Source organism: Bufo gargarizans, chromosome 5 (assembly GCF_014858855.1).
Source record: "Bufo gargarizans isolate SCDJY-AF-19 chromosome 5, ASM1485885v1, whole genome shotgun sequence".
Taxonomy (NCBI): Eukaryota; Metazoa; Chordata; class Amphibia; order Anura; family Bufonidae; genus Bufo; species Bufo gargarizans.
In genome coordinates this window covers 157,947,157-158,019,245 of record NC_058084.1, presented here as the reverse complement: position 1 = coordinate 158,019,245, position 72,089 = coordinate 157,947,157, and positions in this window count along the sequence as shown.

Sequence of the window (72,089 nt, the reverse complement as noted above, 5' to 3'; positions counted from 1 at the left end):
GGAAGTGGAGAAGGAGGCGGAGGAGGTGAAGTGGGGGTTGGAGCCACTAACGTAGGTGCTGGCGGAAACCCTAATCGATGTAGGGCCTGTAATCCTTGGCGTCAGTAGCACCTGTGCCATCCCAGGGTATGACTCGCTTCCGGCCTCCACAACATTCACCCAGTGTGCCATCAGGGAAATGTAGCATCCCTGGCAGACTACACTTGTCCATGTGTCTGTGGTTAAGTGGAACTTCCCAGTAACTGCATTGGTAAGGGCACGTGTGATGTTATGGAACAAATGTTGGTGTAAGGCGGGCATGGCAGACCTTGAAAAATAGTGGCAGCTGCCGACATCAGGCTGCAGAAGGCCACAGTGTCCACTAGCCTAAATGGCAACATTTCCAGGGCCAGTAATTTGGTAAGCTGCACATTTAGTGCTATGGCCTGTGGGTATGTGGATGGGTATTTTCGCTTGTGTTCAAAGGCCTGGGGTAAGGACATTTATATGCTGCGCTGGGACACAGAAGTGGATGTAGTTGCTGATAGTGCTTGCAAAGGTCCAGGTGCAGGGTGGGAGGCATCCAGGCCTGCTCCTTAGACAGGGTATTGGCCAGCACATAACATAGGGGAAGAGGAGACAGTGGTGTGACCTGCAGACACAGATTCTGGACCCAGGCATTCATCTCAATTATTACGGTGCTTGGATGCCATGTGGCGGATAATGCTGGTGGTGTTGAGGTTGCTAGTGTTCACGCCCGGCTCATTTTTGTATGGGACAGGTTGCAAACTACTATTCTTATGTCGTTCTCACTTTCTTCAAAAAAACGCCAGACTGCAGAACATCTACCCCTTGGCAAGGGAGATTTATGCAAGGGGGTGCTCTGTGGAACAGTTGCGGGGCTGTTTGGTGTGGCCCACCTTCTCCCTTTTGCCACACCACCACCTCTTCCAGCCTGTTGCTGTACTGAAGATCCCTCCCCCTCTGTACTGGTCAGTGACCTCATCGTCCATCACCTCCTCTTCCACTTTCTCACTCTGATCATCCTCCTGATTTGTTGACCTAACCACAACCTCAGTGATTGCCAACTGTGTCTCATCCTCTTCATCAACCTCTTGGGACAGTAATTTCAGTTGACTCATTGGCAACTGTGTCTCATCATCATCCACCTCATTAAACTCTAATTGCCGTTCACCACCGTCATGTTCTTGTGACTGTGAATGCTCAAGAGGTTGGGAATCAGGGCACAAGATCTCATGTCCCTCTTCAAGCATGCTTAGAGACAGGGCCAAATCAAGTAATGGTGCTGAAAAGAGCTCCTCTGAATATCAGAGTGTGGGATGACTTGTTTGGCCACACTGTAAATGGTGGTAGGAAGGAGGATCGGGGTAAGGACTGTGTGGACCAGACTCCTGGCTACTGAGACTGGACTTGGTGGAAGACAGGGTGGTGCTTAACAAACTGGAAGCATTATCTGCTGCAATCCAACTGACCACCTGCTCGCACTGGGCTAACTTCAAGAGTGGTGTTCTACACCGCCCTGCAAACTGGGACATTAAGCTAGGTATCTTGGGTGATTGTTTTTCTTGTGCTCTGGCAGCAGGCACAGTTTCTCTGTGCCCAGGGCCACTGCCTCTGCGTGCACCATCAGCATCACGGCCACTTCCGCATCCCCTACTGCTCGTCTTCTTCATTTTAAATTTGAATTATTCCTGAAAGTATGTCACACATACAGTAGCGTAGGATTTGGAAGTGTACGTGCAAAAAATTGCATTACAGTGAGGGCAGTACTTACCTGCATGTTTATTGGCTGCTTAGCAGCCGCAAAACGTGCGGGAAGGAGACTCGAGCATTGCTCTTGGGAACATGCGTTACTCGGCCGAGTTCCTCCATGTGCCGAGCATAGCGATGCTCGAGCCGAACTGGTATTCGGCCGAGCATGCTCTCTCAACACTACTCATATAATAACTTAGCTATATGATCAGCTATTATCTGAATTTATATACCTTAGTGGTAAAAGAATAAAAAAAAGCCAATATACAGTCGTGATCAAAAGTTTAAGACCACTTGAAAAATGGCAAAAAATCATATTTTACATTGTTGGATCTTAACAAGGTTCCAAGTAGAGCTTCAACGTGCAACAAGAAGAAATGAGAGTGAGACAAAACATTTTTTGAGCATTCAATTTATTGAAAATAACTATTAAACCGAAACAGGCTGTTTTTGAGCTGATCCAAATTTTAGGACCACATGCCTTTAAAAGGCCAAATCTGTGCAAAGATGTGGATTCATTGTCATTATTCTGTCAGGTAGTCACACGTTGTGATGGCAAAGGCAAAAAACTCTCCCTTTTTTAACGTGGTCGGGTTGTTGAACTGCATAAGCAGGGTTTCTCACAGCGCGCCATCGCTGCTGAAGTGGGACGCAGTAAGACAGTCTTTTGGATTTTCTTAAATGATCCTGAGGGTTATGGAACAAAAAAGTCAAGTGGAAGACCCTAAAGAATTTTATCAGCACTGAGGCGGAGGATCCAATTGGCTGTCTGTCAAGACTCTGGACGATCCTCGACCCAAATTAAGGCCCTTACTGGTGCTGACTGCAGCCCCATAACCCATCAAACGGCATCTGAGACCGAAGGGCTTCAAAAACGAAAAACGTCTTCAAAGACCTCGTCTCCTTAAAAGCCACAGAACTGCTCGTTAGGACTTTGCAAGAGGGCACCAAACATGGGACATTCAAAGGTGGAAGAAAGTTTTATTCTCTGATGAGAAAAAAATTTAACCTTGATAGTCCTGATGGTTTCCAACATTACTGGCATGACAAGCAGATCCCACCTGAAATGTTTTCTACGCACCACAGTGGAGGGGGCGCCAAAATGGTCTGGGGTGCTTTTTCCTTCAGTGGAACAATGGAGCTTCAGGAAGTGCAGGGGCATCAAACGGCCGCTGGCTATGTCCAGATGCTGCAGAGAGCATTCCTCATGACTGAGGGCCCTCGTCTGTGTGGTAAGGAATGGGTTTTTCAACAGGAAAACGCTACAGTACACAATGCCCGCAGGACAGGGGACTTCTTCCAGGAGAATAACATCTTTCTTTTGGCCCATCCTGCGTGTTCCCCAGATCCAAATCCAATTGAGAACCTTTGGGGATGGATGGCAAGGGAAGTTTACAAAAATGGACAATAGTTCCAGACAGTAGATGGCCTTTGTGCGGCCGTCTCACTCCCATTTCTTCTTGTTGCATGTTGAAGCTCTACTTGGAACCTTGTTAAGATCCAGCCATGCTAAATATGATTTTTTGCCATTTCTCAAGTGATCTTAAACTTTTGATCAGGACTGTATATATCGTATTTTTTGCTTTATAAGACTTATCCCTGGAAGAAACCTGTAAGGTGTAACGGCGCTGGGAGGAGGTGGCTGCAGAGTCGGCATGTCACATGTGGTATTATGACTTTTTGATATTCCTCTTTCCCCTTTATGTATTTAGCTTTATTGTATGTGGGTTTCCTTGCCTCAACAGTGATGTAATCTTTGTTTAAGTGGCCTTGATTTCCCATTTTCCATTTTTCCACTTGTTGTGACTAGTGATGGAAGAACATCTGCCTGGATGGTTCACGAACGCAAGCAGCATTTTGGTGTCTGCCTCCAGAGCGGAATGGAGGCTGAACGGAGGCAAACTGCCATTCTGAACGGATCCTTATCCATTCAGAATGCATTGGGGCTGAACTGATCCGTTTTGGGCCGCTTGTGAAAGCCTTGAAATGGATCTCACAGGCAGACCCAGAAACGGCAGTGTGAAAGTAGCCTAATCTTGTCTGCAATAGGACATGTTCTATATTTTTTTGGGAAATGGAAGCATGGAATGCGCAAATGCGGATGTGTATCCCCAAATGCGGATGCGGACAGCACATTCCGGCCCACTGAAAATGAATAGGTTAGCACCGTTCCGCAAAATTGCGGAACGGATGCGGACCCATTTTGCGGACATGTGAATGGAAAAGATATCCCTCAAAATGAAAATAAATGTAATTATTAAAGTTAAGAAAAAAACATTGATGTGGTAGGCAATAACAAGTGCTCGGAGGCACTAAATCAGGTGCTCGGCGGCACCAAATCAGAAAACATATGTCCTACCACAATCCGGGGGGTTCCTGTGCACATCAATGTATCCTGGAGATAAAGTAAAAAACATCTATCCCTGGGCTAGATGATGATGATGTGGTATTGAAGGACAGGGTGGGCAAAGAACTGTCTCTGATATTGCCCTAGAGGGAGGTGCTATTCTGGCCCTGATAGCCTAACCACAGACCACCCACGCTGATAAGAGCATCCCTGTCCGGAATCTTACCCTATATAAAAATGGCCCTAGTAAGCCCCTAGCTCCTAGCCCCTAGGCCCCTGACTTCCAGGTGATCACTATATAGATCTATGTGTTTTTGTCTCATTATAAAAGTATATTATAAGTATATTGCACCCCTATGTGTATCACACCTATCGATAGCACACCTATACCAGTCCTTAAAATGACTTTTGTGGTCCTATTAGCTAGCGTTTGGTGTCCCTAAGTCCCTAACAGCCTGTCCCTGCTCCACAACGCAACCTCTCCCTACACCTGCAAAACACTGAATGTAAAATGGCGGCCAGATCAGGTTTATTTATAAGGTAGGGGGTATGTCCATGTGCTGAAACGTCTCAATTGGCTGTCCTGTACCACCTAATGGATGTGTTATGGGTCAAATTTCTTCACAATGTAAAAGAATATGGCAGGCGTGAATATCTTCATATGTTCGCATGTCCAGAATCGCAAACACGCAAAGTTTGCTGCGAAACGACCGCCGGGCGAACCGCAAGGCCATCTCTAGTTGTGACTGGCTGGCTCTGTGGTTCCCTCTTGGTACTCATTTGGGGGGTTTCATTTGCTGATATCTTTCATTATGTGTTTTATTGTGTATTAAATACGTATTTAATAAAGACTTGGATATTAATTTTGTATGGAGGCTATTCATTATGTGGATTTCAGTTTAGCCAGTAGTATTCACTCTATATACAGTATATATATACAGGGAGTGCAGAATTATTAGGCAAGTTGTATTTTTGAGGATTAATTTTATTATTGAACAACAACGATGTTCTCAATGAACCCAAAAAACTCATTAATATCAAAGCTGAATATTTTTGGAAGTAGTTTTTAGTTTGTTTTTAGTTTTAGCTATTTTAGGGGGATATCTGTGTGTGCAGGTGACTATTACTGTGCATAATTATTAGGCAAATTAACAAAAAACAAATATATACCCATTTCAATTATTTATTTTTACCAGTGAAACCAATATAACATCTCAACATTCACAAATATACATTTCTGACATTCAAAAACAAATCAGTGACCAATATAGCCACCTTTCTTCGCAAGGACACTCAAAAGCCTGCCATCCATAAATTCTGTCAGTGTTTTGATCTGTTCACCATCAACATTGTGTGCAGCAGCAACCACAGCCTCCCAGACACTGTTCAGAGAGGTGTACTGTTTTCCCTCCTTGTAAATCTCACATTTGATGATGGACCACAGGTTCTCAATGGGGTTCAGATCAGGTGAACAAGGAGGCCATGTCATTAGATTTTCTTCTTTTATACCCTTTCTTGCCAGCCACGCTGTGGAGTACTTGGACGCGTGTGATGGAGCATTGTCCTACATGAAAATCATGTTTTTCTTGAAGGATGCAGACTTCATCCTGTACCACTGCTTGAAGAAGGTGTCTTCCAGAAACTGGCAGTAGGACTGGGAGTAGAGCTTGACTGCATCCTCAACCCAAAAAGGCCCCACAAGCTCATATTTGATGATACCAGCCCAAACCAGTACTCCACCATCACCTTGCTGGCATCTGAGTCGGACTGGAGCTCTCTGCCCTTTACCAATCCAGCCACGGGCCCATCCATCTGGCCCATCAAGACTCACTCTCATTTCATCAGTCCATAAAACCTTAGAAAAATCAGTCTTGAGATATTTCTTGGCCCAGTCTTGACGTTTCAGCTTGTGTGTCTTGTTCAGTGGTGGTCGTCTTTCAGCCTTTCTTACCTTGGCCATGTCTCTGAGTATTGCACAGCTTGTGCTTTTGGGCACTCCAGTGATGTTGCAGCTCTGAAATATGGCCAAACTGGTGGCAAGTGGCATCTTGGCAGCTGCACGCTTGACTTTTCTCAGTTCATGGGCAGTTATTTTGCGCCTTGGTTTTTCCACACGCTTCTTGCGACCCTGTTGACTATTTTGAATGAAACACTTGATTGTTTGATGATCACGCTTCAGAAGCTTTGCAATTTTAAGAGTGCTGCACCCCTCTGCAAGATATATCACTATTTTTGACCTTTCTGAGCCTGTCAAGTCCTTCTTTTAACCCATTTTGCCAAAGGAAAGGAAGTTGCCTAATAATTATGCACACCTGATATAGGGTGCTGATGTCATTAGACCACACCCCTTCTCATTACAGAGATGCACATCACCTAATATGCTTAATTGGTAGTAGGCTTTCGAGCCTATACAGCTTGGAGTAAGACAACATGCATAAAGAGGATGATGTGGTCAAAATACTAATTTGCCTAATAATTCTGGACTCCCTGTATATATATATATATATATATATATATATATACACAGTGCTGCCCATAATTATTCATACCCCTGGCAAATTTTTACTTAAAGTTACTTTTATTAAACCAGCAAGTAGGGATGAGCGAACCCAAACTTTATAGTTCGGGTTCGTACTGAATTTTGGGGTGTCCGTGACACGGACCCGAACCCGGACATTTTTGTAAAAGTCCGGGTTCGGGTTCGGTGTTCGTCGTTTTCTTGGCGCTTTTTGAAAGGCTGCAATCAACAAGCGTCATACTTCTTGCCCCAAGAGGCCGTCACAGCCATGCCTACTATTGGCATGGCTGTGATTGGCCAGAGCACCATGTGACCCAGCATCTATTTAAGCTGGAGTCACATAGCGCCGCCCGTCACTCTGCTCTGATTAGCGTAGGGAGAGATTGCAGCTGCGACAATAGGGCGAGATTAGGCTGATTAACTCCTCCAAAAGACTCCATCCAGTGATCGATCTGCAGCTGTGGATCATTGAGCTGCTGATACTCAATTGCTCACTGTTTTTAGGCTGCCCAGACCGTTTGTCAGTCACTTTTTTCTGGGGTGATCGGCGGCCATTTTGTGTCTTGTGGTGTGCCAGCCCTTGCTGCGACCAAGTGCATTTAACCCTCAATGGTGTGGTTGTTTTTTGGCTAAAGCCTACATCAGGGTGAAGCTGTCACACCAAGTGCATTTAACCAGCAATAGTCTGTTTATTTTTTGGCCATATACTACATCAGGGGCAAGCTGCGCCTGTCACCAAGTGCATTTAACCCTCAATGGTGTGGTTGTTTTTTGGCTAAAGCCTACATCAGGGTGAAGCTGTCACACCAAGTGCATTTAACCAGCAATAGTGTGTTTATTTTTTAGCCATATACTACATCAGGGGCAAGCTGAGCCTGTCACCAAGTGCATTTAACCCTCAATGGTGTGGTTGTTTTTTGGCTAAAGCCTACATCAGGGCGAAGCTGTCACACCAAGTGCATTTAACCAGCAATAGTCTGTTTATTTTTTGGCCATATACTACATCAGGGGCAGGCTGCGCCTGTCACCAAGTGCATTTAACCCTCAATGGTGTGGTTGTTTTTTGGCTAAAGCCTACATCAGGGTCAAACTGTCACACCAAGTGCATTTAACAAGCTATAGTCTGTTTATTTTTTGGCCATATACTACATCAGGGGCAAGCTGCGCCTGTCACCAAGTGCATTTAACCCTCAGGAGTGTGGTTGGTCAAGCTGTCACACCAAGTGCATTTAACTAGCAATAGTCTGTTTATTTTTTGGCGATATACTACATCAGGGGCAAGCTGCGCCTGTCACCAAGTGCATTAAACCCTCAGTAGTGTGGTTGGTCAAGCTGTCACACCAAGTGCATTTAACCAGCAATAGTCTGTTTATTTTTTGGCCATATACTACATCAGGGGCAAGCTGCGCCTGTCACCAAGTGCATTTAACCCTCAGTAGTGTGGTTGGTCAAGCTGTCACACCAAGTGCATTTAACCAGCAATAGTCTGTTTATTTTTTGGCCATATACTACATCAGGGGCAAGCTGCGCCTGTCACCAAGTGCATTTAACCCTCAGTAGTGTGGTTGGTCAAGCTGTCACACCAAGTGCATTTAACCAGCAATAGTGTGGTTATTTTTTGGCCATATCCCAGTCTAATTCTGTCAGTAAACGCATACCTGTCACCCAGTGCCTAAATACTAGGCCTCAAGTTTATATCCAGCTAAGTCTGTCGTTACTGGTGTGGCTGGTCAAGTTATTTAGTGTCCGTCAAAGCACATTTTTTGTTCTGGGTTGATATACAATTCCCAATTTAGCAATTTCATAATTTAGTGGTTTCTGCTGTATCAGGCCTACTTTAAATACATCCCTAAAAGGGTATATCAGAATCAAGGTGCTGATAGGATCATTCAGAATGACTTCACACACACGCTACTGTGCATTTCCAAGTCTAATTCTGTCAGTAAATCTATACCTGTCACCCAGCGCCTAAATACTAGGCCTCAAATTTATATCCCGCTAAATCTGTCATTACTGCTGTACTGTTGTGGCTGGGCAAGTTATTTAGTGTCCGTCAAAGCACATTTTTTGTTCTGGGTTGAAATACAATTCCCAATTTAGTAATTTCATAATTTAGTGGTTTCTGCTGTATCAGGCCTACTTTAAATACATCCCTAAAAGGGTATATCAGAATCAAGGTGCTGATAGGATCATTCAGAATAACTTCACACACACGCTACTGTGCATTTCCAAGTCTAATTCTGTCAGTAAATCTATACCTGTCACCCAGCGCCTAAATACTAGGCTTCAAATTTATATCCCGCTAAATCTGTCATTACTGCTGTACTGTTGTGGCTGGGCAAGTTATTTAGTGTCCGTCAAAGCACATTTTTTGTTCTGGGTTGAAATACAATTCCCAATTTAGTAATTTCATAATTTAGTGGTTTCTGCTGTATCAGGCCTACTTTAAATACATCCCTAAAAGGGTATATCAGAATCAAGGTGCTGATAGGATCATTCAGAATAACTTCACACACACGCTACTGTGCATTTCCAAGTCTAATTCTGTCAGTAAATCCATACCGGTCACCCAGCGCCTAAATACTAGGCCTCAAATTTATATCCCGCTAAATCTGTCGTTACTGCTGTACTGTTGTGGCTGGGCAAGTTATTTAGTGTCCGTCAAAGCACATTTTTTGTTCTGGGTTGAAATACAATTCCCAATTTAGCAATTTCCTAATTTAGTGGTTTCTGCTGTATCAGGCCTACTTTAAATACATCCCTAAAAGGGTATATCAGAATCAAGGTGCTGATATGCTGATAGGATCATTCAGAATAACTTCACACACACACTACTGTGCATTTCCAAGTCTAATTCTGTTAGTAAATCTATACCTGTCACCCAGCGCCTAAATACTAGGCCTCAAATTTATATCCCACTAAATCTGTCATTACTGCTGTACTGTTGTGGCTGGGCAAGTTATTTAGTGTCCGTCAAAGCACATTTTTTGTTCTGGGTTGAAATACAATTCCCAATTTAGCAATTTCCTAATTTAGTGGTTTCTGCTGTATCAGAGCTATTTGAAATCTATCCCTAAAAGGGTATATAATATTCAAGGTGCACATAGGGTCATTCTGAATAACTTCACACACACACGCTACTGTGCATTTCCAAGTCTAATTCTGTTAGTAAACCCATACCTGTCACCCAGCGCCTAAATACTAGGCCTTAAATTTATATTCAGCTGAATTTGAATACAATACATTGGGCCAAATAATATTTTTGTTGTTGTGGTGAACGATAACAATGAGGAAAAAAACTAGTAAGGGACGCGGACGTGGACATGGTCGTGGTTGTGTTAGTGGACCCTCTGGTGCTGGGAGAGGACGTGACCGTTCTTCCATATCCACACGTCCTAGTGCACCAACTACCTCAGGTCCCAGTAGCCGCCAGAATTTACAGCGATATATGGTGGGGCCCAATGCCGTTCTAAGGATGGTAAGGCCTGAGCAGGTACAGGCATTAGTCAATTGGGTGGCCGACAGTGGATCCAGCACGTTCACATTATCTCCCACCCAGTCTTCTGCAGAAAGCGCACAGATGGCGCCTGAAAACCAACCCCATCAGTCTGTCACATCACCCCCATGCATATCAGGGAAACTGTCTGAGCCTCAAATTATGCAGCAGTCTCTTATGCTGACGAACAACCTCTAGAATGCACTGACGCACAACCAGTTATGTTTCCTGATGATGAGGACATGGGAATACCACCTCAGCAAGTCTCTGATGATGACGAAACACAGGTGCCAACTGCTGCGTCTTTCTGCAGTGTGCAGACTGAACAGGAGGTCAGGGATCAAGACTGGGTGGAAGACGATGCAGGGGACGATGAGGTCCTAGACCCCACATGGAATGAAGGTCGTGCCACTGACTTTCACAGTTCGGAGGAAGAGGCAGTGGTTAGAATGAGCCAACAGCGTAGCAAAAGAGGGAGCAGTGGGCAAAAGCAGAACACCCGCCACCAAGAGACTCCGCCTGCTACTGACCGCCGCCATCTGGGACCGAGGACCCCAAAGGCAGCTTCAAGGAGTTCCCTGGCATGGCACTTCTTCAAACAATGTGCTGACAACAAGACCCGAGTGGTTTGCACGCTGTGCCATCAGAGGCATTAATGTTCTGAACCTTAGCACAACCTGCATGACCAGGCACCTGCATGCAAAGCACGAACTGCAGTGGAGTAAACACCTTAAAAACAAGGAAGTCGCTCAGGCTCCCCCTGCTACCTCTTCTGCTGCTGCCGCCTCGACCTCTTCTGCTGCTGCCGCCTCGGCCTCTTCCTCCGCCTCTGGAGGAACGTTGGCACCTGCCGCCCAGCAAACAGGGGATGTACCACCAACACCACCACCACCTCGGTCACCAAGCGTCTCAACCATGTCACACGGCAGCGTTCAGCTCTCCATCTCACAAACATTTGAGAGAAAGCGTAAATTCCCACCTAGCCAACCTCGATCCCTGGCCCTGAATGCCAGCATTTCTAAACTACTGGCCTATGAAATGCTGTCATTTAGGCTGGTGGACACAGACAGCTTCAAACAGCTCATGTCGCTTGCTGTCCCACAGTATGTTGTTCCCAGCCGCCACTACTTCTCCAAGAGAGCGGTGCCTTCCCTGCACAACCAAGTATCCGATAAAATCAAGTGTGCACTGCGCAACGCCATCTGTAGCAAGGTCCACCTAACCACAGATACGTGGACCAGTAAGCACGGCCAGGGACGCTATATCTCCCTAACTGCACACTGGGTAAATGTAGTGGCAGCTGGGCCCCAGGCGGAGAGCTGTTTGGCGCACGTCCTTCCGCCGCCAAGGATCGCAGGGCAACATTCTTTGCCTCCTGTTGCCACCTCCTCCTTCTCGGCTTTCTCCTCCTCTTCTTCCACCTGCTCATCCAGTCAGGCACACACCTTCACCACCAACTTCAGCACAGCCCGGGGTAAATGTCAGCAGGCCATTCTGAAACTCATATGTTTGGGGGAAAGGCCCCACACCGCACAGGAGTTGTGGCGGGGTATAGAACAACAGACCGACGAGTGGTTGCTGCCGGTGAGCCTCAAGCCCGGCCTGGTGGTGTGCGATAATGGGCAAAATCTCGTTGCAGCTCTGGGACTAGCCGGTTTGACGCACATCCGTTGCTTGGCGCATGTGCTGAATTTGGTGGTGCAGAAGTTCATTAACAACTACCCCGACATGTCAGAGCTGCTGCATAAAGTGCGGGCCGTCTGTTCGCGCTTCCGGCGTTCACATCCTGCCGCTGCTCACCTGTCTGCGCTACAGCGTAACTTCGGCCTTCCCGCTCACCGCCTGATATGCGACGTGCCCACCAGGTGGAACTCCACCTTGCACATGCTGGACAGACTGTGCGAGCAGCAGCAGGCCATAGTGGAGTTTCAGCTGCAGCACGCACAGGTCAGTCGCACTGCGGAACAGCACCACTTCACCACCAATGACTGGGCCTCCATGCGAGACCTGTGTGCCCTGTTGCGCTGTTTCGAGTACTCCACCAACATGGCCAGTACCGATGACGCCGTTATCAGCGTTACAATACCACTTCTATATCTCCTTGAGAAAACACTTAGGGCGATGATGGAAGAGGAGGTGGCCCAGGAGGAGGAGGAGGAGGAAGAGGGGTCATTTTTAGCACTTTCAGGCCAGTCTCTTCGAAGTGACTCAGAGGGAGGTTTTTTGCAACAGCAGAGGCCAGGTACAAATGTGGCCAGCCAGGGCCCACTACTGGAGGACGAGGAGGACGATGATGAGGAGGAGGTGGATGAGGATGAAGCATGGTCACAGCGGGGTGGCACCCAACGCAGCTCGGGCCCATCACTGGTGCGTGGCTGGGGGGAAAGGCAGGACGATGACGATACGCCTCCGACAGAGGACAGCTTGTCCTTACCCCTGGGCAGCCCGGCACACATGAGCGACTACATGCTGCAGTGCCTGCGCAACGACAGCAGAGTTGCCCACATTTTAACGTGTGCGGACTACTGGGTTGCCACCCTGCTGGATCCACGCTACAAAGACAATGTGCCCACCTTACTTCCTGCACTGGAGCGTGATGGGAAGATGCGCGAGTACAAGCGCACGTTGGTAGACGCGCTACTGAGAGCATTCCCAAATGTCACAGGGGAACAAGTGGAAGCCCAAGGCCAAGGCAGAGGAGGAGCAAGAGGTCGCCAAGGCAGCTGTGTCACGGCCAGCTCCTCTGAGGGCAGAGTTAGCATGGCAGAGATGTGGCCTGATACGCAACGTGTTAGCAGGAGGCAACATTTCACTAACATGGTGGAACAGTACGTGTGCACACCCCTCCACGTTCTGACTGATGGTTCGGCCCCATTCAACTTCTGGGTCTCTAAATTGTCCACGTGGCCAGAGCTAGCCTTTTATGCCTTGGAGGTGCTGGCCTGCCCGGCGGCCAGCGTTTTGTCTGAACGTGTATTCAGCACGGTAGGGGGCGTCATTACAGGCTAATGCAGCCGCCTGTCTACAGCCAATGTGGACAAGCTGACGTTCATAAAAATGAACCAGGCATGGATCCCACAGGACCTGTCCGTCCCTTGTCCAGATTAGACATTAACTACCTCCCCTTAACCATATATTATTGGACTCCAGGGCACTTCCTCATTCAATCCTATTTTTATTTTCATTTTACCATTATATTGCGAGGCTACCTAAAGGTGAATGAAACTCTCCTCTGTCTGGGTACCGGGGCCTAAATATATGCCAATGGACTGTTCCAATGTTGGGTGACGTGAAGCCTTATTCTCTGCTATGACATGCAGACTAATTCTCTGCTGACATGAAGCCAGATTCTCTGTTAGGGGACCTTTCTCCTCTGCCTGGGTGCTGGGCCTAAATATCTGACAATGGACTGTTGCATTGGTGGCTGACGTGAAGCCTGATTCTCTGCTATGATATGAAGACTGATTCTCTGCTGACATGAAGCCAGATTGTCTGTTACGGGACCTCTCTCCTCTGCCTGGGTGCTGGGCCTAAATATCTGACAATGGACTGTTGCAGTGGTGGGTGACGTGAAGCCTGATTCTCTGCTATGACATGAAGACTGATTCTCTGCTGACATGAAGCCAGATTGTCTGTTACGGGACCTCTCTCCTCTGCCTGGGTGCTGGGCCTAAATTTATGAAAATGGACTGTTGCAGTGGTGGGTGACGTGAAGCCTGATTCTCTGCTATAATATGAAGACTAATTCTCTGCTGACATGAAGCCAGATCCTCTGTTACGGGACCTCTCTCCTCTGCCTGGGTGCTGGGCCTAAATTTATGAAAATGGACTGTTACAGTGGTGGGTGACGTGAAGCCTGATTCTCTGCTATGACATGAAGACTGATTCTCTGCTGACATGAAGCCAGATTGTCTGTTACGGGACCTCTCTCCTCTGCCTGGGTGCTGGGCCTAAATTTATGAAAATGGACTGTTGCAGTGGTGGGTGACGTGAAGCCTGATTCTCTGCTATGATATGAAGACTGATTCTCTGCTGACATGAAGCCAGATTCTGTGTTACGGGACCTCTCTCCTCTGCCTGTGTGCTGGGCCTAAATATATGCCAATGGACTGTTGCAGTGGTGGGTGACGTGAAGCCTGATTCTCTGCTATGATATGAAGACTGATTCTCTGCTGACATGAAGCCAGATTCTGTGTTACGGAACCTCTCTCCTCTGCCTGGGTGCTTGGCCTAAATTTATGAAAATGGACTGTTGCAGTGGTGGCTGACGTGAAGCCTGATTCTCTGCTATGACATGCAGACTGATTCTCTGCTGACATGAAGACAGATTCTCTGTTACGGGACCTCTCTCCTCTGCTTGGGTGCCGGGGCCTAAATATCTGAGAGTGGACTGTTCCAGTGGTGGGTGACGTGAAGCCAGATTCTCTGCTATGGGACCTCTCTCTAATTGATTTTGGTTAATTTTTATTTATTTAATTTTTATTTTTATTCACTTCCCTATCCACATTTGTTTGCAGGGGATTTACCTACATGTTGCTGCCTTTTGCAGCCCTCTAGCCCTTTCCTGGGCTGTTTTACAGCCTTTTTAGTGCCGAAAAGTTCGGGTCCTCATTGACTTCGGAACCCGAACATCCAGGTGTCCGCTCAACTCTACCAGCAAGTAATTTTTTTATGGAAAATGACATGGGTGTCTCCCAAAAGATAATAAGAGGATGTACAATAGGCATTTGTTGTGGGAAAAAAAAAAAAAAACATTTCTCAGTTTTTATTTACATTTGAGCAAAAAATACAAGATGTTTCGCACTGTGGAAAATCTCAGAGGACGTGGTCGGAAGCCAAAAGTGACACCTGTGCTGGCCAGGAGGATAGTTAGAGAGGTGAAAAAGAATCCAAGGATCACCACCAAGGCCATCCTGGTGAATCTGGACACTACACAATGCAGACCAAGGAGGATACCACTTCTCCAGATAAGGCACACAAAATCTTGCTTGGCCTTTGCAAAAGCTCATCTGGACAAAGAAGAAGACTTCTGGTCTTCTGTGTTATGGTCAGATGAAACAAAAATGTAATTGTCACAATGATGTTTCCTTCGTTTGGCGTAAAAAAGAAGAAGCCTTCAACCCAAAGAACACCATCAACACTGTCAAACATGGTGGTGGGAACCTAATGCTTTGGGGGTGTCTTTCAGCCAATGGACCAGGGAACCTAATCACAGTAAATGGCACCATGAAAAAAGAGCAATACATGAGGATTCTCAACAACAACATCAGGCAGTCTGCAGAGAAACTTGGCCTTGGCCACCAATGGACATTTCAGAATGATAATGATCCAAAACACACAGCAGACAACAACATTAATGTTTTGGAGTGGCCCAGCCAGAGTCCAGACTTGAATCCAATTGAGAATCTGTGGAGGGAGCTAAAGAGCAGGGTGATGGCAAGAAGACCCTCCAACCTGAAATATTTGGAGCTCATTGCTAAAGATGAATGGGCAAAAATACTTGTGGAGACATGCAAGCTGGTCTGCAATTATAGGAAGCTTTTGATTGCTGTAATAGCTAATAAAGGCTTTTATATTGATTATTGAGAAGGGTATGAATAATTTTGGACTGGACACTTTTTGCTCAAATGTAAATAAAAGCTGAGAAACATTTTTTTCCCAAGAGAAAATGACTTGCTGGTTAAATAAAAGTAACTTTAAGTCAAAATTGGCCAGGGGTATGAATAATTATGGGCAGCACTGTATATATATATATATATATATATATATATATATATATTAGCAGAAGGAACCGGCTTCGCATGGGTATATTTAATCCATTTAATTTTATGTTTCTATGTGTCGTAAAAAGATATCAACAGTTTCCCCATAACAGTGACCTGCCCCTTTAACAATGACCTCCACAGTGCCTGTTCCTTTAACATTGACCTCCACAGTGCCCACCCCTTTAACATTGACCTCCACAGTGCCTGCATCTTTAACAGTGCCTGCCCCTTCAACAGTGACCTCCACAGTGCCCTCCCCTTTAACAGTGACCGCCCCTTTAGCATTAACCACCCCTTTAACAGTGACCTTCCAAGTGGCTGCCCCTTTAACAGAGACCTCCATAGTGACCTCCCCTTTAACAGTGACCGCCCCTTTAACAGTGACTTTCACAGTGACCTCTCCTTTAACAATGATTTGTACAGTGACCGCCCCTTTAACACTGACTTTCACAGTGATCGCTCCTTTAACAGTGACTTTCACAGTGACCTCCCATTTAATAGTAAATTTCAAAATGACCCCCTTTTTAACAGTGACTTTCACAGTGGCCGCCCCTTTAACAGTAACTTTCACAGTGACCGCCCCTTTAACAGTGACTTTCACAGTGACCGCCCCTTTAACAGTGACCGCCCATTTAACAATGACTTTCACAGTGACCGTCCCTTTAACAGTAACTTTCACAGTGACTGCCCCTTTAACAGTGACTTCCAAAGTGACCGCACCTTTAACAGTGACTTTTACAGTGACCGCCCCTTTAACAGTGACCGCCCATTTAACAATGACTTTCACAGTGAATGCCCCTTTAACAGTGAGTTTCACAGTGACTGTCCCTTTAACAATGAGTTTCACAGTGACCGCCTCTTTAACAGTGACTTTCACAGTGACCACCCCTTTAAGCAGTAAAGAAAAATAACTGGGTTGTTATGGAAACCTGGAGTAAAACTGTGTTTATGGCAGTTGGTATTTGAAGAGAAAGACTTGTAGGCTTGTATTGGCTAATGTGGGTCATTTTTTGGGAATATCTCAGAAACGGTACATCGTAGAGAGCTTCATAGTGGCCGCGTTTTTAACAGAGACCTCCACAGTAACCCCCCTTTAACAGTGACTTTCACAATGGCTGCCCCTTTAACAGTAACTTTCACAGTGACCGCCCCTTTAACAGTGACTTTCTCAGTGACCGCCCCTTTAACAATGACTTTCACAGTGATTGCCCCTTTAACAGTGACTTTCACAATGACTGCCCCTTTAACAGGGACTTTCACAGTGACTGGCCCTTTAATAGTAACCGCCCCTTCAACAGTGACTTTCACAGTGATCGCCCCTTTAACAGGGACCTTCAGAGCGCCCGCCCCTCTAATAATAGTGACCTTCACAGTATGTGCCTATTTAATAACAGTGACCTCCACAGTCCCCGCCCCTTTAATAACAGTGACCTCCACAGTGCCCACCTCTTTAAGCAGTAAAGAAAAATGGCTGAGTTGTTATGGAAACCTGGAGTAAAACGGTGTTTATGGCAGTTGGGATTTGAAGAGAAAGACTTGCAGGCTTGTATTGGCTAATGTGGGTAATTTTTGGGAATATCTCAGAAACGGTACGTCCTAGAGAGCTAAGACCCGGTCTAAAACCTTCCCGGACACCTGATTTACCTGTGTGCCAAATTTGGTGAAGATCGGTCGAGTCGTTTAGTCATGCATAAAGAACGTCCAGACAGACTTCTAGACAGACAGACAGAAACTCGTTTTTATATACAGACGTGGACAAAATTGTTGGTACCCTTTGGTCAATGAAAGAAAAAGTCACAATGGTCACAGAAATAACTTTAATCTGACAAAAGTAATAATAAATTAAAATTCTATAAATGTTAACCAATGAAAGTCAGACATTGTTTTTCAACCATGCTTCAACAGAATTATGTAAAAAAATAAACTCATGAAACAGGCATGGACAAAAATGATGGTACCCCTAGAAAACACAGAACATAATGTGACCAAAGGGACATGTTAATTCAAGGTGTGTCCACTAATTAGCATCACAGGTGTCTACAACCTTGTAATCAGCCATTGGGCCTATATATATGGCTCCAGGTAATCACTGTGTTGTTTGGTGATATGGTGTGTACCACACTCGACATGGACCAGAGGAAGCAAAGGAAAGAGCTGTCTCAAGAGATCAGAAAGAAAATTATAGACAAGCATGTTAAAGGTAAAGGCTATAAGACCATCTCCAAGCAACTAGATGTTCCTGTGAGTACAGTTGCACATATTATTCATAAGTTTAAGATCCATGGGACTGTAGCCAACCTCCCTGGACGTGGCCGCAGGAGGAAAATTGATGACAAATCTAAGAGACGGATAATCCGAATGGTAACAAAAGAGCCTAGAAAGACTTCTAAAGAGATTCAAGGTGAACTTCATGCTCAAGGAACATCAGTGTCAGATCGCACCATCCGTCGTTGTTTGAGCCAAAGTGGACTACATGGGAGACGACCAAGGAGGACACCATTGTTGAAAACGAATCATAAAAAAGCAAGACTGGAATATGCCAAACTACATGTTGACAAGCCACAAAGCTTCTGGGAGAATGTCCTGTGGACAGATGAGACAAAAATCGAAGTTTTTGCCAAGGCACATCAGCTGTATGTTCACAGACGAAAAAATGAAGCATATCAAGAAAAGAACACTGTCCCTACTGTGAAACATGGAGGAGGCTCTGTTATGTTCTGGGGCTGCTTTGCTGCGTCTGGCACAGGGTGTCTTGAATCTGTGCAGGGTACAATGAAATCTCAAGACTATCAAGGAATTCTAGAGAGAAATGTACTAGCCAGTGTCAGAAAGCTTGGTCTCAGTCGCAGGTCATGGGTCTTGCAACAGGACAATGACCCAAAACACACCGCTAAAAACACCCAAGAATGGCTAAGAGGAAAAAATTGGACTATTCTAAAGTGGCCTTCTATGAGCCCTGACCTCAATCCTATTGAGCATCTTTGGAAGGAGCTGAAACATGCAGTCTGGAAAAGGCACCCTTCAAACCGGACACAACTGGAGCAGTTTGCTCATGAGGAGTGGGCCAAAATACCTGCTGAGAGGTGCAGATGTCTCATTGACAGTTACAGGAAGCGTTTGATTGCAGTGATTGCCTCAAAAGGTTGCGCAACAAAATATTAAGTTAGGGGTACCATCATTTTTGTCCATGCCTGTTTCATGAGTTTATTTTTTTACATAATTCTGTTGAAGCATGGTTGAAAAACAATGTCTGACTTTCATTGGTTAACATTTATAGAATTTTAATTTATTATTACTTTTGTCAGATTAAAGTTATTTCTGTGACCATTGTGACTTTTTCTTTCATTGACCAAAGGGTACCAACAATTTTGTCCACGTCTGTATATAAGGGTTCGTTCACATCAGCGTTTAGTCTTCCGTTCGGCTCTCCGTTATGGTTTGTTTCCGTTCGTGAAATGAAACGGATTAATTCATAAAGTAACATAACGTACACCTTTAGGTACGTTTAATAATGGATATCATAAATGGATACGTTAAAAAACGGAGTAAAAAATGTCTGTTCAATGTCCGTTCAATCCGTTATGTAAGTCTAGTAACGGATCTGTTTTTTTTTTTCATTAGTCCCTCCCACATCTACATGCTTATATTCAATGGTGCTATATTCTGACATCTTTGCTGGAAAAGGAACAATGCTGCCTGTCCATGTCCTTTTTTCTGTGGACTATATGATGTGGAACTCAGAAACATGCAAATGTCATCCATAAAAAAAAAAAGACGGCGATATTGGGTGCATCCCACCACATTGTGCCGTTTTTTTTCCACCATTTATTAAAAACTTAGAAAATACCCTGTAAAATGTATCTCTGTGTCAGTGTCTCAAGCTTTGATGACCTTGTCCAACGTTTATATAGACAATTGAGACGTAAGTATACAATATTTCGATGAAGTGTTACTCCAGAAGAACGACTGATGGTCACTCTGAGGTATGTATTGTACTAATCACCAACTTTCACATTTTTGCTGCTACTGTGGTTTATTTCCTTTTGTAAGCCCAATTTTATTTTTCTAATATATTGAGAGTATGGTATTTTAATCTCAAGAGACAATATTTTGTGTCTGAACATATACAGTGTATTGATATAGTTCCAATAATTAGTACATTTCCTTTGAAATACTTTTTGTTAATGTTATATAACATACTTTCTTTAAACTATGTGTAAAATACATAGTTTTTCAAGAGCTAGGTACTGTATGATAATTTTTACTTTTATCTATCTGTTGATGTAGTCGACGTAGAAGTCATATCAGGACTAGGTGTCTCTAGTCGAGTATGAGAACCACCACTGGTTTGGGATTGTGAAGTTGTTTTTGAAGAGACATAGGAAGGTAGCTGGGATGGTGATTAGCTTAACGACTGAGGAACTCTAAAGGTTGATGTCATGGATGTTGAGTATGAGGTGGCTGGGGGATACAACTTTGATGGAGGACAGGACTGAGAGGGGGGGGTGGGTGTCTAATTTTCCAGACACCTTTTGATCAATGTCACTCTACAATCACAATTCTGCTCTGGAGTCATGTCGTCCATCCAATGACTTAATGTTAAGAGAAACTGCTGATTAGGGTTAAGGAGTTCAGGACGACTAATTACCTCAATGTGCCAGATCATGGTAGTTAACTCTTGCTCATACCGAGTTTGCTGTTTCTCTACTTTTAATACACAATCTCTAAAGATTTGTGCAAGATCCTCAAAGACTCTATGTTGTCTCCTAACTGGTCTCAGCCTACTTAAAACTCTATCAAAGGAAGAAGAAACTGTTGAGTATCATCAATCTAAGCACATGCTTCAGTTCGGCGACCGTGAGACTCCAGAGCAGAATTCTGTGACTGAGACGGTAGATGGTCCAGACAGTTGTTCGGTTGAAACACCATGTTCAAGAGGTTCTGCTTCAGTTGGGAGTGTGCTTGAATGAGTCCTAAAATATATATGGAAAAAAAAATGTTGTGGTCCGAGTGTTTGGGGTCTGTTTGGTCCCATAAAGCTGGCCTGGCTTCTACTAGCTGTATTAGCAGCTTACAGTTTATGATTGGGACCAATAGGCTATCTTCCTTTGTCCATGTCTTTCTGTCTATTACCCTATTTGGTTTAAAACAAATGTTATCAATTAGGCTCCAGGAGAAGTATATAGTGGGTTCAGCATGCATGTTGGTACTTGCATCCCTGGATCCGATGAAAGCTGTAATGGCACCGGACGGGGTTAAAAGCAGAGTGTGCTTGGCGTGCATGCTGTACCTGCGCTCCCTGGACTTTATGTGGCTGTCATGGCACATAAAAGGTAGGAACTAGTGTTAGGGACCACTCATAGAGGCGACCTTGACGTGGTGAGTGGCTTATTACGCTTTGGCCAAAATGTACACCAATGCCTTATTCAACATCCAGCATAAAGGCAGGGCAGAGTGCTGGTTGCAGTGTGCGATTGCATTTTGTGTTTTTACGTTTGTATAAATATATATATATATATATATATATATATATTTATATATATATATTTTATATCTTTTGAACATTATGTTTTTTTGCATATTGATTTATTACCGGCACCTGAAAGGATGGAGTACTTCGACTGCCAACCGAAGGAGAAGGCAAAGACCCCTAAAATAAAAAGTTAAAGAACCGTTTTGATACAAGCGCTTCCATTGACATATTTCAATAGACACATTGGCCCACAATTCAACAATATTTTTAAAATGTCCTCCTCAGGTCAGTACAACAATAAGAACCCCTATGTAATTCGACTTTAGCTGCCAACAACAGACCAGACCACACCTCAGATCAGTCAACAATGTGAATGACCCACAATCAGACCGCAGATAAGAGCCCCATGCCTCTCATCCAGCCACAGTAGCCTAATAGCATCCCCCGGTAGCCTAATTGAGCCTCCAGTAGCCAAATAGCATTCCCCAGTAGCCTAATAGTAGCCCCCAGTATCCAAATAACATCACCCAGTAGCCTAATAGTAGTAACCAGTAGCCAAATAGCATCTCCCAGTAGTCTAATAGCATCTCCTAGTAGCCTAATAGTAGCCCCCAGTAGCTTAATAGTAGACCCCAGTAGCCTAATAGCATCCACAGTTTCCAAATAGTAGCCCCCAGTAGCCAAGATTCCCATAGTAGCCAAATAGCATCCCCAGTAGCCAAATAAAATCCCCCAGTACCCTAATAGTAGCCCCAGTAGCCAAATAGCATCATCCAGTAGCCTAATACCATCCCCCAGTAGCCTAATAGTAGCCCCCAGTAGCCAAATAGCATCCTCCAGTAGCCTAATAGTAGCCCCCTGTAGCAAAATAGCATTCCCCAGTAGTCAAATAGCATCTCCTAGTAGCCTAATAGCATCCCCCAGTAGCCTAATAGCATCCCTCAGTAGCCTCATAGCAGCCAAAATTAGGTTCTGTGGAACTGATCAAAGTAAACTTTTTGATTGCATCAATTCATACCATTTTCTTGTTATTTTCTCAAACCTGACCATCTGCATTCAGAAATGGCGAGGAGTAGCGCTCACGTGATTGTCACATGACACTCCCTGTCTTCCTGTCTTCCTTTGGAAGTTCTTGTTTGTTCTGCGCATGTTCATAACAAAAAAAAGTACGATATAAATGTTATGCATGAAAAGGCAATATTTTTTAATCTGTCTCTCATTGACTACAATGAACGTGAAGGGACGCTCCATCATGAATCTGCTTTTTTGAACGTAGGGGTTTTTTTTGTCCCAAAAAATTGATTCAGAATGTATTACCAACTACTGGACACAAACGGATCCATACATACGTCAATTAAGGTCTATGGGGGGGTTGAACGGATAAGTTTTTCAAAAAAATTTCAACTTTCAGATGGACAAAAGGAACGGAGAGCTTGAACGCTGATGTGAACATAGCCTAAGATATATATATATATATATATATATATATATATATATATATATATACAATATATGCATATCCAACATTTATATTTGGTGACCAGTATAATATGTACTACAAAACTTTAATGGTCAAGTCAGTAATGTCTTCAAACTATTACTGCAACTATTCCATGCATGACTTTTTATAAACAAATTATGAATCACAGTAGATATTTGTGCATATCACCTTTTTCTAACTGAAGAGACTTTCAGTAATAGCAGGCCATAAAATAACTATAGTGAAAACGTGCTAAATGGTGATGGCAAAATATTATAGAGCAATTTTCTTGGCTGCTTCCATTTCGACCACAGTTTCAGGTCATTCTTCCTTGCTGATAAGTCAGTTGTTCTTATTATCTGTTCTTCACATTGATTTAACTCATTAATTATGCCTCACTTTTCTGCTTTTTCTACTTCTTTATTAGCGTTAGTGTGCTGTTTATTCAAGGAGGTTTATAATGTCAGTAGAACTTACTGAAAGCAGCATGTGTGAAAACAACATTCTTTAGTGACTAAGAAGACATTCCTCTTTTCCAAAGTCTTTTGATGCTTTATATTACTGTCCTTGGTCTTTGGAATGCTTTCAGATGTTGTTTCTAATAAAGAAAAAAAATAGCTTTCATTTATGTATGAAAATCCTACTGTATAATGTCCATTGTAGTTCAATATTATGCATCTTGAATAAATATTAAAAATCTATAAAACAAAAACATGGTCTTTATGTAGTTTAAAAATATTTATTTTCCATATCTAACATAGCCAATGCAGATTTAGAATCCATCATTACATTTAATATAAAGTCAAGCCTTGATACTTTTAAAAGCATGACAAATATTGAAGAACACATTGTTGGAAAATCACATACAGTATTAATGTAGACTCATATATTGTATTTATAAGACCAAATCATTTAAAAAAAGGTTACATTAGTAGAAGCAGGTCACAAATTTTTACAATACAATGCAAAATACAAAAATACAATACCAAAAATATATCCTCTAATTTTGTCAAAATAATCTGTTAAAAAATACATATATAATTAGGAGGTGAATACATGCCCTTTAATACATTAAATAATTACACATTACTTGAAATATTAATCAGATTTGCTACTCTGCTTGTTTCGCAGTCTTTGTCACTGACATTAGTACTGACAAAGTAGGATGTCTTGTAGCCAAAGGCAGCGCTTAGATACTAGACAGAACCATCCGCAGTGTGTATTCAACCTAAAAAAACTTTGGCGGAATAGTCATTTTTCTTCAGTTTCACCACACAAATATTGTTGTTTCCATTTTCCAAAACAATGGAAATAAGCAATGCTATTTAAAAAAAATACAAGCTGTTACATGGCTATGTAAACTAAAAATGGTTAAAAAAAAGTATGTCTCTTAGAAGGCGGGAAAGAGAAACAAAAATGAAAAAAAATACAATTTGACAGTGTCCTACATGGATGAATGGGGAATCTGCCTCAAGAATAGATATGTCACTTCATGATATGGATTTTGTCAAGGTATGCGGATCATTTCTAAAATGGCATCACGGATTCCCTTTGAGAGCAATGAGACACTTTTTTGACAAGGGTTTCACATGAAGAATATGCATTGAAATCAGCACGAAACATACATACAATTACATTTTTAAAATCTCTGTAACAGACATTCAATGGAAACTTTTATTGCTTATTCCAAGTAGATAGAAAATTGTCAGTTTGTTGATTTTATACTAATCAATAGGACAGCTATATTTGCCTAATGTATCATATGTTGCATCAGAAGAGCAATGTTTCTCCAGTATCTCTGCTGCTCTCAGTCAAATAGGTATTCATGCAACTCCTGCTAGTTTACTACAAGCTTATTTCCTTTTAGTTACTGTATCTAGTACTGTGACGAGCTGGATACGGATTCTAAGCTGCACTTATTAAGAAGGTAGGTCCATTGCTCTCCCCATGACTTCGTTGTATACAGATCAGTGCTCTTCCTAAACAAAACAGGTTAGAGAAAGTATAGTCTGTGCATACAGGTAAGATTAAAGTACAGTATATGGAGCTCTCTGTTGCTTTCACAAAGAGATGCTAGAGCAGGAGACTTGGGGCTATATCAGTGACTAGTGTCATAGAGATGTCTAATTTGCACTTTTCCAACTTGGACAAGTCTCATTGTGCAAGATACTGGAAGTGACTCTAGACCTGGAAGAGAGGTTGCAGATTAGGGAACCACAGCGGAAGGAACTTGAGCATTGTGAAAAATTCCTGAATCTAAAAGTTTCAAATCCGAAAAAGGTATCAGCTTCGTGCTGAAAAGGGAAAAAATCATAAGAGAGCTCTGCAAGCCCTAACTGAATAGATAAGTGATGTGTAAGGTCTGACAACATGGCTTTAAAATACTAATAAATATGAATATGCTATATTGAAAATAAGGGATGATGAGATACTGTAGATGCAGCTACGATCAGAATAGATCATTTAAGTTTTCCTATTCTTCACCTGCATGTACAGTATATGCCTCTAATTAAATTTTGTCTAATATAGTATATTTGGGACAGGCGTAGTTTAGCGGCCGATCCGAATGCACGCTGATCTGTGAGCTCCGCTGCAGGCCTATCTAGAGTGGGCAAATTACAGCATTATTTACAGCAGCTATGGGCAAAATCACGAGAGAAAGAAGTAAAGAAACCCCTGGCAGACTGAAACTGTCTGCTAGCCAAAGCGACATAGACAGATTTGTTAAGAGAGCCGAGTCAAGAGGTGAAACCAAGATGGCGACGGCAAGACGCACTGCCCTCATGGCAGGAGGAGAAGCTGACTCGGATGGAGACAGAGACAGTGAGCGGGATGACGCATCGGACTTACCAGTCTCCAGAGAATTCATGAAGGGTCTACTTAACGCGGCCCTTGAACCTATTTGGCTAGAGCTGAAGAAAATAAAGAAGGATATGCGACAACTAGGTACCTGGGTTAATGCACTAGAAGACGCTCAGAGGGCAACAACCGAATTCGGTGAGCAAATATCACATAATCTAGACAACAAGCCCATATAAATTATTTATACTCCCTGATCAGGACAATAGGGGGAGACTTAGAAATATAGGACTCAAAGGGGTCCCTGAAACTATAGGCCCGGAAATGATGCACACCCCAATCTGAAACACTAGAGGCATTCAGCATGGATAGAATACATTGCGCACTCCGTCCTGCGCCAAAGCCTCAGGAACTTCCCAGGGACATGATATGTCGCCTAACAAGCTTTTTGACCAAGGAGAAAATAATGGCAGCAGCCCGGTCTAATAGGGCATTGGAAAATGGTGGGTCAATAATATCTGTATTCCAAGATCTCTCCCCGATGACCCTGAACAAAATGTGACTGTTAAAACCTCTATTGGAGGTCCTCCAAAAATGCCAAGTGTCTTACAGATGGCTGAAGCCTTTTGGTCGTTTGATCACTACTCCTAATCGTAAGCTTGTCACCTGTGCACATGTCGATCTAGAGAGAGCCTATGAAAACCTGGACATTTCTAACCTAGAAATTCCAGATTGGTGCCCAGCACAAAATGTCACCTCCTTACCGCCCCTACCTGCGACAGACCCCTGGCAAGCTGTCCCAGCCAAGCTGCAGAGACAAAAGAAGACCTCTGGACTTCAAGCTTCAAAGAGATATACCAGAAATACTGAATAACTACCCATTTCTCCTAGCTTAAGCTATAGGATATGACCCTCACATAAGCTTCTATTATAAGCTTATCTCCACCCTTTCCTTTCATCCTCCTTTTCAGCCCTTATCCTCTCTAACTTCTTTTTACTACTATATATGATGGGAAAGCCTTCTTTCATCTTACTTTATGTTGCGTGTGAGTTCTCATTCAATGGTGGAGCTGTTTTCTATCTTGACAAAGAGCTATAATCGAAGGCATTACCCCACTTGAATGAGAACTTCACAAGGAATATATTAACTGCCACTACAAAATGCACGCCAAGGTAACTAGGCCGCAAGGTATGGACCGCCTCTCAGGTTCACAAGTTCATATGATACATAAGTCAGGAGTGCTGATAGCTTATGCTGACTCCTTTCTTTATTGCAATGCTTTAATTTGTTGTACTGAGTTTTCTCTCTACCTCTTCCCTAGCCTTCTCTCCCCACACCCCATGATGTTGTATCACAAGAGAAAGTACAGGTCTGACAATATGGTATGGTGCTTTTGTGCTCTCTTCTATGGCTAGTCTGCATGTATGCACATTTAATGTCAGAGTACTTAATGCCTCATCAAAACGAAGGCAGGTATGCCATTTCCTACATAAAAAGAGAGTAGACGTAGCCTTGATACAGGAGTCCCACTTCTGCGTCAACCATATCCCAAAATTGTCCCATCAGTTATACAGCAATGGTTTCATACCCCCTCTCCACGCCCTGCATCAAAATGGGTTAGCATAGCGTTTTATAGAAAGATTCCCTTTGTCCATCACACACTTATGGTTGAGGAGGAAGGCAGGCATATCTATATCAAAGGTACGATACGACCTCAGAGGTTTACATTTGGGAATATCTACGCACCTAATACTGCACAAGCTCCCTGGCTTTGCCAAGCTATTGCTAAATCTGGTGACTTTGCCAAGGGGTTAATTATGCTGGGTGGTGACTTTAATGTGGCTTTGGTCCCAGGTCTAGATTGTTCGACCGTGTCTTCAGCCATGCCTTTTTCATCCCTACGCAAGGTCAAAAATGCTCTTTCCTCCCAGGGTTTGATAGACGCGTGGCATGCAATGCATGCAAACTATAAAGATTATTCATATTTTTCAGCTGCTCATCACTCATATCAAATGTTGGATTACATTTTTTTTCCAGCACACTCCCTTCAACACTGTACCGTATTTCTTTTTCTTTTTAATATCTTTTTATTGTTTTCAGTAAAGGGTATTACAATACAATCAGCAAAACAAGAATGCTATTGCCACATACAATGATATATTCAAATAGTACAAAATCACTTGTAATGCACAGTCATATATAGCGGACAGTCACCATAACAAAGATGGATAGTGGGGATCCCTAATGACATCCTCCTCCAAGAAATGACTACATCATAAGCTAATAATATTCATCTAGAGAGGGATGTCAGAAGGGGTAGCAGGGATATGCTACCACGCTACATCTCTGGTGTTGCAGTGGACAGAATCAATTATAGGAATATCAAAGAACCAAATGACATTGAAAAGAACAAATACATAAAAAAAAAGGGGGGGGCGGTGGAGAGTGGGAAGGGGAGGAAAAAAGGGGGGGGGGTGATAAGTACCCATTTAAGGGCAAGCTTTGTGAGTATCGTATATAAGAAGACCTGAAGCAAGTATGGTATATCTGTTTCTGTTATAAGAGAAGTATCTGCATATAAAGTATTAATGTAAGTGAGTGGGAGAGCCCAACCATGAATTAAGGATTTGAGAATCTCCAATTGAGCCAAGAGGACCTAATTTTCTTATATTTGTGGTGTGATCTCATTTCCCAGTGAGATAATTCTTCTAGTCTAGAAATAGAGGCAACTTTATGTATCCAAAGTGTCTCAGACAGAGGACCTTGTGTTTTCCAATTTGTAACTATGATGAGTCTAGCTGCTGCAATAAGAGATCTTAAAATACATTTCTCAGATAGGGTCATTGAGTTCGGCATAATGTTTAGCAAGGCAATCTTGGGGAAACTGATGATCCTCTTTGTGTCTTTTTTGTCTAGGATGCAATTGATATGTACGAAAACCTTGTTCCAAAATGTTTGTATAAATGGGCAGGACCACCAAATATGTAAGTAGGTACCTCTCTCCTTGAGGCATCTCCAGCACAAATCTGAAGTAGTGTTAAACATTTGGCTTAATCTAACAGGTGTAAGGTACCATCTGGATATCATCTTGTATGTGGTTTCTTGAATGTTAGAGCATCTTGAAGAAAGTTTGGGTGAGAGTAATATATCTTTGGTATCTTCATTTGTAAATTGGTTATTTAAGTCTCTTTCCCATTTTTTCAAAAAGTAGAGACATTTTGGTGTTTCATTTTGGAGTAGATTCCTGCTTATCAAGTGTATGATAAGCATGAGGGTTCCCTAGTCTAAAAATCTTGTGATAAAGCCATTTTTAGGGACTTCGATATGATGCTGTGCTGGGGACAATTCAGTTTAGGTGTGCCACAACATTCCCTCATAGCTTGCAAGTTTAATATTGCTCCATCTGGGTCTAGGAGGTCAGAAGGCACTAAATTACTGTTGTGTATTTGTGCTGGTAAAGTTGTATAGCCTTCTCCAGTTGTAATGAGGAGGTCATTAAGATTACTTAAGTGAGAGGGGAATTTTGAGCATGAATCTCTTATATGTTTTGTTTTCCAGGTTGATAATATGGCTTGAACTAGGATATTATCTTTATTTATAGTTGGAGTATTTTGTGGGTCTGTAAATACTAGACCTTTTAGAGGGTATTTTGTTAGTTCTTTTTCCAATGAGATCCAAGTTTTGTGTTTTGGGTGTCTCACTCAGTCTATAATTCTGCTTAGCTGGACAGCTGTAATATATTTGTCTAAGGAAGGGAGGCCAATCCCCCCTTTGGTTGTGGGTAATTGAAGAATATCATGTGAGATCCTCGGTTTTATATTTCCCCATATGTAATTAGAGCATATTTTCTTGAAAGAAGTCAATAAATGTTTTGGAAGTTTGATTGGGAGCACCTGTATGAGATATGTGAGTTTGGGCAAAATTTTGGTGTTAAACATATTTTCCGTCCTAACCAGGATATAAATGTCGGCTTCCAAGAACTCAGTATATTTGGTATGGAATTTATAGTGGGGTAAAGTTTAAGCTAAATAACCTATTGAGATCAGGAGAAATGTTAACACCCAGAAATTTCAGTGAACTTTTGGTCCATTGGAAAGGGGAGTCTTTCTCTAGATATTTAAGAGCATTATGGGAGTATAGTATGCCCATCGCTTGTGACTTTGAGATATTAATTTTGAAATTGGATATTTCTCCAAATCTGTCTAAAGTATTAATCTTAAGGGGGAAAGCTTGTCTAGGATTTGAGATAACCAATAAGAGGTTGTCTGAATATGCAGCTTGTTTTATCTCTAAGGCGCCACAACTTAAACCTTTAATGCCAGGGTTTTGTCTTAAAGCTTGTAACAGGGGTTCCATTGATAAAATTAATAATAGAGGGGATAATGGGCAGCCCTGTCTAGTTCCATTATTTATGTGTACTGCCCTGGACAGAATATCATTTACTTTTATATAAGCACATGGGGAGGCATACATTGAGAAAATGGCTTTGATGAATATATTTTGAAAGCCAAATTTTTCCAGGGTGCTAGTGATAAAGGGCCAGGCCACGCTATCGAATGCTTTCTCAGTATCTGACCCGAGCAGTACAATAGGTGTTTTATTCTTTTTAGCTAGGGAAATAGTATTAATAATTTTGTACATGCTGTCTTTACCTTCTCTGCCTAGAATAAAACCAGTTTGGTCAGGGTTAATCAAGTCTTGGAGTAGGGGTTTTATTCTGTCCGAAAGGATTCTAGCGTACATTTTAAGATCCAGGTTCAGTAGAGAAATGGGTCTGTAGCTAGAACAGAGTGTATGATCTTTTTGAGGTTTGGGGATTAACATAATATGAGTGCTTAATGTTTGAGGGGTGAAGGGTGTACCTTTTAGAGCTGCATTATACACCTGGACCATATGGGGAACTAGAATATCTTTGAATGTTGCATAATATATGGCAGGAAGGCCATCTGGCCCTGGAGATTTCCCTTTGGCAATTGTTTTCAGGGTTTCCATGATCTCTTCCTCTGAAATTGGGGCGCAAAATTTGAGTTTCTGGTCTTCATTGATTTTTGCTAATTCAAGTTTACTCAGGAAGTCAGAGGTAAGTTTGTTTTTATCTTGTGTGGCTTTACCTTATCTGGCTCAGCTACATTAATATTGTAGAGTTCAGTATAGAAGTCATGAAAAGTCTGAGCAATGGCAGTGTCATCTTTATGTAATGGCTGACCGCATGTTTTGATACCCGCTATTCTAGATTTGTATTTTTGTTGGCGTAGGATTTCAATCATGAATTTGGAGGACCTGTTTTTCCATGTGCAAAGAATTTTAGTTTTAGGGCTAAATAAAGCTTCGCTGATTGAGCATTGAGATGAATCTTCAGTTCCTCTCTAGCCCTGTTAAGTTTGTCTAGAATGTCATTTTTCCTAAGACGTTTGTGGTAGCATTCTACCTTAGCTATTTTAGAGAACAGTTTGTCTTTTTTTGCCTAGCTTTATTTAAGTTTGACGCGAGTGAGATGAACTCTCCTCTAATTACTGCTTTATGAGCTTCCCATATAAATTGTGGGGACATTTTTCCTTGTGTATTATCTGTAAAGTTATCTTTTAGCTTTTTATTTATGGCAGAGTATATATCTGTAGAGCTGAGTAAGGTTTCATTCAGACGCCAATTAAAATATTTGGGCTAGGAGTTATGTAGCTTGAAGGTGAGAAAAACTGGTGCATGATCTGAAAGTAAAATAGGACCTATTTTGGTTTCTGTGCAAAGATGAAGGGTGTTAGCTGGGAGGAATATGTAATCTAATCTTTGATAAGATTTGTGTGGGGCAGAGAAATGGGTGAAGTCCTTTTCTTTTGGGTTGAGAGCTCTCCATATGTCCACCGGAGAATTTTTGTGCAAGGATTTTTTAATGAGCTTTAGAGATCTGTTTGGAAGGGCTGATTTGCCTGTTGAGGAATCAATGTGAGGATTAAGTGTCACGTTGAAATCACCAGCTACTATAACCAGCCCTTCTCTGATATTGACCAAAGTGTATATTTGGGAATTGATTTTCCCTTTAACCATTAAATATCTCCCTTCATCATCTGATATGGTGAATGTGTGTAGGAAATCAGTATTTCTATGTATTCCTATGCTAGTTCCAGATTTGTTGGAAGCTGACGATGAGTTATGGTACCAAAGATTATATTTTGTCCTGGATAGCTCTGGTATTCTATTATGCTTAAATTGTGTTATTTGTAGAAATATTATGTTGGCCTTTTCTTTGTTTAGCTGATTAATGATTTGACTTCTCTTCACAGGAGACTTAAAGCCTCTAACATTGTAGGTAGCTACTCTGTTAAGCTCTGCCATGAGGAGAAGTGGGTATGAGATCTTGTGCATATAATTTACTCACTAGTGGGGTGCTCCATTCTGCTCCTACTGGGTATTCATATCTTCTGAAGGCATTCAATGGTAGTTGGGGTACAAGAGTGAGTAGGGATGAGAATGGGGGGGGGATAAAACCATTCTAAATACATGGAAAACTAAATAATGATTAGACATAAGCAATATTTTTAGTAACCATTCCCAAAGAGACATCTCTAATAAGAGATTGAGCGGGAACATGTAGATCATAGGTCCTAAGGGGGACCTAAAAAGTTAATGTAACAGGTTTTGAAACAAACTCTCTTTTTTTACAGTACAAGTCATGTACGGCACAGGTGGTGTTATATAGTATATATTCTAACTACTATTAATTCAAGTAATAACAGTAATACAAAAATCTGATGTGAGGTTAACATCTAGATCTTGGAAAATTAGAGAACTCTCTATAAAGTAATAGAGGAGAAATTTAGCAGAGCACAATCAGTAACCCTTTTACAAGTGAGAGAACAAAATGTCTATCTAAAATAACTTCAATCCTCATCTGCCATGAGACGTCTAGGGGGTCATCCTCCCTTGTCTTCTTTTGTTCTTCAGAGCTTTACTGGAGAGGACAGTCTCCCATGTGGTTGGGGGTGGAACTTCAGATGGTATAAGGATATCTGTAGCAATAGACCAGTCTGGGATATCTATGTCCGTAATTTCCAGGGCAGCAAGAACGTCTGGTAGATCTTTTGGTGTTTTTATGGTGTATCTTCTCTCTCTCCAGGTTATAAGCATTCCAAAGGGGAACAGCCATCTGAAAGCAATTCTCTTGTGTCTTAAATGGTCTGTTAGAGGTTTCAACATGCGTCTTTTGTTCAGAGTTACAGGTGCAATGTCTTGGAATAATTGAATTGTGTCATCTCCATATTCAATGCTTTCCATTTCTCTAGCTTTTTTCATTATTGCTTCTTTCTGAGTAAAGTTCAAGAGTTTACAGATTACGTCTCTTGGGGGGTCCTTCGGTTTCGGTTTGGGACGCAAGGCTCTGTGGGCCCTTTCAATGACAACAGGATTAGGAGGATCCTCTGCCAGCAAGGATTTGCATATTTTTTCAACTGCTTTGGGGATTGCTTCATTTGCAACTGATTCAGGGATGCCACGAAAGCGGATATTGTTCCTCCTGCCTATGTTGTCTTGGTCTTCAATATAGTCATGAAGATGATTGATGTGTTGTTGCTATTTAGAGAAAGCTTCAGAAGCCTGTTTAGTGTAGTTAGTAATAGCTGTTTGTGTGGTTTCAAGTGTTTTGACTCTATTACCAATCTGTCTCATTTCTCTTTTAATTTCAGACAGCTCCTCAAGTACCGGATTCAAAGCAACTGACAGAGCTCTGAAAATAAAGGATCTGGGTAGTGGTAGTTCTGTGGTGGGCTCTGTGACATCTTCATATTCACTGTCTCCTTCTTGAGAGCATGTTGTAGACTTCTGTGTGGCTCCTTTAGGAGTGGAGACTTGTGATTTCTTCATTATGAACTTGTCTAGACCTGGTTGAGACAGATGTGGAGGTTTGGTAGGGTTATGGAATTCTTGGCTGGTGTCTCTGAATCTTCCCACCTTTACCATAGGTGCTAGTATTTGAGACCACTTTATACATTTAATCACCTGTGCCTGTATCTGGTGTGAATTGGCAATTAATACATCATCTAATCCTTTGTTTAGTTACTTGAGAAATCACAGACTTCGAAGAGGTGGATACATTTTAAGCTTGTGGATGATGAGATGCTGTAGATCTGTGGATAGTGCTGTTTGCTTATAAAGGTTATAGTATTGCTTGTTCAGATGTATGTTACCTAGTAATTGTGTGAAGTCACAGTGAAGATGATGTTGTTTCACTTATAAGGGGGGTCACGGTTCCTTTAAATATAGCAAGAGCAGGTCTTCTCCCAGATAACTTTTAATTGCCGGGAATAAGAAGTGGTTAGGAGGAGGAGGGGAGGGGGGGCAAAGAGGAATGATCGCTGATCTTTTAAAAAAAAAAAGACCTGAATATGAATAGGCTTGCAAAAAAAAAAAATCGATCCTAATGCTTTGCGGTGGAGCTCTCAGGAGATGGAATCTTGAAGCGTGATGCTCCGAACACTGCCGTATCGCAGCAGATTTAGTGCACGGACTGTGTTGCTATCTTTGTCTGCAGCAAGTATAGCACTCGATAAAATATGGAAAGGGAGTGCTGAGCAGGTCAAAAAGTTTTTCTGGGAGGTGTTTCTCGTGGATCAGTATAAAAGAGCCTTTCGGCTTTAAGGCGCTGATGTTAGTCAGTTGCCGCCATGTAATACAAAAGTGTCCCAGGGCCTGGAGTTGGTGTAATGCCTGTATCGGTATGGCGAGGAAGAAAGATTCTTCTTACCGGTAGGCGATCTCCATTGGTATCAGGAGTGCTCCTTGCGTGGGGCCCTGTTATCGGGTTGGCGCTGATAGCCGTGTAGGTGGAAGCTGTAGCGCGAGTCCAAGGCTCTGGCACTCCAGCTAGGCCGCAGATGGATTCCGGCTATCTGTGCTCTTATATATCCGAGAGAGGACTTAAAATGATCCAGTCGATGTTTGTAGTCCAGCAGGACCTGTTTGGTGTAGCTTCCAGCTATTATATCGCCTGGATGCCGCAGGATAAAGATTCAAGCGCAGGAGCTCTGGGTAGACGCTTCTTCCCAGTTCGGCTGTTGGCCGCGCCCCCCTTCCATAATTTTAATTCTATTTGGCCACATACAATCGCCCAGAAAAAATAATAATAATAATAATATATATATATATATATATATATATATATACAAACCGTATTTCCCAAAAAGTTGTGACACTAAACAAATTGTGAATAAAAACTGAATGCAATGATGTGGAGATGGCAAATGTCAATATTTTATTTGTAATAGAACGTAGATGACAGATCAAATGTTTAATCCAAGTAAATGTATCAAATGTTTTAAAGGAAAAATACGTTGATTCAAATTTTCACGGTGTCAACAAATCCCCAAAAAGTTGGGGCAAGTAGCAATAAGAGGCTGGAAAAAGTAAATTTGAGCATAACGAAGAGCTGGAAGACCAATTAACACTAATTAGGTCAATTGGCAACATGATTGGGTATAAAAAGAGCTTCTCAGAGTGGCAGTGTCTCTCAGAAGACAAGATGGGTAGAGGATCACCAATCCCAACAATGTTGCGCAGAAAGATAGTGGAGCAATATCAGAAAGGTGTTACCCAGCGGAAAATTGCAAAGACTTTGCATCTATCATCATCAACTGTGCATAACATCATCCGAAGATTCAGAGAATCTGGAACAATCTCTGTCTGTAAGGGTCAAGGCCATAAAACCATACTGGATGCTCGTGATCTCTGGGCCCTTAAACGACACTGCACCACAAACAGGAATGCTACTGTAAAGGAAATCACAGAATGGGCTCAGGAATACTTCCAGAAACCATTGTCAGTGAACACAATCCACCGTGCCATCCGCCGTTGCCAGCTGAAACTCTACAGTGCAAAGAAGAAGCCATTTCTAAGCAAGATCCACAAGCTCAGGCGTTTTCACTGGGCCAGGGATCATTTAAAATGGAGTGTGGCAAAATGGAAGACTGTTCTGTGGTCAGACGAGTCACGATTCGAAGTTATTTTTGGAAATCTGGGACGCCATGTCATCCGGACCAAAGAGGACAAGGACAACCCAAGTTGTTATCAACGCTCAGTTCAGAAGCCTGCATCTCTGATGGTATGGGGTTGCATGAGTGCGTGTGGCATGGGCAGCTTGCTTGTCTGGAAAGGCATCATCAATGCAGAAAAATATATTCAGGTTCTAGAACAACATATGCTCCCATCCAGACATCATCTCTTTCAGGGAAGACCCTGCGTTTTTCAACAAGATAATGCCAGACCACATTCTGTATCAATCACAACATCATGGCTGCGTAGGAGAAGGATCCAGGTACTGAAATGGCCAGTCTGCAGTCCAGATCTTTCACCTATAGAGAACATTTGGTGCATCATAAAGAGGAAGGTGCAACAAAGAAGGCCCAATACGATTGAATAGTTAGAGGCCTGTATTAGACAAGAATGGGAGAGCATTCCTATTTCTAAACTTGAGAAACTGGTCTCCTCGGTCCCCAGACGTCTGTTGAGTGTTGTAAGAAGAAGGGGAGATGACACACAGTGGTGAAAATGGCCTTGTCCCAACTTTTTGGGGATTTGTTGACACCATGAAATTCTGATTCAACATATTTTCCCCTTAAAATTGTACATTTTCTCAGTTTAAACTTTTGTTCCGTGACTTATGTTCTATTCTGAATAACATATTAGAAGTTGGCACCTCCACATCATTGCATTCAGTTTATATTCACGATTTGTATAGTGTCCCAACTTTTTGGGAATCCGGATTGTATATAAATATGTCACCTAATCGCATCTCCCCTGTTCATTGCTGGTCCACTCTAGCAGTGCCGATGGCCTAATCTAGGTTGTTGCAAGTTATGGTGTCTGCCTCGGGACCTTAATGTACAATGTTTCTGTTTGCTGAGGATCCCTTGCGATTGGTTGCTAGGACGCCTGCAGTGAGGCATGCACTCCATGGCCTGATAGAATGATTGAGATATCGCGAGGGCTCTGGTCACGTGTTCGTATTGCGATCATGTGATCGGGTGTGCGACCACATGATTTGAAAATTCCAAAGGTCCTGTGACATGCGCAGTACAATCAACAATGCGCGATCACATGACCTGATACTTTGAAAGGTCCTATGACATGCGCAATACAACGAACAGTACACCAAGATCTATGCGGACCACCTCCATCGCCCACTCAAGGACTTGCCTCATCAATGTGTTTTTAAGGTACACCTGTACACTTTTGATTAATATGAAATCCTCCACATATGGTGGCAATTATAATTAGGATAAAAATGTATGTATTTTTCACTGTAATGATGATTTTATAAAGTGGCATTGGTGGCCACATCACTATATTGCGCTTTTTATGGAATGAGATTGTAAAAACATACAGATATCACTTGTATACTGAGATTTTGAGATGATTGATTTTGATGATTGTATTGATTTGATTACCACTTAACTATGTGGTCAAGAATAGATATGGTTTTAGGAAATAAAAACTTAATGATCCAGAGTAGGATTAAGATAAAACATATGCCTATGGCCTTATCTGATCATAGTGCGTGGTAATGGAGCTGGATCTGAATAAGAAGCAAAACCCCCCTTTGTTCAAATTTAATCCTTACTGGCTATCGCATATCCCTGATAAAGAGACTATAGGGTCGGAGTTAAAAAACTTTTTTGAGGAGAATAATGGTTCCACCAAAAGAGGTAAAGTGTGGGACACTGCTAAGGCATACTTAAGAGGGTGCTTGTTTAAAAAGGTGAACTACTGTAAAAAAAATTAGGAATTAAGAAAAAGGGGAATTATTGGAAAAGAAGTTAGAAGAAGTAAGATTGAAATGTATAATGAATCCCACTGGGAATAATAAGAATATTTGGGAGGAGGAATATGAAAAGTTAAAAACACATTATATGGATAAAACAAGGAAAGAATTATTTTTTCAAGGGTTTCAGTTAGCATCAGAGGGAGAAAAGGTTGGAAAAATTCTAGCAGGTATAGTGAAAAATCAGAGAGGGAAAGCATGGATAGGGGCAATTAGGGACAATAGAGGCAAAATAATTAGTTCACCCGACGGAATTAAAAAGGTTTTTGGGGATTATTTTGAGGAACTGTATAAGTCCAGGGTGCAATACACAAAAAAAGACCTTGATAATTTTTTAGATCGAATTGTGTTTTCTGAGATAACTAAAGCACAAATGGAGTATTTGGATAAAGAAATATCCTGCTTAGAGATATTAGAGGTATTGGGTCAGGTGAAACCAGTAAAAGCACCGGGGAGTGATGGATTTCCCTTTGAAATTTATAAGAATTTTGCGCAGGAATTAATACCAGAACTAACAGCAACATTGCGAGAGGCCCAAAAAATAGGCGAGCTACCAGAGTCAATGAATGAGGCAATTATCACTTTGATCCCAAAAAAGGATAAAGATCAACTAGATCCCGCCTCATATAGACCAATATCCTTGTTGAATACGGATATTAAAATCCTGGCAAAGGTTCTTGCAGGTAGACTCTCCAAAGTGATTAAAGGTATAATTCAGGAAAATCAGACAGGTTTTATACCAGGAAGAACAATATATTCAAATATTAGAAGATTGTGCCTTAATATTGAAGCTAATAAAACAGAAGCTGGCGAAAAAGCAATACTCTCATTGGATGCGCAAAAGGTGTTTGATTGTATCGAGTGTGACCATTTATGGGCAGTTCTAAAAAGGGTTGGTATAGGGGAGGAATTTATAAAATGGATTAGACTTATATATTCTAAACCAACGTCCCGGGTGATGGTGGATGGGAGCTTGTCACTGCCCTTTGCCCTTTATAGGGGCACTAGGCAGGGATGCCCTCTCTCCCCATTACTATTTGCTATTGCAATAGAACCCCTGGCGTGTATGATAAGAAAAAATGGGGGCTGTAAGGGCTTCCAATATAGGGACAGAAATGAGAAATTAATAATGCCAATGATATTCTATTGTTTTTGCATAACACTGGGGATGAGTTTAATAGAGTAATAGATATAATAGATAAGGTTTTTTTTTTTTTCGGGTTTAAAGATAACTTGGGGGAAATCTCATATGATGTTATTAGGGAAAGGTGTATCACAGAATGCCTCAAGGGTGCATGTGCTTGGGCAACACAAGAGTTTTAAATATCTAGGTATACAGATCTCTAGAAATATACTAGATTATGAAAAACTAACTGTACTCCCCTTAATAAAAGAACTTAGAACTAAAATACATATTTGGAAAAAACTACCAATCTCAATTCAGGGTCGTGTGAACATAATAAAAATGATTTTTCTCCCAAAAATACTGTACGTGTTACAAAATGCCCCAATACGGTTGCCTAAGAAAGTTTTTAGGTTGTTGGACAGTCTAATAGGAAAATTTTTCTGGAAAGGTAATACTCCAAGGTTAAAGAGAGAAGTCCTTCAGATCCCAGTAAGAGAAGGTGGACTAGCAGTACCCAATTGGTTTTTTTATAGTCAGATAAAAGAATTTTTAAAGGGAGTAGCGGGGAGGGATGAACTAATAAAAATGGGGTGGATGGGGGTTTTGGAATCAGGAACACTGGGTAAAAACAGCACAGGAAATAGGATAATGAATTTAATAGAATATATATGGGTGGAAATAATAAAAAATAATGGATATCAAAGGGTATTTGCAGTATACACCAATTTGGAAAAATATTAATTTGAAGGAAATACAAAGGATTAGGTCCTATGTAGATTGGGGAAAAAAAGGGGATAAAATATCTAGCTCAAATATTTGAAGGAGATAAACTGAAGGACTTGGTTGCCTTAGTAAGGGAGTTTGGGGTCCATCAAAAGGATAGTTATAAATATTTACAACTTAAAAATGCCGTTAGATTATCAGCCAACTTGAATATATATAGAAAAGAACATTCAAATAGAATATATAAATTCACTAATGGAGAAGAAAGGAGTGGAACTACGGCAAAAAGATACAGAATTTTGATGGAGTCAAAGAAAGAACGGATTATAATACCAGCTAGAGGAAAGTGGAAAAAGAGATTTCATCTCTCACGGAAGAAAAATGGACTGACGCCCTTGGAAGTTACATTAAGGTGTCAGAAAGGGCCTCACATAAAATCTCCCAGTTCTTTATTGTCCATACGTTACATAGATCTCCTTGGGCACTAAAGAAAATGGGGGTTAGACCTACAAGTGTCCAAAATGTATGGGTGAGAAGGCTGATCTTATTCATTAGAGATGCCCTAAATTATTAAGGTATTGGAAAGATATCATAGATATAACATCAATATTTTTGGGTATCAAAGTTCCGGAAGAATCCTGTTGTCTCTATTCTGGGGGCTATAGTACACCTTAAATTGAAAAGAGAGTTACCATCGGTATTGTGCAAAGTACTTTTTCAGGCTAGATTGCTCATTCTCCGAAAATGGGTAAACAAAGATCCTCCTACAGTGGGTCAGTGGCAGGATGCAGTGCTTAACCTAATTAAACTGGAACAGACGGCTGAGAGATATAGGGATAAAGATGAAAAAGTTGATAAAGTATGGATAAAATGGTTGAACCAGGGCCATGGTCTTTGAATTTTATTTTATTTTTTTGTCTTGTTTTTCCCTTCTTCCTCTCTCTCTCGGTCTCCCTCTCCACAACTGGGTGGGGGGAGGGTAGTTGGTTTAAAATGTTAATACATGGATAATTATTGTAATAATGCCCATTGGACGGCTTGATATTGTATATTTTATAAGTGTTTTGTATAACAATAAAAATTATTCATAAAAATAAATAAAAAATATGTGAAGCTGTATAAATATGCACAATGCACTACCTATCATGTCACTGCTTGAGAAAGATCCCAGAAAGCGGATCGAAATGTCGCGGGTCTGGTGAATAAAGCCTTTTCTACTTTTTTACGCATTGGAAGTGCTGTGGAATTTTTTCATTTATTTTTTCATTTATATATAAATATGTCTCTCAGACTTTGGAGACACTAAAACAAAAATGTTTCTTTTTTCTTCAAAAATGATATTTTGTAAACCTAAAATAAATAAAAGAAGTATACATACTAGGTATCGCCATGTCCGTTAGAACCTGAACTGTAAAAATACCACATGACCTAACCCATCAGATGCACACAGTCAAAAAAATAAAATAAAAACAGTGTAAAAAAAGCCAATTCAATAACATAGTGATCTGGCACTAATAATGAGCATCAGCTAGTTTAAACCCACAGTGTTTAGAGCTCACTTATAATAGTTAAAGCAAACCTTTCACCAGGATTTCACTTAATAAACTATTATCAGTACCTTATAGATTATCCTCATTGTGTTTCAATGCATTCTTGTGCCGCTTTCCTGGGATGGATATTCATGAAAAAAGCGACATATAAAGTCCTCGTATCCAGCTCCTGAAGTCACGCTAGAAAGTCAAGGGGGTAGCCCTTCCCTCTCTCCGAGCTGTAACTCCCCTACCCTAACCCCGCCTCTAAGTAGTGTAACTGACACCCGGCTCAGTCGCCGGGACCGCGCTTGTACAGGCGGCGCATGCGCCGTCGGACTCGAGCGCGATCCTGTAACTGAATTGCGCGTGAGGAAGAGAAGACAGGCAGGCATCGGGGAAGGCGCATGCGCGATTCAGTTACAGGATCGCGCTCGAGTCCGACGGCGCATGCCTTAAATGTAGAAGGTTGTGAGTTCAAATCCAAGCAGAAACTTTTCAGAAAAAGAGGCTAAATTAGATTTAACCTAGATTTAACGGCACAGTGATTTGGTGGGAGCAGGAGCCGACAGTCACTGCTAGCCTGCATAGATGAAAACACAGATGCATTACCAGGGTAATACACTAACAGCCTGCTTGCCTGTGAGATACAGGGGGCTGGATCTCACATGGTCTCCTGGAAGGCAGCCACAATGCCTAAGTAAGTAAGGCATTGGGCTGCCTTCCATGCCATTGGGTTCCTGCGCTGCTATGACAGGGACCCAATGGCATGAAAGGCAGCCCAATGCCTTACCTACTTAGGCATTGTGGATGCCTTCCGGGAGAGCATGTGAGATCCAGCCCCCTGGATCTCACAGGCAAGCAGGCTATAAGTGTATTACACTGGTAATACACTTATAGCCAATGCTTTACAGTACAGAAGTATTGTAAAGAAATGTAAAGGGGATCAGACCTCCAAAAGTTGAAATCCCAGAGTGGGACAAAAAATTTAGTGAAAACAAAGTTGCAAAATAAAGTTTAAAAAAAAAATTTCAAGTAAAAAAAAGTGTCCTTTTCCAAAAATAAAGTTATATTTTTTTGTAAATAATAGGGGGAAAAAACCCTGCTCTATAAAAATACCACATGATCTAATTAAATGGCATTCACAAAATGATCTAAAACTAAAACGGTGCCCTGCCACCTTATCTCATAGTTTCCAAAATAGGGTAATTTTTTGGGGAGTTTCTACTATATGGGTGCATCAGGGGGTCTTCAAATGTGACATGGCAGCTTAAAATTATCCCAGTGAAATCTGCATTCCAAAAACCATATGGCGTTCCTTTCCTTCTGCGCAATGCCGTGTGCCTGTACAGCAGTGTACAACCACATATGGGGTATTTCTGTAAACTACAGAATCAGGGCCATAAACATTTTGGTAAATTTGGTATTTTTTATAAATTAAATGATTTTTTTTTTAACTCAATTTTACCACTGTCATGAAGTACAGTTTGTGACGAGAAAACAATCTAATAATGGCCTGGATAAGTAAATGCGTTTTAAAGCATTTATCACCTGGTCCTTAAGGTTAAATATGGCAGGGTCCTGAAGGGGTTAAATACACTCGAGAATCGTAATCGAGCACACGCGGTGTTCGGACAAGCGATGTTCGAGTCAAAATGGTGTTCGGCTGAGCATGCTCGATCAACACTAATGAAGGATTAAAGTTGCCCTCCCTCTTCAGTTGGCTATGATCTCAGGCATCCTGGAGGAGGAGAGTGGTAGCAGTAGTAGAGCAGGAGCTGAAAGAAAAACATATTTTCTAACAGGCTCAGACTGGGGGGTTAACCTCTACCCCCTGAGGGCCCCTGAGAAAGGTGGGCCTATAGTCTCCAACTTCCTGCACAAGTGGCACATAACACAGTGGACTTACTGCACTTCATACATATATTCAATGTACAACATCTCAACCTGCCTACATATGTTCATATAAAAACGTTAATAGATTATAAAAGAAATTCCCCAGTTTATTATTATAGACACAATCAGAGCTGAGATGACTTCTAGGTATAGATGAAAGCTAGCCAGTATCCTCTTTTCCCCAGGACCTGTCTTCTCAAAGTTGCTGCAGGGACCCCCATATTCAATCATCTGGTAGCATCTTGCTGCTGTGTGAGTAGGTAATATTTGAATGTATCTGAACGCTGGGCCCCCAAAATAAATTTTACTGGTGGGCCCTAAGCACCCCAGTCTGACGCTGCAGTCTAATGACCTTACAGGGAAGGTAACATTGACTTCTGTGTATGTTATTAATCACCTCTCCTCCATCAATCAGACAGAATGCTTACTTTCTGATTGTGACATATGGGGGTCTTTTTAGGTAAAGGAGTGAGACCATAAATGCTTGCCCACCTAATCACCCCTCTGTGCCAAGTTAGGTCATTTTATTGACACCATGACTCTGATGTTTACCAGTATTCAGATCATGGTGTCAAATAGGACAAACCAAACATTTGTACACCCCCACACAAACATGAATACTATTTTACACTGTTCCTCCCGTCTATATCCTTTCTTTACTGCAAATTATGTGGAGCAATGTCAAAAATGATTAGCGGGGAATCTAATATATTATTCTTCACACAGCTATATTGTCAGAAAAATAAAGATGTGCTGGGTTTTGCATTGCAGCAACACAAAACTAAACTAAAAAACTATGTAAAAAAACTACATAAATGTGCAATCATCATAATTGTACTGGCCCACTAAATAAAGTAATCATATTACTTATACCACACAGTGACCACTGTAAAAATAAATCCCACAAAATAATGTTAAGGCTCAGTTCACATCACCATTTAGCGTTCCATTCTTCTGATCAGTCAGAAGAAAAAAGAGAAAAAGAAAACAAGATCCTGTAAAAAAAAACAGAACCTGTTGCATCCATCCGTCTGAGATCTGTTTTATAGACTTTTTTTCCTCTATCTTCTTCTGACGGATCAGAATAACTGGAAAGCTGAACGTTGATGCCCTAATATTGCTGTTTGTTATCTCTCCCCCTAAAAATAAAATATTAAAAGTGATTTAATATATTATTTGTACCCCACAATGGTTCCTATAAAATCCAGAACAAAATAAAAAAGTTATAACCTTTGGAACAGAGCGGAGGAGAAATGTTACTGGTCTTTAAGATAAAAATTAGTTATGGGGTTAAAATACACTTCAGTCATCTGAGTTGTTCACCAACTAGATTTTCTTCAGCCATAAAAGTACAATAAAACGTGAAATATTCAGGAAAGTTTTTTCAATTTTAATATGGGGTTTGAAGGGTTAAATTCATCCAGAGGTAACATGTGCATTATTCCTGATAAATGACTTATATTTTAAGTAAATAATGAAGAGTTGGGGAAAAAATTGTACATTAATGACTTCAATAGTGTGTATTTCCTGGACGGAAGAAAAATATTTTATTCAGGCTACAGTACAATATAGGAGTCTGAAGACAGCTGCTGATCTTAGATTAATTATTCTCTCTACTTTGACAGATGAAAATAAAAAGGATTGGAGCTTGTGACATAGGGATTTGCTCACACAGACACCTAAGATTGGTATAGATACATTGTCAACATCTCAGCATCACAGTGCGAAAAACTGATGGAGTCTTTTTCAGAGAAGTATTTATTCCATATGGAAAATTATATTTACAGCCTTTTCTGGTTGACATTAGTAATTCAGAGTGGGTAATGGAATGGTTAGCATTTACAAAATGAAGTAGTGGCATTTTATGCACAGGTGTATCTCCATTTAGAGGTGAGTGTAATGACTTGGAATGACATAATCACTGCAGTTTTCTTCAAAGTCTGTGGAAAACCTAATCACCCTGGGTCTATAAAACACAATTATCACCGAGGGTTGAGATGACGATGATAATGCTCTTAAAATGGTTTTGTTTGACAGTTGTGTATAAAAAATGGCAGTAAGGAGAAAAAAATTATTGTAGGAAAAATCTAGATACAACCTATACAACTCCAGAAATAATACTAAGTTACACCTAAACTACAGGTACTAAATGTGGTACAAAAGTGGACTTACTATAAAGCACCATTCATTCCATGGCGCTGTACATACAAAAAGGGGTATACATACATAATACAGACCATTGCAAAAAGCATGAACAAGACAACTTACAAATTGGTACAGAAGGATAGAGGGCCCTGCCCACGAGGGCCTACGATCTACCGACTAAACAATGTAACTAACCCACCTGTAATAATGGTACAAGCAGTATTAAAAATGCTACAAACCCACAGCAAGGTTACTTAGTTTTCCAAGACACTTTGAAACATGCACCATGTGAAAATGACCACTCATTTTTTGTTGCCTACTGTATAGAAAGGTGCTGCATGCCCTGCTCTTCTCATAGATCCCACAAATTTCAGTCAAAAGAGCCACTTGCAAGAGTTACCACTGCTTCACAATTTATAGGGGTGGTGTCGGGATCCTGATGTGTTTTTCTAATTAACTAAGATGGAGCCAATCAGCACACATCAACCATCTTTGTTAAGAGCAAATCCAAGAGCAAACACAGCAGCCTCCAGTGGTAAAGAGTAGAAGTGCAACACAATAGTTCCGAGTGAGTGAAACAGCAGCCACTAGTGGTTAATTAGAAAAATACATCAGGATTCTGACAGGTGGCCTGAAGGTTACCTACACCTAAGTATTTCCAGAGGTAGAATCCACATCTATCAGCCATTTATGATATACGCTGTGGATACTACATTAATACCTAAGATAGCATTACACTAGTAAAAGCTTTACTATGATCTTGTACGTGTCTTCCTTTTTTCAGAATAAAGATTTGAAGATGACTTTTATTTTTAATCTGTGTTTCATCCAGTACAGTGTTTTCTACTTGCAGAGGTTATGGTTATAGGCCCTATTATGCTGGTATTTTTCATGTATTTTTGCACTTTTATGTGTTTTTATATTTGTATGCCTGTCTTGTCATGTGCCTTAAAGGGCTTCTGTCAGCAGATTTGTACATATGAAACTGGCTATCTTGTTGAAGGTGTCCTTGGCAGCTGAAGGCATCTATATTGGTCCTTTTTCGTTAATGTCCACATCGCTAAGAAAAATTATGTTTTGTTATATGCAAATGAGCCTCTGGGAGCAATGGGGGCATTGTCATTGAAGAGAAAGCTGAGCACATTGTTCCTAGAAACTAATTTGCATATATTAAAACATAATTTTTCTCAGAAATGTGGGCGCATATGAACATGGGGCCAACATAGATGCCCTCAGCTGCCAAGTGTACATGTAATAGGTCAGCCAGTTTAAGAGGTACACATCTGCTGACGGATGCCCTTTAATAAAGATTCACATGCAACCTGTTTTCTTTGGTTGTTTTACATCTCTATTGTAATAAGTATCAGCGGACAAACTGCAGTCTACCTCATACAGTCTTAATATGTTTGCATTAAAGGGAACCTGTCATCAACTTTATGCTACCCATACTAACGGTGGTATAAAGTAGAGACAGGTGAGTTGATTTCAGAGGTCTGTCATTTGTAAGTTAAAAGTAAGTGGTTGCCGAGCACCAACATCACAAACATTGCAGACTGGGCCTTAAAAATAGTCCCGGCCACCTGAGAAGAGTCATGGTTATTCATGGATTCCTGCTCTCCCGCCCACCTGCTGATGATTGACAGTCTTCTAGGAAGAAAAGGAGAAAACTAGGTAGGAGAGGACTGCTAATCATCAGCAGATGGACGGGGAGAGCAGGAGATTAAGTCAAAGTGTTTTAAAGTTATCAGCACTTAAAGTAACACTGGTCAGATTTGCAAAAAATGGCCTGGTCCTAAGGTGTAATAAGGCTGTGTCCTTAAGGGGTTAAATGGGGCAGATGCCAGCAATGGCTTATTCTGAACAAAAGGTTAAAAATTATCCCTTCTCTTAGGAGAAGCAGCATACTATGAAACTTGATGGACAAGGCAGGAGATGTGTTGCTATGTACGGGTAGTAATAGTCATATTAGTAGCCGTGGCAGCAGCATACTATGGAATCTGACGGATGAGGCAGAAGATGTGCAGCTACTTAGGGCTAGCAGAAGCACCAGTAGAAGCAGCAGAAGCAATGGTAGCACAGTATGGAACCTGATGAACAAGGCCAGAGATCTGTGTAGAGGTGGTAATAGTTATAGTAGTAGCTGTAGCAGCAGTAGTACAATATGTACCCTGACAGACAGGAATTCTGTGACTTTGTAGGAGTATTAGTAGCAATAAGGTTAGTAGTAGCTGTAGCAGCAGTACAGAATAGAAAATGATTAACAGGCATACAGAAGCAGTGGCATCATTGGATCTGAGATAAATAGCCACTGTCAGCAATGACAGATTTATTCATTGGCATCAGCCGGAGGTGTGAAAATTCTCACAGATCCATGCCTGATGCATTTTCACAAATGTCATGTTTTCTACATTTGTGAAGGACGATTTTGTCCTCTTTGGTTTTATGAAACCACCTACCATGCTGAATACACTCTCTGACAGAACCATGTGGCTGGAGATGACAATATATCTGTCGCAAACTGGGTCAGTGCCGGTCTCCTGAACTAGAAGTCCATGGGGTCAGGGAACAGGGTATTTGTTGAAGAAAGGGTACAGTCCAGGTACGAGTGAACATATTTGTTCAGATGCTTTGTATCCATTTACCAGGGGCGTTGCTAGGTTAAAACATTCTGGGCCTGGACACCTGATGTCTTTGTCCCAGGCCCGAATGTCCTGCCTGCCTGCTAGATACAACTGTATTTCCCTCCTCAAAATGGAAATACAATTGAATCTAATGCACTGGAAGAGCTGAAGGACCTGTGGTGACATCACAGGTCATGTGACTAGCAAAACAGGCAGTGGTTGGGAAGGACCTGCAATGATGTCACCATCATGTGACCAGTGCAGGAGAGGAGGGCAGTGAAAAGGAGAAGTTCTGGGGGAAGAAGCTCTACTGATGTCTGCCGCATGAGGAGAGGTAAGTGAAGGGAGAGTCAAAGCAATGCTGGAAGTTATAGTTATTTAACTGGGACTGTATGTTGGGGCTGAAGCGAGGGATGTTATTTACATGGAACTGAATGTTGAGTGGGTGATGTTATTTACATGACAATACTTGTTGGAGGTGGCTGGGGCAGAGTGATGTTACTTACATGGGACTGTATGTTGATGGTGGCTGTGGGAGGGAGTAATGGTTTTTGCATGGAACTGTATGTTGCTAGTGGCTGTGGGAGTGAGTGATGTTATTTACATGGGACTGTATGTTGATGGTGGCTGTGGGAGGGAGTGATACTATTTACATGGGACTGTATGTTGACGGCAGCTGTGGGAGGGAGTTATGTTATTTACATGGGACTGTATGTTAATGGCGGCTGTGGAAGGGAGTGATGATATTTACATGGGCATGAATGTAGGAGGGGGCTGAGGGAGGGGTTGATGTTATTTACATTAAACTGTGTGTTGGAGGTGGCTCGCGGGGGGATGATATTATTTACATGGGACTGTATTTTGTAGGTGGCTGTAGATAGAGAGGGATGTTATTTGCATGGGGCTGTGTATTGGAGGGGGCTGAAGACATGGTGTGATGTTATTTACATGGGACTATATATTGGAGGGTTGGAAGGGAGGGGAGATAATACAGTGATTAGGCTTTAATGAGGTTGCTCATCCCTATGATTTCCTAGCAACCACGCGTGAAAATCGCACCGCGTCCGCACTTCCTTGCGGATGCTTGCAATTTTAAAGCAGAACCATTCATTTCTATGGGGCCTACGTTGCGTGAAAAATGCTGAATCTATAGCATGCTGTGATTTTCACGCAACGCACAAGTGATGGATGAAAATCACCGCTCATCTGAACAGCTCCATTGAAGTGAATGGGTCCGGATTCAGTGCAGGTGCAATGCGTTCACCTCACGCATTGCACCCATGTGGAATTCTCACCCATGTGAAGGGGCCTTAGTTTGTCAGTGGCAGAGATGTTCTGTCATATCAATGTACAAGCTGAGAAAACACAAAGGCATCTCTGCTTAAGACCTATGTCTAATGCATTCCTCCTGATTGGCTGAGGATAACTGCAGGGCATTATGAGCAAGTCTATAAGCTAGAGCTTAATATTTAGCTTCTCTGCCCAACTCTTTGACTAATGTACTGGTGTATAAAATGGCGGACACCTCCATGAGTGCTGTGCATACAGCAAGGAAACAATATGCGCCTTCCTGTCCCGGCCCCGTGATAATGTGACCACCGGGGCCAGGAAAATGCAGCAGCTGTCGGGGCATCCATATAACTCAATCAGCCCTGCACTGAGGCTGTACAACACTGTATTATGCTGTACAGCCTTTCTGGGTGTATTTCCGCTGTATCAATAGTTTAAAAAAATAAAATTAAGCTAAATGTCCCTCAGAGGACTTTTATGACATTATGGGGGACACAAAGTGTAAAATAAAAAATAAATAGTGTTTTGAAACAACTTTATTTAGACACCTCACCTCACCAAAAACATAATATCAATCAAAGTTTTATGTACCCCAAAATGGTAGCAATAAAAACTTCACCTCGTCCCACAAAAAAACAAGCCCTCACACAAGACTATAGCCAGAAAAACAGAAAAGTTTTTATTGTGTAAAACATAAAAAAAACAAAAACATTTGACATATTTAGTTACGTCTGTAATGACAGGATCTATAAAAATATCACATGATCTACCCCATTAAATGATCGGTATAAAAAATAAGTGACTTCACCTCCCAAAAATTTGTGAATTCACCATCTAAAAAATTAGATAAAAAGCAACCAGAAAGCCAAATGTATCCCAAAATGGTGCCAATAAAAACTCCAGCTTGTCTAGCACAAAATAATCCCTCACGTAGCTCATTCAAAAAAATAAATAAAAAATGACTGAAAATTCCATGTTTGAAAATCCAGATGCCGCCTTCCATTCTGAGACCTGGCGTATCCCCAAATAACAGTTTACAACCACAATTGCAGTGCTACTGTATTCAGGAGAAAGTGGGTAGCTAATTGTGTGTGGATATTCTCATTTTATCTTTTGTGAAAAAGAAAGTTTGGGCCTAAAGCACCATTTTCTTGTAAAAAAAAAAAAAATATTATAATAATGTTTTCATTTTCACATCCAAGTATTAAAAATTCTATGAAACACCTGTTGAGTGAAGAGCTCGCTACACCCATTAAAAATTCCTGGGGTGGTGTAGTTTATAACATTTGGTCACTTTTGGGGGGTTTTCACTGTGGGAGTACCTCAGGGTCTCTTCAAATGCAACATGGTGCCCAAAGACCATTCCAGCAAAATCTGCCCTCCAAAAGCCATATAGTGCTCCTTTCCTTCTGCACCCTACCGTGTGCCCATACAGCTGTATACAACCACATATGGGGTGTTTCTGCAAACTGCAGAATCAAAGTAATAAATATTGAGGTGTGTTTTGTTGTTAACCCTTCATGTGTTCTAGTCACGGCCACCTGAGAAGCGTCATGGTTATTCATAAATTCCTAGAAAAAATGTTAATAGCAGCGCAACAAAAAAATGAAACCTTTCTTGTGGTGGTGCCAGCCGTGTTGAGAGCCAGTCTGAAGATCCCCTTTGGATCCGTCGTATATGAAAAACCGCACCACTCGCTTGTCTTCAATTATGCAGGATTTATTTACCAACAAAAATGCGACGTTTTGACCGTCATGGTCTTTCTCAAGCAACCTTGAGAAAGACCATGACAGTCAAAACGTCACATTTTTGTTGGTGAATAAATCCTGCATAATTGAAGACAAGCGAGTGATGCAGTTTTTCAAATACAACATATTAATAAATTCCTGCTCTCCCTGCCCACCTGCTGATTGACGGTCTTCTGCCTAGTTTTCTTCCTTTCTCTCTAGGAGAGAACTGGCATTCATCAGCAGATGTGTGAGAGTGCAGGAGATTATGAATAACCATGACTCTTCTCAGGTAGATGTGACTCTTTTCAAGGCCTGTGTTGCAATGATTATGATGTTGGTTCTCAGCAACCACTTACTTTTAGCTCATGAGTGACACACCCCTGAAATCAGCATTGCTGTCACTAATGTATGCTGTCCCCAGTGAGGTCAGCATAAAGTTGATGACAGGTTCCCCTTAAAATGGAAAATCATCAAAAAAAGTGACATTTTGAAATGTCACTTCTATTTTGCTTTAATTCTTGTGGAATACCTAAAGGGTGAAATATTTCTAAGACCAGTTTTGAATAGCTTGAGGGGTGTCGTTTCTAAAATAGGGTCAATTATGGGTTGGTTCTGTTATGTAAGCCCCACAAAGTGACTTTAGAAATAAACTGGTCCTTAACCCCTTAAGGACTTATGACGTACCCGTACGGCATGTTTCCCGAATCATGTGTATTTCCGATCACCGCCGCCCAAATCATTGAGCAAGCACCTTGGCTAAATGCGCGGGGGGTCCCGTGAACCCCCCCATGTTGGCGATTGCCCTAAACCGCAGGTCAATTCAGACCTGCGGTTTGCGGCGGCGTGTCAAGGTGCCATCGGGTCCTCATGCGGCTGTAGGGGGGACCCGATGACATGGAATGCAGCGTGATGCCTAAGGAAGATAAGGTTCAAACGGTGTTCATCTGAGTTGTTAGGTCATGTGAAATTTTTATAGAGCCGGTCGATACGAACGCGGCAATACCAAATATGTATACTTTTTTTTTTATTTATGTAAGTTTTACACATTAACAGCTTTTTTAAAACAAAAAAAAAATGATGTTTTAGTGTCTCCATATTCTGAGACATAGTTTTTTTTATCTTTTGAGAGATTGTCTCAGGTTGGGGCTAATTTTTTGCGGGATGAGGTGACCGTTAGATTGGTACTATTTTGGTAGGCAAATGCCTTTTTGACAGTTTGCTGTTGTACTTTTTGTGATGTAGGGTGAGAAAAAATTGTTTATTTAGCACAGTTTTATTTTTTACGGTGTTCATCTGAGGGGTTAGGTCATGTGATATGTTTATAGAGCCAGTCGATACGGACGCGGCAATATGTATACTTTTTTTTCCCCCTATTTGTTACCCAATTTTTTTCACTTTATTAGGGGTAAATTACTTTTTTGTTTCTTTTTACTTGAAACTTTTAATTTTTTGGGTGAAATTTTTTTTTAAACTTTTTTTACACTTTATTTTTGTCCCACTTTGGGACTTGAACTTTTGGCGGTCTAATCCTTTACACTGCATTCAAATACTTCTGTACTGGAATACAGTGAGTATTACTCATACAGCTTCCGGCCTGTGAGACCGAGAGGGCTGGATCTCACATGCTCGTCACCGGAAGGCAGCGCAATGCCTTTCTTAGGCATTTTCCTTCAAGGACCCTTTGGACCCGGGATAATAAATGATAAGGTTCATTTAAAACATAACGTTTATTTCCTTTTATTAAGACTAAAATAGATCGGGAAAAAGAAAAGAAATGTAAAATTATAGGTGCTGGTGAACTCAGGCGGTTAGGAATATAGGTTACTTTATTAGTTTTCTATATTCTGCGCATGCACTGGGTGTCTGGTGCATTTTCTTCTAAGTCCGTATGCGTGCTCAGGTACTTTTTATTCATGATCGTGGTTTTGATCTGCACATGTACTATAGATCGAGGTTAGTTTTCTTCTAAGTCCACACGCATGCACAAGGACTTTGTATTTATTTATGATCGTAAGATTCTTCTGCGTATGTATTACGAATCAATTGCTTTTTCCACTACCCTTCCGACTCTAAGTGGATGCGTATGCACTCAATTTTAGTAGACCAATTCACGATGTCGATTCTACTGCACATGTATTATCACTTAGTCTCCAGCTGTCACCTTTATATAAGGGGTTAGGTAGTGTACATCCTTCTTATTATTTTCATATCATAAATATATGTGTACAAACTGGATTCCAAAAAAGTTGGGACACTATACAAATCGTGAATAAAAACTGAATGCAATGATGTGGAGGTGCCAACTTCTAATATTTTATTCAGAATAGAACATAAATCACGGAACAAAAGTTTAAACTGAGAAAATGTACCATTTTTAGGGAAAAATATGTTGAATCAGAATTTCATGGTGTCAACAAATCCCAAAAAAGTTGGGACAAGGCCATTTTCACCACTGTGTGGCATCTCCCCTTCTTCTTACAACACTCAACAGACGTCTGGGGACCGAGGAGACCAGTTTCTCAAGTTTAGAAATAGGAATGCTCTCCCATTCTTGTCTAATACAGGCCTCTAACTGTTCAATCGTCTTGGGCCTTCTTTGTTGCACCTTCCTCTTTATGATGCGCCAGATGTTCTCTATAGGTGAAAGATCTGGACTGCAGACTGGCCATTTCAGTACCCGGATCCTTCTCCCACGCAGCCATGATGTTGTGATTGATGCAGAATGTGGTCTGGCATTATCTTGTTGAAAAATGCAGGGTCTTCCCTGAAAGAGATGACGTCTGGATGGGAGCATATGTTGTTCTAGAACCTGAATATATTTTTCTGCATTGATGGTGCTTTTCCAGACATGCAAGCTGCCCATGCCACACGCACTCATGCAACCCCATACCATCAGAGATGCAGGCTTCGGAGCTGAGCGTTGATAACAACTTGGGTTGTCCTTGTCCTCTTCGGTCCGGATGACATGGCGTCCCAGATTTCCAAAAAGAGATCACGGTCATCCAGTATGGTTTTACGGCCTTGACCCTTACGCACATCTTTGGATGATGTTATGCACAGTTGATGATGATAGATGCAAAGTCTTTGCAATTTTTCGCTGGGTAACACCTTTCTGATATTGCTCCACTATCTTTCTGCGCAACATTGTGGGAATTGGTTATCCTCTACCCATCTTGGATTCTGAGAGACACTGCCACTCTGAGAAGCTCTTTTCATACCCAATCATGTTGCCAATTGGCCTAATTAGTGTAAATTGGTCTTCCAGCTCTTCGTTAAGCTCAAATTTACTTTTTCCAGCCTCTTATTGCTACTTGTCCCAACTTTTTTGGGATTTGTTGACACAGGGAAAATTTGAATCAACGTATTTTTCCTTTAAAATGATACATTTACTCGGATTAAATGTTTGATCTGTCATCTACGTTCTATTACAAATAAAATATTGACATTTGCCATCTCCACATCATTGCATTCAGTTTTTATTCACAATTTGTTTAGTGTCCCAACTTTTTGGGAATCCGGTTTGCATATATGTCTTCTTGGCTCATATTTCAGAACATTGTTATCATGTGATAATATGCATGTATATGTTGGCATAATTAATGCTCAGTCTTATTGTCTTAATCTTGCTATTGATATACAATGATCTATAGTATTTGCTTAGTGCACATAGACATACAAACATTCAGTCATATGGACTACTATCACACAGGATGTTCACATTGATTCGCTGGTATGGTTTAAATCCTACTATTGGCCTACAGTGGCTTTGTTACATACTGTATTCTAGGTTACCTCCAGAGTTGAAATATCTCATGAAATAAATGCCATAAAGGAAAATCCTTCATTAGGTCCCTGTGGACTCATAGTGCCCAAGAAGTTTTTTATCCAGATTTCCCCCTCTTGGTCCTAGGGATATTTTTTCAATACCCCAGAACCGTAAGACGGAGCTCTAATTACCATGAAAGTATTTGATATGTCTAGCTCTAGGGGTGTCTTTTTCAGTTTCAATTGTACTAAGATGACCTGAGATACGGCGTCGTAGTTCTTGTATAGTTTTACTTACGTATAATTTAGGGCATGGACTGGAGGCTAGGTATATCACTCACTGCGTTTTGTAAGTTATCAGTTGTCTTATTTCATATTCTTTTTTATCTCCAGGATTGATTAACTTCTTTATACGGGGGATATACTTGCAGAATGAACAATCTCTGCATGGTGATGAGCCTCGATATCTATCTCTCATCTTTCCAGTATTGGCTCCCTCCTCCGCTAGGTGGCTATGGACCAGTTGGTCTTTTAGGTTTGGGCCTCTCCTATATGTCACGGATGCATTTGGAGTAAGTATCTTACTTAGATCTCTGTCAGATTGTATTATGTGCCAATATTTTCTGAGTATCCCATATATCTCTCTGTTATATCCATCGCATGTCCCTATGCATCTAATAACTTCGCTTATTTTTTGGTGCTGTTACCTTTAGTAGATCTTCCCTATCCCTCCTTTTGGCTCTAGTATATGCATTTTTTAGGGATCTGTTTGGATATCCTCTCTTCCTGAACCTTTGGAGGAGTTGTTCACTTTATCTGCCAAAAAAGGTCTCATCTGAGCAATTTCGGCGTGCCCTCAGGTACTGGCCTACAGGGATTCCCCTTTTCAGGGGGGTAGGATGCCAGCTGTTCCAATGTAGATAGCTATTTGTTGCAGTAGCAGTAGAAAATTATAAATCTGTCCACACATGTAATAACACCATCACAAAAAACCCTTCTAAGTAAAGGCCTTACCTTCTCACCAGTTCCACAGTGTGATAAGTTCCTGTTGCTCAAGGACATCAACCTCTTTGCACGAAAACTGGCCCTGCACAAAATACACAAACACGAAGAACATGATGCACGAAGATTATATGAGAACGAAAGAAAATGTGTAGAGATGCTGGAAGAATTACAGAAAGAGAGTGAAGGCTATCAGATCATCCCTGACCCCCCCTTTCTCAACATTAAAACCTAAATTGAGAATCACTCCATCATTCACACAGTTTCAAGAAATAGAGACTTTTGTCCAGTTGGTCACACAGGATATGTAATCACTAAAAATGAGGAAGGACCATATAGAAACTAATCTGAATATCCAAAAACTGGAGGCTCTGGAGACACTGAAAAATAATGATAATATCATAATAAAACCTATTGACAAAGGGGGCAACATAGTCATCCAAGACAAAGAGGACTATGTGGATATGGTGTTGAGACTATTGAGAGACAAGAAAACATATTGGGCCCTACCAAATGATCCTACAAAGGAATATTTGAATGAACTTTGAAAAATTTTCTACATGAAGCACTTCAAGAAAATATAATAACAAAAGATGAATACCAATATCTCTATATCAAAAACCCCACGATCTCCACCTTTTATGCCCTGCCAAAGGTGCATAAGGACAAGAAACCAATTCCAGGGAGACTGATTGTCTCGGGCAATGACAACCTAACACAGGCCATCAGTGAATATGTGGACCAAATACTAAGACCATTTGTGACCACTCTGCCCTCATATATCTGGGACACAAAAGACCTTCTTCTTAAAATTAATTATATCAATTTGGCACCAAACACCATTCTAGAAAGTCTAGATGTAGAATCGCAATATCCAGCACCCACTAGGAATACACACGGTCGAATATTATCTGAACACTAGGAGCGAAAAATTTAAAAGGCACAATAAATTTGTTTTATCATCACTTATGTTTGTTTTAGAAACTTTTTGGGGTATTTCAGGGACAATTTTATAAACAAATCAATGGGACTGCGATGGGGACATCATGTGCCCCAACTTATGCAAATTTGTTTTTAGGGTGGTGGGAAAATAATCACGTTTTCACGGAGGGAATGTCGTCGTATATCTGCCACATCATATTCTGGGGCAGATATATCGACAAAATTCTCATCCTATGGGATGGGGGTCACTCACTATTCCATGAATTCACACAGACACTTAATAATAATAGTATAGGAATTAAATATACGTACGAAATACAGGATAGAGAGACTGTGTTCCTGGATCTAAAAATAAAGAAAACAGAGAACGGACAGTTGATAACAGAGGTCCATCAAAAACCTACTGCAACAAATAGCTATCTACATTGGAACAGCTGGCATCCTCCCCCCCCTGAAAACGGGAATCCCTGTAGGCCAGTACCTGAGGGCACGCCGTAATTGCTCGGATGAGACCTCCTTTGGCAGATAAAGTGAACAACTCCTCCAAAGGTTCAGGAAGAGAGGATATCCAAACAGATCCCTAAAAAATGCATATAGCATAGAGCCAAAAGGAGAGATAGGGAAGATCTACTAAAGGTAACAGCACCAAAAAAGAGCGAAGTTATTAGATGCATAGGGACATGCGATGGATATAACAGAGAGATATATTGGATACTCAGAAAATATTGGCACATAATACAATCTGACAGAGATCTAAGTAAGATACTTACTCCAAATGCATCTGTGACATACAGGAGAGGCCCAAACCTAAAAGACCAACTGGTCCATAGCCACCTAGCGGAGGAGGGAGCCAATACTGGAAAGATGAGGGATAGATATCGAGGCTCATCACCATGCAGAGATTGTTCATTCTGCAAGTATATCCCTTGTATAAAGAAGTTAATCAATCCTGGGGATAAAAAAGAATATGAAATAAGACAACTGATAACTTGCAAAACGCAGGGAGTGGTATACCTAGCCTCCTGTCCATGCCCTGAATTATACGTAGGTAAAACTATACAAGAACTATGACGCCGTATCTCAGGTCATCTTAGTACAATTGAAACTGAAAAAGGCACCCCTATAGCTAGACATATCAAATACGTTCATGGTAATAAGAGCTCCGTCATACGGTTCTGGGGTATTGAAAAAATATCCCTAGGACCAAGATGGGAAAATCTGGATAAAAAACTTCTACAAAGTGAGGCTTGTTGGATATACAGATTGGGCACTATGAGTCCACAGGGACTGAATGAAGGATTTTCCTTCACGGCATTTATTTAATGAGATATTTCAACTCTGGAGGTAATCTAGAATACAGTATTGTAATGCTGAAATAATATAGAAATAATATTGCGGAAGGAAGAGGAGTAAACCACAGTCACATGTAGTTAAAAAACAGATGAGAGATGAAAAATATATACATGTGAATAGTATGTAACAAAGCCACTGAAGGCCAATAGTAGGATTGAAACCATACCAGCAAATCAATGTGAGCATCCTGTGTGATAGTAGTAGTATGACTGAATTTGTGTATGTCTATGTGCACTGAGCGAATACTATAGATCATTGTATATCAATAGCAAGATTAAAACAATAAGACTGAGCATTAATTATGCCAACATATACATGCATATTATCGCATGATAACAATGTTCTGAAATATGAGCCAAGAAGATATATATACACATATATTAATGATAATATGAAAATAATAAAAAGGATGTACACTACCTAACCCCTTATATAAAGGTGACAGCTGGAGACTAAGTGGTAATACATGTGCAGTAGAATCGACATCGTGAATTGGTCTACTAAAATTGAGCGCATGCGCATCCACTTAGAGTCGGAAGGGTAGTGGAAAAAGCAATTGATTTGTAATACATACGCAGAAGAATCTTACGATCATAAATAAATACAAAGTCCTTGTGCATGCGTGTGGACTTAGAAGAAAACTAACCTCAATCTATAATACATGCACAGATCAAAACCACGATCATAAATAAACAGTTCCTGCGCACGCGTACGGACCAGACATCCAGTGCATGAGCAGAATATATTTAAAAAAAGTTATGAGCACCAATAAAAAGACCCTACGCATGCACCTAGACTTAGAAGAAAGTACACTTAATCCTCAGGAGATGCGCAGAATAAATTCACGGATGTTTCACTGTCACATGAGCGCCTAGTATCGATTGGATGTATGAAATGGCAAGACCCACCCACAGTAGGTAAAAACACTGTCTCACCTGGCCCTCGTGTTGACAGTAGCTCCATTTCCCCTGAAGACGCCACATTGTAGATTGTAAGCCCTCACGGGCAGGGCCCTCTCTCCTTCTGTACCAGTTTGTAACTCATCTTGTTTATGTCTGTTATGTATGTGCACCGCTTATCATATGTACAGCGCTATGGAATGAATGGCGCTTAAATAATAAATAATAATAATAATAATAATAATTTGTGGTGAAACATGTTGGGGGAGCTGCAATCCGGTTTTTAGTTTAGGTGCGGCTGAAACTCAGTGTCCGAACTTGGTGTAACTGCAGACACACCTCGTGTAAGACACACAAGCGGCAGGGAGTCGCAACAGAGTATATATGTAAAAAGTAAAACTAGGGACTGAGAATCAATGCGACTAGAAATGTGACCTCCATGAATGCGATCTATTTAGATACAAATTCAAGAATCCAGCTAATAGAATAAAGAGCTGGAAAGTGTAAATTAGAAATCCGTTCAAATACCAATCATGATAAGGATAGACACATTCTGATAGGCAGAATAGATAGGTGAAGTAACCTATATTCCTAACCGCCTGAGTTCTCCAGCACTTATAATTTTACATTTGTTTTCTTTTTCCCAATCTATTTTAGTTTTAATAAAAGGAAATAAACGTTATGTTTTAAATGAACCTTATCATTTATTATCCCAGGTCCAAAGGGTCCTTGAAGGAAAATGCCTAAAGAAGGCATTGCGCTGCCTTCTGGTGACGAGCCTGTGAGATCCAGCCCCCTGGGTCTCACAGGCCGGAAGCTGTATGAGTAATACTCACTGTATTACTCATACAGCCAATGCATTCCAATACTCAAGTATTGGAATGCATTGTAAAGATTTAAACTGCCAAAGGTTCAAGTCCCAAAGTGGGACAAAAATAAAGTGAAAAAAAAAAGCTTTCACCCCCAAAAATTAAAAGTTTCAGGTAAAAATAAACAAAAACGTAATTTTCCCCAAATAAAGTTAAAAAAAGTGGTAAAAAATGTGGGGAAAAAATAAGTATACATATTAGGTATCGACCTGCTCTATAAACAAATCACATGACCTAACCCCTCAGATGAACACCGTAAAAAATAAAAACTGTGCTAAAATAAAAAAAAATTTGTCACCTTACATCACAAAAAGTACAACAGCAAGCTATCAAAAAGGCGTTTGCCCACCAAAATAGTACCAATCTAACTGTCACCTCATCCCGCAAAAAATGAGCCCATACCTGAGATCTCCCAAAAGATAAAAAAACTATGGTCAGAATATGGAGACACTAAAACATTTTGTTTTAAAAAAGCTGTTATTGTGTAAAACTTACATAAATAAAAAAAAAGTATACATATTTGGTATTGCCGCGTTCGTATCGACCGAGTCTATAAAAATATCACACGACCTAACCCCTCAGCTGAACACCATAAAAAATGTAAAATAAAAACTGTGCTCAAAAAGTCATATGCACCCCAAAATAGTGTCAATCAAACCTAGTCATCTAATTGCAAATTTTTTTTACCCTACCTAACATAATCGCCCAAAAACTGAAAAAACTATGGCTCTCAGAATATGGAGACACTAAAGCATGATTATTTTTGTGTTTCAAAAATGATATTATTGTGTAAAACATAGAAAAAAATAAAAAAGTATACATATTAGGTATTGCTGCGTCCGTATCGACCGGCTCTATAAAAATATCACATTACTTAACCCCTCAGGTGAACACCATAAAAAATGTAAAATAAAAACTGTGCTAAATAAATAATTTTTAGTCACCTTACATCACAAAAAGTGTAATAGCAAGCGATCAAAAAGTCACACGTACCCCAAATTAGTGCCAATAAAACCGTCATCTAATCCCGCAATAAATTAGATCCTACCTAAGATAATCACCTAAAAACTGAAGAAAACTATGGCTCTCAGAATATGGAGACAGTAAAACATGATAATTTTTTGTTTCAAAAATTATATTATTGTGTAAAACGTAGAAAAAAATAAGAACGTTTACATATTAGGTATTGCCGCGTCCGTATCGACCGGTCTTTAAAAAATATCACATGAACTAACCCTCAGGTGAACACCATAAAAAATTTAAAATAAAAACTGTGCTAAATAAACAAAAATAAATAAAGTCACACACACCCCAAAATAGTGCCAATAAAACCTCATCTCATCACGCAAAAATCATATCCTCCCCAAAAGCTGAAAAAATTATGGCTCTCAGACTATGGAAACACTAAAACATGATTTTTTTTTTTGCTTCAAAAGATTAATCATTGTGTAAAACTTACATAAAAAAAGTATACATATTAGGTATCGCCACATCCGTGACAACCTGGTCTATAAAAATATTCCATGATCTAACCTATCAGATGAATGTTGTAAATAGCAAAAAATAAAAACTGTGCCAAAACAGCTATTTCTTGTTATCTTGCCTCACAAAAAGTGTAATGTAGAGCAAAATCATATGTACCCTAAATTAGTACCAACAATACTGCCACCCTATCCCGTATTTTCTAAAACGGGGCCACTTTCTTTGGAGTTTCTACTCTAGGGGTGCATCTGGGGGGCTTCAAATGGTACATGGTGTCAAAAAACCCAGTCCCGCAAAATCTGCCTTCCAGAAAACGCATGCTGTGTGCCCATACAGCTGTTTATGACCACATATGGGGTGTTACTGTAAACTACAGAATCGGGGCCATAAATATTGAGTTTTGTTTGGCTGTTAACCCCTGCTTTGTTACTGGGAAAAATCGATTAAAATTTAAAATTTGCCCAAAAATTTAAATTCGGAAATTTCATTTCCATTTGCCAATAACTCTTGTGGAACACCTAAAGGGTTAATGACGTTTGTAAAATATGTTTTGAATACCTTGAGGGGTGTAGTTTCTTAGATGGGTTAACTTTTAGGGAGTTTCTACTCTTGGGTTGCATCAGGGGGGCTTCAAATGGGACATGGTGTAAAAAAAAACAGTCCAGCAAAATCTGCCTTCCAAAAACCATATGGCATTCCTTTCCTTCTGCGCCCTGCCGTGTGCCTGTACAGTAGTTTACAACCACATATTGGGTGTTTCTGTAAACTACAGAATCAGGACCATAATTTTTGAGTTTGGTTTGGCTGTTAACTCTTGCTTTGTAAAAGTTTAAAAAGATATTAAAATGGAAAATCTGCCAAAAAAGTGAAATTTTAAAATTGTATCTCTATTTTCCATTAATTCTTGTGGAACACCTAAAGGGTTAACAACGTTTGTAAAATCAGTTTTAAATACCTTGAGGGGTGTAGTTTCTTAGATGGGGTCACTTGGGCATGGTGTAAAAAAAAAAACAGTCCAACAAAACATGCCTTCCAAAAACCGTATGGCATTTTCCTTTCCTTCTGCGCCCTGCCGTGTGCCCGTACAGCAGTTTACAACCACATATGGGATGTTTATGTAAACTACAGAATCAGGGCCATAAATATTGAGTTTGGTTTGGCTGTTAACCCTTGCTTTGTAACCGGAAAAAAATATAATAATATTAAAATGGAAATAAAATAAAATATCATTCCCAAAATGATCCAAACATGAATGTCTACTTTGTAGACATATGGGGAATGTAAAGTAATAACTATTTTTGGAGGTATTACTATGTATTATAGAAGTAGAGAAATTAAAATGTTTTGTAAATTTGGTATTTTTTTATAAATAAAAATGATTTTTTATTACTTCATTTTACCAGTGTCATGAAGTACAATATGTGACGAAAAAAACAATCTCAGAATAGCCTGGATAAGTCAAAGCGTTTTAAAGTTATCACCACTTAAAGTGACACTGGTCAGATTTTCAAAAAAATGGCCTGGTCCTTAAGGTGAAATAATGCTGTGTCCCTAAGGGGTTAAAAAAATTGACTTTGAAAATTTTCTTAAAAATGTCAAAAATTGCTTCTAAAATTCTAATCCTTCTAACGTCCTAAAAAAATAAAATAACATTACTAAAATGATGCCAACATAAAGTAGACATATGGGTTAATTAATGAATATTTTAAGAGGCATCACTGTCTTAAAAGCAGAGAGATTCAAATTTAGAAAACTTTTTTAAGTTTTTGTAAACTTTTTGATTTTTTTTAATAAATAAAGGAAAAACATACTGACTAAAATTTACCATTAACATGAACTACAATGTGTCATGAGAAAACAATCTCTGAATGGCTTGGATAAGTAAAAGCATTCCAAAGTTATTGCCACATAAAGTGATACATGTCAGATTAGCAAAATTGGGCCTGGTCAGGAAGGGGGTAAATAGCCCGGTCTGGAAGCGGTTAAATAGCCTACAGCCCACCAGCAAATTATCATCTGCTGGGCACTGCTTATGGGACTAGGATATAAGCTCTCATAACAGTATATTGCCTGTTTACTGGCAGCAAGGAATGTACTGGGAATATAAATGAACTGCAACTATCCAGTCTAACTAACAGATTATTCTTATTTGCAGGGATTTATATAGAGAAACACTCCAAATGAAACTGTTAATGAAATTAAACTAAAATTTTCTCCTTGGTGTTCTTTGAATCTTTGACCCATTCATCAAACACCTTAGGTCCTACTATTAGCCTAATGCAACAAATATATCAAGCAAAACTTTTACACTGAGGGAAATGTAGTGAGGAATGTAAGGTTGGCCTTATACTTTAGACCAGGGGCGTCGCTAGGTTAAAACATTCGGGGCCTGGGCCCCTGATGTTTTGTCCCATGCCTCGAATGTCCTGCCTGCCTGCTAGATACAACTGTATTGCCGTACACAGAACGGCAATACAATTGAATCTTACACTGGGAAGAGGTGAAGGACCTGTGGTGACATCACAGGTCATGTGATCAGGAAAACAGGCTGTGATAGGATGACCTGGATGATGTCACCATCATGTGACCAGTGCAGGATTGGACCGGAATGAAGAGGGGAAGGAGCCTAATGGTGATATCTGTAAATGAGGAGAGGTAAGTTAAGGGAGAGGCAGATGCTGGGAGTTGTAGTTATTTAACTGGGATGTATGTTAGGGCTGAAGGGAGGGATGTTATTGACATGGAACTGTGTGCTTGAGGTGGTTGGGGAAGGGAGTGATGTTATTTACATGGGACTATATGTTGAAAGTGGATGGTGGGGGAGAATGATGTTTATGTACATGGGAATTATTGTTTAGGCTACGTTCACACTTGCGTTTGGGGATCTGCTTGTGAGATCCGTTTCAAGGCTCTCACAAGCAGCCCCAAATGCATCAGTTTAACCCCAATGCATTTTGAATGGATGCGGATCCATTCAGAATGCATCCGTTCAGGACCGATTTGTTTATATTAGATTTGAATTTCTAAGTCTCAATACGGATCCGTCCTGACTTACATTGAAAGTTAATGGGGGACGGAACCGTTTACAGTTGCACCATTTTGTGTCAATGCAAAGGGATCCGTCCCCATTGACTCACATTGTAAGTCAGGACGGATACATTTGGCCCTGCAAGGCCATGAGGACACAAAAACGCTGCGTGCAGCATTTTGGGGTCCACCTCCATAACGGCCGCACGCAGCGTCCTGGGGACGGATCCCTTTGCATTGACACAAAATGGTGCAATTGTAAACGGTTCCGTCCCCCATTGACTTTTAATGTAAGTCAGGACGGATCCGTATTGAGACTTAGAAATTCTAATCTAATACAAACAAATCGGTCCTGAATGGATGCATTCATTTGTATTATCGTGCGTATGTTATTTACATGGGACTGTATAGTGGAGAGTGGAGTATAACTGCAGGGGGCACTACAGATCCAGGGGACATTATAGGCAGTCTTATTACTGCTGGGGGCTCTATAGGAGGGTCCTATAGATCCGCCTTATTTCTACTAACCGCACTATGGTGGCCTTATTACTACTGAGGGGTCTGTAGGGAGCTTTATTAACACTTGGGGAACAATAGGGGTTTTTTTTTCTACTGGTGACTCTGTGAGGGTATTATTAATATGGGAGGACTCTTCTAATAATGGGGGCATTGTTGAGGAGCATTATCACGGTTGGGGCAGTGTTACTAATGAAGGCATTCTAGAAGGGAATTACTATTGGTGGGACTATGAGGAGCACTATTACTATGGGGTGCAGTAATGGTTCTTCAGGATAGTATTTGGGGGTATTGGGGGGGGCAGGGGCGTAACTAAAGGCTCATGGGCCCCGGTGCAAGAGTTCAGCTTGGGCTCCCCTTCCCTCACTGCTTTGTGTGTCTCCTTATGCAGCACAAGTGTCTTTGGGCCCCTTCAGGCTCCTGGGCCCGGTAGAGACTGCTAGCTCTGCACCCCCTATAGCTACACCCCTGGGGGGGGGGCACAGCAAGCAGCAGGATAAGACTGTGGGGACTCCAGTTGGGGGATAATGATAGAATGTGAGGAAGCTAAGATGTCTGTGTGTCACACTCTGCAGAGACGAGGCGGCTGAGAGAAGTGTCCGGACCGAGTGGAGAATATCTACAGAGAAGAGAGAAGATGATGATAGAGAGGAGACATCACCTGGAGGCCCCGGATGTGACAGGTGAGTGCTGCTGTATAGTAAGTACAGCAAAGTGCGGGGGGGGGGGCAACATATTTATTGGGGCTTGTGCCCCGGATCTTTTGAGACCCTAGAAACGCCCCTGCTTTAGACAGATGTTGGACAAGAACTATCCCTCCCAACTCCAACATCTATTTGTCTGCTTGGCTTGCCAAACATTTATGTGGGATAGTACAGGAAGTTGCTGTCAGACAACCCCAGCCCTAGTGGCTTATCTCACCTGAGAAGTAAAGTATTATACATGTTGAATTCCAACTGCCCCTTCTTTCTTTTCCATTACATCTGCCTTTGGAGGAAATTAGTAACACCCCCATACTTATTAGATGGTCAATTTCATGTATATTTTCAGTTTGAGAATTTATTATTACCTACAGTAACAGTTTTGAACAGTGTAGACATGGCTGAATAAAGTTTGAAAGTGTGGCAAATTTATTAATGAGGTGCAAACATAAAATATTGACATTGTACATTGGTCATAAATTGGTATAAGTAGTGTCTAATATGCTTAGCACACTGTGTCAATTATACTGTTTTGATAAATTGGGCAATTTTTATTGCTAACTTTACATCCAAGAACATAAAAAGATGATAAATCATGTTATTTTTTATTTTTATTTTTTTAATTCAAAATAGTAACAGAACTTTCATAGAAAAAAAGAGAGAACTTACAGACATAGATAATACATGTTAATACAATCCTAACACAATCAGGAACAATAGCATTAAATCCAGATCTGTAGACTCTAACCTATTATATTTAATCCCATCCAAGCCCCTTTTTTTTTTGTTTCCCCCCCCCCCCTCGCTTCCATTCTTGGCTGCAGTCGCTGATACCCAGAAACCAACGCCCCCCCTTCCGACCCGTCCGTGAGCTCACCCTGGTGCAATGGAATTGCAATGCTCCATTACAAAAAATAAACAGTCCACCCTAATTCTAAGACAAAATTGCGTATTCACGTACCTCCCCTCCTCCGCATCTCGACTTCCTCATAGGACTTTATTTGGGACATAATCAATCTCCACTCCATGAATCAGGGAGTAGTGGGGGAACCCATTTTCTTAATTATTACAACCTTTGCTATTAAGCAGCCCTTCAACCATGTTAATTGGTCACCAGGAGAGAAAGAACTTTCTGGTATATAAAAACCCAAAATCGCAGAGACCATGTCCGGACCAGAAGACTGGAGGGAATCCCCTTGCAAAGCTATAAATACCTGCTCCCAAAACAGCTTTATCGTACTACACTCCCATAGAAGGTGAATATATCCAACATTGGGGCTGCCACACTTCTGGCAAAACAATTCCCGACCTCTATTCTTAGGAAACTTTGCCTGCATTTGCGGTGTATAGTATAACCTCTGCAAAATCTTAAACTGAATAAGTCTATAGCTAGTTGCAGGTGCTACCTTTTTAATATTTTTATATATCTGTGGCCAGGGAAGTGGGGGAGATCTCAATTCCTGTTTCCATTTATGTGTGCTTTTGAAAGGAGTAACCAGGGACAGTGAGTCTCACAATTCAGAATAAATCTGTGCAATTTTAATCCTATTACCAAAATGTGAACAAAACAGTAATCAAAGAATACATGTTGTTGAGTGATCATGTCTTTTTTATTAGACGTGGGTTCATAGGCATGTTTTAAAAGTGCATACATAAACAAATCTAACAAAGTGATGTTTGTGAAGTTAAAGTCCCCTAGGGCTTTAAACTGATCTGCCACAAACAAGTGTGCCACTCTAGTGATACCCATACAGCTCCAATAGGTATGATCTGTCATTTTCTAAAATTCTAATAGGTTCCAATTCTCCCACAAAGGAGTAAAATAAAAAGCATATGGAACCTTCAAGATCATTTTCAATTTATTCCATACCCTCTGTAGAGTCCCATGGATTAAACAACTAGTGTCCAAAGTTCCAAACTGTCCTGTTTGTAAATGAGTAAAAATATTCTCAAGTGACCTACCTAATAACCTCAAAAGGTACTACCCGAGTGCATCCTCTCTAAAGTTACAACACCTTTGTAGCTGTGCAGAAAAAATAATAATCTTGAAAAAATTGATAAAGTGATAGTCCCCCTTCAGATTCAGCAAACCATAAAAACCTTTGCTTTATACAGACCTTTTTCCTCCCCCAGATTAGATCATTTATTAAGGTCTCTAAATTGCAAAAAAAAAGTCATCTATCCAAATGGGGGAGGCACAGATCGGGTACAAAATCAAAGGCAGTATAATCATTTTCACCAAGGCAAGTCGGTTAGGTTGCGAAACTGACAATTTTTGCAAGACTCAAATTTTCCCCTTTACTTTATCTATTGCCGGGGAGAGATTTAAATAATAAAATCTATTTATTGGAACACCAATCTTTATCCCCAGGTAATCCAGAGAATCATCCGAAGACAGTATCCGGACACCGGAGCCACCTTCGGGGGCATTTCGGTTTAGCGGGAGGAGCGAGGACTTAGCCCAATTGATTAAATAACCAGACAATTGACTGAACTCCTCTATAACCTGAATGACATACGGAACAACTTTACAGCCTTTGTCCAAAAACAGTATGATATCTTCTGCATATAGACTTATTTTATCACTCTCTCCTGCTACCCCGAACCCCCAAATCTGAACGGACTTTACAGGCCAGCGGCTCCGTAAATAGTGCAAATAAGAGAGGGGAAAGAGGGCACCCCTGTCTCATACCACACTGTAACTTAATAATGGAGGAGTTAACACTATCAATATTAATTCGGGCTATTGGTTGGGTGTATAACACTTGGGTCATTGCAATAAAAGTAGTCCCCAATTGAAAATGGGCTATGATCTGCCATAAGAAGGACCACTCCCCCCTGTCAAATGCTTTAGCATCATCCAAAGACAGGATGAAGCAGTCCAAACTCCCCCCTACCTGTAGGTTCAAATAGACCCTATATAGATCCGATTGAATCTGTCTCCCGAGTATGAACCCTGTTTGATTGGGATGGGCCAGGGATGCAACTACCCTTTTAAGGCGATTCACTAAACTTTTTGTGAAAATCTTATAGTCTGTATTAAGGAGTGATATGGGCCTATATGACCAAACATCACTACCATCATTATCTTTTTTTTAAATTAAAGTGATAATTGCCTCCCTAAAAGATGGTGGAAGAGAGCCATAACTATAGGATTCATTTAGAACTCGCGGTAGAGTACGGAGTGACTTAGCGTGATAGCTATATAATTCAAACGGCAGACCATCCATCCCTGGAGAAGAATTATATTTAACAGATGAAAGTACAGCCTGTAATTCTGCCAATTGTATAGGGTGTTTCCTCTTCCTGTACCGACAGAGAGGGCATTTCTAGTTGATCTAAATAATACTTAATGGTAGACGGATTACATACCGTTTCAGATTTATATACAGGAGTGCAGAATTATTAGGCAAATGAGTATTTTGACCACATCATCCTCTTTATGCATGTTGTCTTACTCCAAGCTGTATAGGCTCGAAAGCCTACTACCAATTAAGCATATTAGGTGATGTGCATCTCTGTAATGAGAAGGGGTGTGGTCTAATGACATCAACACCCTATATCAGTTGTGCATAATTATTAGGCAACTCCTTTCCTTTGGCAAAATGGGTCAAAAGAAGGACTTGACAGGCTCAGAAAAGTCAAAAATAGTGAGATATCTTGCAGAGGGATGCAGCACTCTTAAAATTGCAAAGCTTCTGAAGCCTGATCATCGAACAATCAAGCGTTTCATTCAAAATAGTCAACAGGGTCGCAAGAAGTGTGTGGAAAAACCAAGGCACAAATTAACTGCCCATGAACTGAGAAAAGTCAAGCGTGCAGCTGCCAAGATGCCACTTGCCACCAGTTTGGCCATATTTCAGAGCTGCAACATCACTGGAGTGCCCAAAAGCACAAGGTGTGCAATACTCAGAGACATGGCCAAGGTAAGAAAGGCTGAAAGACGATCACCACTGAACAAGACACACAAGCTGAAACGTCAAGACTGGGCCAAGAAATATCTCAAGACTGATTTTTCGAAGGTTTTATGGACTGATGAAATGAGAGTGAGTCTTGATGGGCCAGATGGATGGGCCCGTGGCTGGATTGGTAAAGGGCAGAGAGCTCCAGTCCGACTCAGACGCCAGCAAGGTGGAGGTGGAGTACTGGTTTGGGCTGGTATCATCAAAGATGAGCTTGTGGGCCCTTTTCGGGTTGAGGATGGAGTCAAGCTCAACTCCCAGTCCTACTGCCAGTTTCTGGAAGACACCTTCTTCAAGCAGTGGTACAGGAAGAAGTCTGCATCCTTCAAGAAAAACATGATTTTCATGCTCCACACTCCACAGCGTGGCTGGCAAGAAAGGGTATAAAAGAAGAAAATCTAATGACATGGCCTCCTTGTTCACCTGATCTGAACCCCATTGAGAACCTGTGGTCCTTAATCAAATGTGAGATTTACAAGGAGGGAAAACAGTACACCTCTCTGAACAGTGTCTGGGAGGCTGTGGTTGCTGCTGCACGCAATGTTGATGGTGAACAGATGAAAACACTGACAGAATCCATGGATGGCAGGCTTTTGAGTGTCCTTGCAAAGAAAGGTGGCTGTATTGGTCACTGATTTGTTTTTGTTTTGTTTTTGAATGTCAGAAATGTATATTTGTGAATGTTGAGATGTTATATTGGTTTCACTGGTAAAAATAAATAATTGAAATGGGTATATATTTGTTTTTTGTTAAGTTGCCTAATAATTATGCACATTAATAGTCACCTGCACACACAGATATCCCCCTAAAATAGCTAAAACTAAAAACAAACTAAAAACTACTTCCAGTTTTTTGGGTTCATTGAGAACATGGTTGTTGTTCAATAATAAAATTAATCCTCAAAAATGCAACTTGCCTAATAATTCTGCACTCCCTGTATAGTAGAGTAATAATTGGCAAATTCCTGTCTAATCTGGTCTGGCTCATTTACTATCTGGCCCAATGTATTTCTAATAGACCTAATTTTACTAACTCCTCTTTGATTGGCAACTAATGCGGCTAACAGTTTACCTGTTTTCCCCTCCTCACTGAAACGTCTCTGTCCTTGAAAAAAGTTTATGTTGGGCTTTATTTACCAAGAAGGTCTTGTATTGTTGGTTCGCTTCTTTCAATTGTTTGCGAAGGGAAACACTACTCTGTTTAGTCAGGGCAGCCTGCAACATCTTGATAGTGTCCTTCATTTAAGGTTATTTCCATCAACCTCTTTCACCTTGCCAACCCCGCCCCTACTCCAATCCTGCTCCGCACTCCACCACCCCATGTAACCCTCTACATATACATATACTGTAGCCACCAGAGAAAAAGAAAAAAACAAAACAGAGGCTACACACCGGCCAAATCAAGCCACTGTGCAGCCTCTATGGCTGTAGTAAAGAAATGCACAGAACCGTTATAGACAACTCTGAGTTTGGCAGGGTACAACATCAAATACTTCATGTTAGCAGAGATTAATCTTTTTTTTAAGGATCACCTTTTATTTTGTGTTTCACAACAGATGTCATTACCATCAAAAGCAGTTTTGAGGAGTTCTCTTTTACCTCTAAGTACCCAATAACAGTCCTTAGAACAAGCCAATCTAGCAAGTAACACTCTGGGGAAGGGAGTGCACCTGGGGAAGGCTTTCTCAAAGGAATTCTATGAGCACGCTATACACAAAACGTGGAGAGATCATGATCCGATCCAAGTGTTTGCACCAGCCACTTTTGAACAAAGTCCGCTGGGATATCTTGTTCCACCCCCTCAGGAAACCCAACCAGTCTTATGTTTTACCTGCAAGATCTATCCTCTAAGTCTATTAGTTTGTTTGTCAATCATACACACTCTTGATCAGCCTCATCCAAGCGTTTTTTAGTGAGACCCAACTCGTTTTTTACAGCCAACGTATCCAACTCCAAGTCTTTCACTTTTGCTCTTAATTTTGTAATTTCATCCCTAATTATAGTAACATCCCCCTGTAAGGCTGCCAATGTAACTGTTAATTGTGATACCGTGCTATTGGTCGTATTTACTGCCCCCAATATCTCTACTAATTTTTTGTTAACCGTGTCCAGACCTTCCCTATCTATTTCCTTAGCTTCCGAGGTAACCAGTTCTATTGAGGTTAACTTATTTCCTCCCAATTCAGAGTGGATTCCCACTTTTTGGGATCCCCCTAGTTTTTGACGTTGGTGACCTCAAAAATGTATCTAGACGCGCCTGCGGGCTACCTCCCAGGCCTACTTTTGGGGGGCTTATCCCTCCCAATTTCCGATATTTGGGGGGCATTATGGCTAAATGCGTTACTAAGCAATATCTGAAAACGGGGCAGGGATTAGCGTTACACACAAAGACTCTAGAGAAAAATTAAGTTAGAGCAGAGTAGACAAACGTATAAAGCTACAACCACATTTTCAAAACATAATAGAAGACCACAGGTTATTAGAATAGCGCAGGGGTTCAAATAACCTGTTAGATGTTAGGTGTTATTGCAATAGGTATGAGAGCGCAAAAATCAGTCCAAAGTTCATAAAGGCTTACAAAAAAAAAAAAGCTAAGAGAACAGAGCCCAGGGCACTCACTCTCTCACCAAGAGAGCCCCTCAGCCCCGGATACTCACAGCCCTATGGGTGAAGGGACTCCTATTCCGTGCACCTACATCGGTAGAGGCAGGCAGCGTCTGTGTCCGCGTCTGTGTCCTCGAACCGCCGCAAATGGTTAAGCCGCACCACCAAGCAGACCAAACAGATCGGAGCGGAAACCAGCCCCACGCTCCACCACAACAGGTATTCACATCAGGCACATCAGGCACCTCCGAAACTGAGACCCGACTTCAGGCAAAGCGCACGCCACCACGCTGCAAAAGAGACCGAGCGCGCAGAAGAAATACCACACGGCCAGAATCACCCAACCATCCCAGGGTTACACGGAGGGCAGTCGATTGGTGGAGTTGCCGAGCGAGGGAAGCAGGGAGATGGGGCGCAGCACGTCCACGTCCTACGTCATGCTGCTACACCTCTCCACCCCCCCCCCCCTTC